General features: G+C 60.1%; 5 protein-coding genes and 1 long non-coding RNA gene across 7 annotated transcripts; 2 read left to right on the top strand and 4 right to left on the bottom strand.

Annotated features, from left to right (window-relative positions):
* Window positions 1–10,321: 10,321 nt before the first annotated feature.
* On the bottom strand, window positions 10,322–20,682 carry LOC133084463 (disintegrin and metalloproteinase domain-containing protein 8-like). The gene is made up of 24 exons (XM_061181171.1): window positions 20,667–20,682; window positions 20,244–20,308; window positions 20,048–20,124; window positions 19,811–19,889; window positions 19,640–19,716; window positions 19,292–19,475; window positions 18,911–18,973; window positions 18,763–18,831; window positions 18,288–18,457; window positions 18,108–18,189; window positions 17,652–17,800; window positions 17,353–17,530; window positions 17,007–17,096; window positions 16,730–16,919; window positions 16,553–16,634; window positions 16,084–16,246; window positions 15,566–15,643; window positions 14,855–14,939; window positions 14,016–14,130; window positions 13,295–13,472; window positions 12,785–12,850; window positions 12,551–12,601; window positions 11,184–11,261; window positions 10,322–10,804 (listed from the first exon to the last, which is right to left on the bottom strand). The coding sequence occupies exons 1-24, from the start codon at window positions 20,680–20,682 to the stop codon at window positions 10,754–10,756; spliced, it is 2,436 nt and encodes an 811-aa protein (XP_061037154.1). The 3' UTR covers window positions 10,322–10,753.
* Window positions 20,683–20,936: 254 nt separating this feature from the next.
* On the bottom strand, window positions 20,937–22,420 carry LOC133084419 (disintegrin and metalloproteinase domain-containing protein 8-like). The gene is made up of 2 exons (XM_061181035.1): window positions 22,286–22,420; window positions 20,937–21,166 (listed from the first exon to the last, which is right to left on the bottom strand). Exons 1-2 carry the CDS (start codon window positions 22,329–22,331, stop codon window positions 20,937–20,939), a joined length of 276 nt encoding a protein of 91 aa, XP_061037018.1. The 5' UTR covers window positions 22,332–22,420.
* A 2,182-nt stretch (window positions 22,421–24,602) lies between these two features.
* On the bottom strand, window positions 24,603–43,915 carry TUBGCP2 (tubulin gamma complex component 2). Its single transcript, XM_061181697.1, has 18 exons — window positions 43,569–43,915; window positions 41,223–41,392; window positions 40,185–40,313; window positions 39,285–39,461; window positions 38,265–38,424; window positions 34,678–34,885; window positions 34,296–34,495; window positions 33,855–34,044; window positions 33,129–33,274; window positions 31,529–31,709; window positions 30,955–31,135; window positions 28,759–28,931; window positions 28,481–28,609; window positions 28,088–28,208; window positions 27,433–27,576; window positions 27,183–27,311; window positions 26,320–26,483; window positions 24,603–24,857 (listed from the first exon to the last, which is right to left on the bottom strand). Exons 2-18 carry the CDS (start codon window positions 41,370–41,372, stop codon window positions 24,722–24,724), a joined length of 2,718 nt encoding a protein of 905 aa, XP_061037680.1. The 5' UTR covers window positions 41,373–41,392; window positions 43,569–43,915; the 3' UTR covers window positions 24,603–24,721.
* Window positions 43,676–47,333, top strand: ZNF511 (zinc finger protein 511). 2 transcript variants are annotated; one of them, XM_061181872.1, is made up of 6 exons: window positions 43,676–43,886; window positions 44,122–44,195; window positions 44,481–44,682; window positions 44,810–44,934; window positions 46,059–46,208; window positions 47,028–47,333. In XM_061181872.1, exons 1-6 carry the CDS (start codon window positions 43,734–43,736, stop codon window positions 47,044–47,046), a joined length of 723 nt encoding a protein of 240 aa, XP_061037855.1. In that variant the 5' UTR covers window positions 43,676–43,733; the 3' UTR covers window positions 47,047–47,333. The 2 variants fall into 2 exon arrangements, with proteins under 2 accessions (XP_061037855.1, XP_061037778.1); XM_061181795.1 differs by having other exon boundaries at window positions 46,999–47,333.
* A 131-nt stretch (window positions 47,334–47,464) lies between these two features.
* On the top strand, window positions 47,465–49,304 carry LOC133085480 (uncharacterized). Its single transcript, XR_009699560.1, has 2 exons — window positions 47,465–47,495; window positions 48,613–49,304. It is a non-coding gene; the product is annotated as an uncharacterized LOC133085480 (long non-coding RNA).
* A 10,665-nt stretch (window positions 49,305–59,969) lies between these two features.
* On the bottom strand, window positions 59,970–61,228 carry VENTX (VENT homeobox). The gene is made up of 2 exons (XM_061180898.1): window positions 61,015–61,228; window positions 59,970–60,382 (listed from the first exon to the last, which is right to left on the bottom strand). Exons 1-2 carry the CDS (start codon window positions 61,226–61,228, stop codon window positions 59,970–59,972), a joined length of 627 nt encoding a protein of 208 aa, XP_061036881.1.
* Between the last annotated feature and the right edge of the window lie 5,253 nt (window positions 61,229–66,481).

Here is a 66,481-nt window from a genome sequence, read left to right as displayed (position 1 = left end):
GGGAGCCCCGGGGGCTGAGTGTGCACGCACATATGTGAGAGCACGCGTGTGAGGACCTGTGGGTTTGGGGTTGTGACCTCGCAGTGGTGAAGCGGGTGCGGGGGCCGGTGAGGAACGCTTGGTCTCTCCCGGGGCCTGGCCTGGGAGGGTGGGCTTTCCTCTGGAAGCCCAGAGAGGGCTCGACACCCACCGGCCAGCTGCCCAGCATGGCTGCACCCAGGGGGCGGGGTGGGCGGCATGGTGTCATCCGGGGCCAGGGGTCTAGGGGTGGGGCTGGCAGTCCAGGTGACTGGCAGTAAAGGTGCCCAGACATGCCACATCCCCACCCAGCCCTGCACTGCCCCTGCCCACCCTCCTTGGCCTGCGGGCATGCCCTCTGCCTGGATGGCCACTCAGCTGACTTGAGGGGTGGAGTGGGGGTCACAGAGGTCAGGTACCACTTCATCGCACCGTGTGGCCTGTTATACTGTGGGGACAAAGACCCCCCCCCCAGAACACGTGGTGGGCGGCAGTGGGATCTGGGCCTGGGGTCCTCACGCCTCCCCTGGGGTGAGGCCAGGGCTGCTCTGGCTCCTGGACTCCCAACAACCCTCTCCTGGACGGTTCCATTTTTGCTGGTGGGTGAGGCCCAGCAGGGCTGAGAGACGGATCAGGCCCTCGGCTGCCTCATTGGCTGGTTCTCTGAGGGAGTTTCTCTCTCTTTTAACAAGTGTGTCCTTTTCAGGGTCTATGAGGGGACGGGACAACCGGGACGGATGTCAAGCGTATGTGGGGCGCAGCAGCAGGCCTGTCTCTCTCAGGCGAGCTTGTTAGAGCCATTATTCTCATTTTTTTTCCAATTATAGAACAACATGTTACTATGACTGTCAACAATACAGAAGTGACCATTCTGCCACCCAAGGGCCATCGCTGTGAATCGTGTGGATTTCCGTCAGCCTGTTCTCTGGGCATCTTTTTACCACTTTCTACGCGTGAGCCACGTCCCTTCCAGGGCAGCTTCCCCACCCACCCCCCACCCCCCACCCCCCCCCCCCGCCCCCAGCCCCGTGGCAGTGGCGCGAGGCGGGGCCGCCAGAGGGGCCTGGAGCCCCAGGCCTATGGGTGCTGAGGGCCTGGCCCCCCTGGGGCAGCGGCCAATCGTTGTCCCAACATGCTCACGTGTCCTTTCCTGCGTCTTCTCCGTGTCTTCATTTCTAATCTCAGTTGATTGCAATTTGCTCTGCTTAATTTACTACCTGAATTTAATCACAACTTTGACCTAAACAAACTCTATGTTCTGGCTGAACCTCTAAGTTAGTTTTATGGAAGCTCCCCGTCACCAGTTCACTTGCACATTTTGTGCGTCTAGGGTGTTTTTCCCTGAAAGGTGTTTTTTAGGTGTCACAGCATATTTAATACACGCGCAACGTGAGGTCGGCTGCTCTACCTCACAGCTCAGAAACACAGCCTGGCGAGCTCGCTCAGCCTCGACGCCCCGGGGGAGCCGGGTGCCCGGGGTTCGGCCCCCACCAACCCCGCGCGATGGCTCCGGGGCCCTTTGGTTGAGCACCCGCCCTCCCGTCTTCTGGAACTCTCTCTAAGCGTTAGTGATGCCCGCGATGTCGGGCCCACCGGCTCTGCCTTCCAGGCGCCCCCGGAACCTGACTTCTCAGGTCTTCGCTGCCGCCTCCTGGTCCTCGTCCCCCAGGGCTGTCAGGTGCCTCGCTGCCGCCCCGGCCCCTCTGCCCTCCCCGCCCCGCAGCCCCAGGGCTGAGCCCCGCTCTCCGCCCAGGCCCCTGTATCGGCTGCTCCTCTGTCTGAGCCGCCAGCCCCTCATTTTCTTCACGCCTTTACTCGGGAGTCAGGCGTGGCGGGCTTCCGTGGCCCCCACTCCCACACGTCAGGCTCAGTTTTCATCTCCCCACCCGCTCTATTTCTGGGGGGCGCGCCCCTTCCCCGCCCCCCCAGGCCTCACATTTCCCTGCTCCATCCCGCTCTCTGGCTCTCGGCCGCCTGACAGCGCGCACCGGAGAGGGTGGTGGTTCCTTGCAGGACTCACAGAGCGTTAACCACTTTTGAAGGAGGGTCGGGAAGGCGCGATTTCTGTCCTGGCCACGCGGAGTCGCCCTCGGGCCAGCCCGGCGCCGCTCCTGGGCAGTGTAGGCACGGCGGGCCCGAGGCACCTCCACTTTCCCATTTCACAAAGGAGGTTGGGGAAGCCCGGGCTGCCCACTGACCTCGACCCACCCTGGGCGGACGGTGTCACTGGATCCTGGGCCCTCAGGATCTCATTTACACCTCTGTGCCTCCTAAGGCTTTCCCCTTAAAAATGTTTTTAAAATTATGAAGTATTTAACACGTGCAAAAGGATCTGTCCAGTGACGCACCAGGTACCCAAGCGTCCACCTTGTGCCCACGGAGACACTTACCAGGCCTTGAGGTCTGCTTCCTGGGCTGGGGGGAGGGCAGCCTGGCCTCAACCTCCCCGTTAACTGCCAGGCAGTCTCTGCGCCGCACAGAGAGAGCTGGAGTGACCTAAAACGCTCAAACCAGAGAGCTGCCTTGAGTCCGCAGCCAGCGACGGTGAGAGCACGACGGCGTTGGTGGGATGGACCAGCGGGCGGCCTCGGGGCGGCATCGCCTCCTCACGTTCTGCCAGAGAGAGCCCCGCCTCTGCTTCTCCCCCGGGACCCAGGCCTGAGCCAGCTCTGCCCGTAACCCAGCAGGACTCAGATCCACTGCCCGTCACACGTCCCCCAGGCCCACCAGCCAGGGCAGGGGCCTCCCTCCAGGGCCCCCGAATCAGGCCCTGCCGATGCGCCCCGAGCCCGACCCTACCCGGGCTGCTCCTCTGCATTCCTGCCCCTGCTGGTGGCACAGCCCCTCCCAAGGTCTCCCCGCCTCGTGCCCCCTGGTGAGCCCCCTGCCTGCCCCCAGCCCCAGCCCTGGGCTTAAGGCCCTCGAAGCTGGAGTAGGGCGGGGGCTCTGGCTGGGACTCCTGCAGGGGCCACCTGTGGGCTCGTCTGCCGGCCAGCGATCCGGGGCCTGCATCTGGGTGGTTTGATCCGGGGCCTGCATCTGGGTGGTTTGATCCGGGGCCTGCATCTGGGTGGTTTGATCCGGGGCCTGCATCTGGGTGGTTTGGGTGCCATGCTCCTCACCTGGGAGCGGCCCTGCCTCTGGCCCCTGCAGCTCAGCACCTGCTCCCAGGTCCCTGTCAGGGCAGCCCTGTGCCCTGGGCTGTGTTTCCCAAGCTCCATCCTCTGTCTCCAAAGCCCAGCCTCCGGGCCAGCCCCATGGCCACCTCCCCGGGTGAGCGAGCACATGGGCACTCCCTGACACACAGGCACATGTGCGACGCGCACAGCAGGCTCCTGCTTCAACAAAGGGCCAGCCAGCCTCCCGCGTGTACACATCTGGGTGTCTGGCCCTGGAGCACAGTGGCAGCCCCTTGCTGTACCCTGAGGTGGAGGGAGGCTGCAGGAGCCTGCACCACACCCGGGTTCCTGCCCAGCTGGCAAGACGCTGTGAGCTCCGGGCTGCGGGAGCTCATCTCCGTGGGCCTGCCAGCTCCTGACACTAGGAATCAGCAGGGGCTGCTTGTGGCCCGGAACCTCGCAGCCGGCAGTCTGGAAGCCCCAGCACACGGATCCTGCGGTCCTGGCTCCACAGGCAGGGCTGCTACCCCCACCGCAATGTGCTGCCCCCCTGGAGGCTGTGTCCAGGGCAACCCTCAGAGATGGTCCCTTCCAGGCTCTCCCGGAGGCAGGGCCCCTCCCAGGGGTAGCAGGTCCTCGGCCTCAGCCGTGCTTCTAAGGAGCTCAAGCCCCCATTCTCTCTACAAGGGCCTCGGAGCCCGCCCTCGGAGCGCCATGGCCCTGACCCGGGCCATGGGGCCGTGGACGCGCAGTCTGACTCAGGGAGGATGCGGGCTGACTCAGAGCTGGAAGCAGCCCTGAAACCCTGACAGAGGTCTGACGCCACTTCCTGAAACCCTGCAGGGGCCCAGGAGCGTGAGTCAGTGGGCGGGGAGCAGAACCAAGGCTCCGGGGTGCCCCCCAGCCCCCCAGCCTGGATGTCAGGACACGGAAGCCAGCAGGATGCAGCCCCTGTCCCCACCCCCCAGCCCCCCTCAGCGTCTGGGGCACCTGGCCACACCCGCCCACCGCCCTGAAGTCCCCGCCCAGGGCCAGGGGCCCCATGTCGCCTGGGTGGGGCCCGTCCCACAGGTCCTGGCTCCGCTCTGACCCCCTGGCCTCCAGAGCAGAGTGGGGCGATTACCGTGAGGCTCTGCCGGTTCCCACAGGCTCTCTTCAGGGCACACGACCTCCCAGCGAGCTGTTTCTCCGGGGTCGTCAGGGAATTCAGGTCAGCTGACAAGCAACATTGCCGCCCCCGGGCCCCCACGGCACACAGCATGCCGCAGACCCTCCACATTCACAGACACAGCGATGACGGGACAGCTTAGGGCCTCCGGGGAATCGGACCCAAGTCTTCACGTCCAAACCAGTCTCGGGCGCGGGGGAGCCACACCGGCCGGGAGCCCTGGGACGCGCAGCCGGGACGGGCCCAGGCCTCACGCTTGTGGACACACTCGCTCGGCCCCTGCGGCGCTCTGAGCCTGCTGGACGGTGTGCGGCCACACCCGGAAGCACCTGGTCTGGGGGAGTTCCGTGTGGGTTCAAGGTCAGAGTCTGGTGGACGGGGAGCGTGGCCCCTCTAGCCCTGGGCGTCCCTCTGTCACGGGGGCTGGTCTCTGTTGCACGAGCTCTCCAACCGCTGGTCCTTCAGCTTCACCAGGTGCCCCAACCTGGCCGCCTTCATCTGCAGGACCTGCAGGGAAACACATGTCCCTGAGGGACACACGTCCACTCTCTGGAGCTGGGCAGCTTCAGCCCCGGGCTACAAGGTCACACAGCCAGCGGTCAGACGAAAGGCCCTCGAGTGGGGCACCCTGGACGGAGACAACGTGGGTCCCCGAAATGAGCCTGAGGGACCCAGGGTGATGGAGGGCAGGACACGAGAGGGAGGGGCTGGCTTCCCTCCCCCATCCCTTCCAGCCTACTCCTGGGTCCTGCCAGCCGTGGGCTGAGACCTCCGGGAGCCTCCCGGCCTATCCCCTCTGCAGCCCCTGCCTGGCCCCGGGCAGGTCCTTGGAGCACGCCTGCTGAGGTATGGTGCAGCGCCACGTGCAGGGGTCACTTCTGAAGGGAAACAGCCAGGAAAACGCTCCCGTGAAGACTGACGGTTGGGAGGGACCGCCCAGCGCCCCTGCTCAGCTGTCCTGCCTCGAGTGCAGCCACTGGCCCTCCTGAGCCTCCTTCCAAGGGAGGCCACGGCGCAAGCCTCCCCTTACTGGGAACACAGAGCCCGCCTCGCTCAAGCAGGTGAAAAAGAGAATAGATTTTGAAAAGCTCATCTGCCCCCAGATGCCGTGTCCAAGGACAGATGGCTCCAGCTGGCCGAGGCAGGGGGTCGGCATCTCAGCAGACAGACCCCTCCGAGGACCCTGGGCAGGGTGCACCAGCAGACCCAGTGTGCCACCACCCCATGCGGCCTGGCCACACTTCTCCCCAGTGACAAGCTGCGAAGGGCAGGGGCGTCCCGAGGCGGCACACCGATTGAGCGTGTCCAGTTCTAATTTCAGTCGAGGCAGTAGGCTCCGGCCCGGCACACCCAGGCCCCTGGGCTGCTGCTTCTCCACGGCCCTCCCCCCACCTGCTTTATCCTACATCAGTGACAGTCACGGGAAGGGCACTTAACTGTGTCACCATCTTAAATGGCAGGTGAACTGTTGTCCCCTCTGGGTTTCATAAAATAAAACACAGTTGGCAGTTGAACAATGCGGCGAGGAGTGGCGGCGGGATGTTAGGGGTGCCAAACCCCGCCTCGCCCCGCACAGTCAATAACCCGCCTACAACTTTACCTTCAGTCCTGCACCCTGGGTCTGCGGCACAGACAGCGCAGCGCCGTGGTGCGTATCTACTCAAAAACACGTGCCATTCAAACCCATGTTATTCAAGGGCCCACGGAGGCCAGGGCTCCCTGTGTCGGCCCAGTGGCCAGAGCCACGGCCATGGGCGCGAGGGCTGCGAGGGGCCTTGCTGAGACAGCAGCTTCGTTCCTACCACGGCTTCCTCTCTGCTGTCCAACACACGCAAACCACACAATGACGCCACTTTCCTGCTTCCTCAAGAAAACTGAGTCAAGATCCGCGCAGCCCTCAGGATCCGCGCTGTCATCACAATTCCTCACAACCCCTCGGACCCTGAGGCCTGACATGCTCGGCCTGCACACCCACCCCGCCCCCCCTGTCTTGGGCCCAAAGATGCAGCCTGTGCTCCCAGGGGGCTGGGGGAGCACGCAGTGGTCACTGTGTGGCAGTGAAGGGACCTGAGCACGTCCTGAACCCAGGAATGCTGGAGACCCTTGGTGAGAGAGGAAGAGGCTGCACCCCCAGAACCAGGCTGCGCCCCCAGAACCAGGTGTGCGCCCCCAGAACCAGGTGTGCACCCCCAGAACTGGACTGCGCCCCCAGAACCAGGCTGCGCCCCCAGAACCACGTGTGCGCCCCCAGAACCAGGTGTGCGCCCCCAGAACTGGACTGCGCCCCCAGAACCAGGCTGCGCCCCCAGAACCAGGTGTGCACCCCCAGAACTGGACTGCGCCCCCAGAACCAGGTGTGCGCCCCCAGAACCAGGTGTGCACCCCCAGAACTGGACTGCGCCCCCAGAACCAGGTGTGCGCCCCCAGAACCAGGCTGCGCCCCCAGAACCAGGTGTGCACCTTAGGGATGTGCCTTCTCGCCCTGACCCGGCCCCACGGCCCCTGGGCTGCTGTCCAGCACATCCGGTGGCAACGTGTGTGAGTCTGCAGCCCCTGGCTCATGGGCCCCAGGGTTTGATGACTGGTGAAGCTGGGTGGTCAGTCTGTGGGGATGGGGGCTTCTAGGTATCTTCGGAACATCCTGTATTTAAATAATCAAACTAAACGTGGGTCCCCGGTCAGGGGCCCCGCCTGCCCCCCACCGCCTCCCTGCACACCGTCCGAGCTGCTGGGAGGGGCGCCCAGGCCCGTACCTTGACTGCCTCCTGCAGAATGCCTGCTTCTCCTCCAGCAGCGCTGCAGCCCAGGGTCCAGGCGCTGCCAGGGCTCACCAGCTGGGCCCCGACTGAAAGGTAAACCCGGGGCCTTCGGCCCACGGGCCAGCGGAGGTGGGGCCGGGGGCGCAGAGGGCTCGAGATGGGGCTCACACTCTGTGTGCCCAGCAGCCCGTCTCCTCTGGAGCCCTCTGACTCCCAAGGGTCTCCGCCCCGGAGGGCGCTGAGGGGCTCGGCAGGCCTGCAAGATAAGCGGACCGCCAGCTCAGGGCCTCCGGCTGGGAGAGGGGCACACAGGGGCGCGGTGGGGTGGGGGGCTGAGCCCACACAGACAGCGCCATGGGGGCACAGTCGGGCCTAACGTGGTGCCCAGGCGCAGCCCTCGGTGCCTCTGAACGGCTTCCCCGTTTGGAGAGGTGACCATTGAACGACGGCCACCCCGCACAGCCTGTGGACAGGGCCCGGGGGCGCCCACTTGTGTGTGGGGGGGTTGGCCATTACCAGCGTGTGCAGAGGCGGTGAGCCCCACCCACGGTCTGTCAGTGTCGCCACTGGAGGCTCCTGGGTCCTGCAGAGGGTTCAAACGTTGTGCAGGGAGACCGGCGGGAGGGGCTGACTCTGCTGGGTCTCCCAGTCACAGACAGGGAGTGGGGAGGGGCTAACTGGGGGGGGCTGGGCCTGAGCACTTCTGAAAAGGGAAGCAGACGGGTCAGGCTGGAAGGGGCCCTGGCCTGGGGCCGCACCGGCAGTGCAGCCAAGACTTCACTGCTGTCTGGGCCCCAGGGCTGTGGGGACCCGGGCTTCATCCCCACTTATTTCCTGGTTTTACTCTCTCTTTGGCAGATAACGAGCCGACGTCCAAACACAGCAGGTTCCAAGGCTGTACGACGGTACCCACATGTCCAGCCCTGCCGGGCGGGCCCTCACCGGCCTCCACCTTATCCCTCACTGCACACAAGACCGGCTCGATGGCCCCAGGCGTGTTGGCCACCACCTTGCGGATCTCCTTCTCCGAGACACAGAAACCCAGCTTGTGGAGGACTTTCCTGCAGAGGAAGCAGGGTGCAGCCCTCAGAGCAGAGCGCCCTGCGGAGCCGGGCAGCAGGGCTGGCTCGCCTCCGCGCAGAGGGGCCGGGACAGGGGCACCAGCTTGCCCCGCCCCGGTACCCACAGAGACCCGTGGCCATCTCGTTCCCGGCCGCCCCATCAGGGGTCACAGGACACATGGTGCCCTGTGCCTTCAGGCCAGGCGAGTCCCAGCCTGGGCCACCACCTCCCCGATAAGTGTCCCAGGGACTCTGCGGAGGACTCATCCTCTTGCCTGAGTCTCCTCTGTTCTGGGCGGAAGTCCTGCTGGCTCACCTCCAAAGTGCTCAGAGCCTGACCTCTCACCACATCTGCCTGCAGCTGCCATCCTCTCGCCTCTGGGGGCGGGGTCAACCCACCCCTCCTCCCCCTCCCCCAAAGCCCCCTCTCTCCTCAGAATAAGTCCTCGACCCTGCCACGGCAGTGACCCCCCCCAGGCGGTGTCCTCCGAGGACCCTTGGTGACATCCCCTCCCCACTGCAGCCCCGCTCCATTCACTGTCACTGCCTTACGGGTTCTGCCTCGTTGTCCCTCATGCGACTTGTCACAGCTGACACTTGTCCCATCTCTTCATTTATCTGTCTTCCCCACAGACGTGCACCCCACGAAGGCAGGGGCCCATTTACTGCTGTGTCTGCTGGGCCTGAGCAGAGCCTGTCAGCCAGAGTTGCTGGCGGGCGGGTGGGTGAGTGAGAGGTGTGGTTAGCATGAGCCGGTCACGCGGTCAGAGGGCAAGGCTGGCGCCCCGGTGAGCGGGTCTCGAGCTGACCGGTGCCGTCCTCTTGGCGGGGCGCCCCCAGGAGCCCCAGGTTGGACTGGACAGTGTCAGGGAGACCCACAGCAGGGACGCAGCCTGAAAAGTTGTCCCAGGGGCTGGGAGGGGCTGGGGCCGGCCTTGGAGAGCGAGGAGTGGGGCCCCAGCAGAAAGGGCAGGGGGCAGAAAGCCCGCCGCGAAGCCCTGCCTGTTGAGAATGCTCCAGTTGCTGAGCTTCTGGAGCGTGTTGCAGATGGGGACACAGCTGTGCATGTCCACAAGCCGGGGGCGGAAGAGCGTCACAGTCTCGGCCAGCATCACTGGGGCAGAGCGGGCAGGGGCGCGAGGTGAGCTAAGAGTCCTTGGATGCCTTCAATCATCAGTCATCCAGGGCCTCCGAGGCGGATGAGGACAGAGAGAAGTCCTGGGGAGCACCCGCAGGGTGTGGGCGCCCCAGGGGAGAGGGCTGTGAGAGCCGGCGGGGTCAGAGGAGCTGCTAGGAGACCCCCAGTCTGCCCCATCCTCCCCCGGGGAATGCGGGGTCCGGGGGCAGGAGGAATTCCCGTGGCCAGGTTGAACACATAACTGGCCCCTCTCTTTGCCGCATTCCTCCTCCTTCTGGGGCCATCGAGGCAGCGCCCCTCCCACGTCCTGCCCACTCTTTCCAGAGGCCCCTCACGCCCTGCCTCTGGGGTCTTCTGCATTTTGCAAGGAGCCCGGGGAGCGGGGACAGTTCCGGGGCTGCGGCCCTTGCCTGGCCGTCCCGACTACCGGCACATCTCTCTCGGGGCTCTCGCTGGCCGGGAGGGATGACCGCTGGGCTCTTCCCCTGAGCAGAGAGCGCCAGGACACGGCTGACAGGCGGCGGCCCTGCGGCCTGGACCCCCGGCGGTCACCCCGGCCCCCGGCCCCCGTCGTGGCCGCCGCCCCGCCCTCACCACCGTCGCTGAAGTCCCGGGCCAGGTGGCGCTTGCGGCGGCTGAGCGGCAGTGCGTCCAGCCAGGCGTAGAGGCCACGGAGGGCGCCGGGCAGCAGCGGCGGCCGGGCCGGGGGGCTCGGCCTGGCGGCGCCCAGCGTGCCGGCGCCCACCGTGGAGCCGGGAGGGTGGTCGGGCCGTTGCCGGGAGACGGCGGCGGAAGGGCGGGGCCGTTGCCGGGAGACCGGAGCGGGGTCGGAAGGGGAGGGGCGCCGGCCACGTTGGGTGCTAGCGGCCCGCTCCGCGCGGGCGGACCGGGCTGCTAAGTTTAGGCAGAGGAGGGCTTACGATAAAGTCTAAGAAAAAAAGGGGAAAGTTAGACCTTCCCCGTTTACAGTAGACTTTTATTTTAACAAGCGTTGGACCCTTAAATCTTATAAATTCCACATTGTTTCACACGCAACATTTTCCACCGATCTCCTGTCATTTAGAATTTGATCAATAATTTAATTGTAGAATACAAAAATTTCATTAAAGTTTTCAGCCCTACTGAATGTGCATCTGAGGTTTCCAAAGACCCAGACAAGACACCAGTGGCAGTCTGGAGACACACGTGGGTGAGGAGGCACTGGCCTGGTCCCCGTTCCTGAGGTCAGGACAGCAGCCAAGGGCCCGACCGCGGAGTCCTGGGCGGAGAGGGCCTGGCCTGTGACCGTGGGGTGAAGAGTGACCTTGGCCATGAGGAGTTGGCTCTTCCGCTAGGACTTTTCACAGCGGACCCAGCCCTCAGGGAGGGGGACGGAGGGCCTGGGGCCAGGCAGCTGGTCTCTCGGTGCTGGTGGCGAGGTCACATGACCACAGGCAACGTCCAGACAGGCGCACAGATGCCCCCCCAGGGTGCTTTGAGCTCGGGCCCCATCACCTCCTCTGGTCGGGGGGTTTCAGAGCAACCTTTGGGCCAACAACTCCCTTGGAAAAGGAAGAAAGAACTGACATTAAAAACCATCTGCTACAAAGAGCACAACTGAATCTGATTTCCTTTTACTTTTCTTAAAATTTGGATCCTCAGTTCATCCAACGATATGACTGTGCTCAGAGCTCAGAGCTGAGTGGAGACAGCCCGGGTATTAACAACTGATGCTTTATCAAGAATAGACTTCTGTACTTACACTAGTGGAGAAAAAGACACAGTAACAGCTGGAAGAAGCGGCAAGCACTGAAAAGTCCTCTGACAGAGTAGAGGGCGGATGTTATACCCTCTCAGGGCTGTGCCCCAGGCAGCCAGCTGGGGAAAGACAGCTCGCTCTGCCCGGTGAGGTGGGCACTGCCCTGTGTGTGAGGGCCTCACCTGAGTGGGTCCAGGCTGGGCCCCTCCGGCCCTGGGCTTGACAGGTGGCATCGGTGGAGTGCAGGTTGGCTTGACGACCTGGAAGGAGGTAGACACAGCTGATGGCCAGCTGGACCAGGGCGCCAGCTTCCCAGCACCTTCTAGAAAGTTCCCTGGGTGCTCTGCTCTGCTCCAGACCGGACTGCACGTTTCTCTTCGCTGAGCTCTCTACAGAAAAGTGCCCCCAACCCCCTCCCCACCCACAGCTGCCACTGCCCCGGAATGAAACCGAAATGTGGCAGGGCCCCCATTCCTGGGCCCATCGGCTTATCTCACTGCCCCATCCTCTTCCCTCAACTCCCCCCTCCACCCTACCCCAACATTACCCAGGAAAAGCTCTTAAATTGCCAGAATGCGGGTCTTTGGAAGCTCTAAAGCGAAGGATCCACTACTAGAATTTGCATTTGTTTGCATCTCAGCTTTCCCCGGGGCCAGGGCTGGGATGGAGAAGGAAGACCTCCAGCAGGGGCCCTGCTCAGCCCAGGCAGCTCATTCCAGCGCCAGAGGGACGGGGTGGGCCCAGCACACTGAGAAGGGCCCTGCTGAGCAGAGGGGGAGAAGTCGCCTGCACTTTTCTCCCCCAGCACAATTCCCTGGCTGCCACCATTTCCTTGGCCAGAAATCTCTCTGCCCAACCCCCCTTCCCTCTTTGGCCTGTCAAAACCCCTCCTAAGACTTTTTTATGGACTATTTTTGTAACTTCACTGTAACTCTAAAATTAATTCAAAATAAAAAGCAAAAAATAGAGAATCTCCGTTAAGCAAACGCCACAGTAATGGTTGTTGTAGGCGAGATCCACACAGAGGCACCGCGGGTCAGTTTAGGAAGTAACCAGCCGGGCATCGCTCCAAGTATCTCCACGACATTAACTGCTAAGGGAAGACGGGCCCTACGGAGATTTAGAGCCCTGCAGACACCACTGCAACCAAGTGATGACTCCACACCGCCCGGCAGCCTGTCTGCCGCGGGGCCCCTCCAGGCTCCTGGTGGGTGGAGAGAGGAGCCTGGGTCTCCCTGCCTCACAATTCGCCAGAGCAGGTGACCTCCCCGCCTGCCGGGAGGTGAGTGTGCCTGTCAGGAGGTGCGCAGGACCCTCGGCAGTACCCATGGGGCTCCCAGCAAAGGAGGGGACCCGCCAGGGCCGGACCGCAGGACAGGCGGGAGGGCCTCCCGAGCGAGCCCAAAGGCAGGGGGCTTGCTGGGGCTCCAGTGACTCACATTTGGGAGAGACCCTTCCCAAACCCCTGAAGCCTCAAACCAAAGGGAGCACTACGATGGAGCCCATGGCCCCGCACACCCCTGTGCCTCTCCCCCGGTGGTCCTCTCACCTGCTTGGCCTTCAGCACCGGGAGGGGCTTGGTGGGAGGAGCAGGTCTGAGCTGGTGGGAGGGGAGGAGCGGTCAGGACCCCAGTTCCCCTGGGTTCAGTTCATGTTGGCCCCCTGAGGGTGCAGTGGGCACCACCCTAGGGTCCCTGGCCCACCAAATCCAGCCCCAGACCCTCCGCCTCCCAGGATCTGCTTTATGCCACCTCGACGGCCCCTCTCCCAGCCCCCCACTCACCTGGCCCGGGGCCTGCGGGGTATATACAGGAACTGGGGACGGTGGGCTGGACATAGCGGCTGGAGGCTGCAGGAAGGTGGCCGTGAGCCTGGGTCTCAGGGCGGCCACCTCCAGGGAGCCCTGGCTTCGGAGCTGCCCCCACCCAGCTGAGGACCCAAGGTTCCGGCCCCTCCCAGAGTGGGAAGAACAAAGCCCCGTGTGTGCAGAGGGGGCGCCATCCTGCCCCACTGCTGGGCAGGGCCCTGAGTTACGCTCCCTTCCCACAGCCCTGGGGATGCACAGAGGCGCTGCATGGCAGCGAGGGCGTCTGGGCCTCAAAACCGCCCTGAGGTGGACCTTGCAGAGGCCTTGAGCCTCAGCTTCAATTCTGTCACCAGCTCCACTCGTCCTAAAGCCTCGTTTCGCCTCTAAATGGCGGTCTTGGTGGCCACTCTAAGCCCCAGGGGACCGCATCCTGGCCTGAGCTTTGGGGGTGGCCTGGGGAGCCCGTCGGGGATGCCTGGTGCTTACAGCAGGGGGTGGCCACTTAGGGGTCACTGCGGAAGCCGTGGGTTTGGGGGGCTGGCTGGGGTGGGAGGAAAGGCCCGGCTCTCTGGTGGGAGCCGGGGCCCTGCCCTTCACAGGTGTCCTGTGCCCCTCGTGGAACAGGGGGTTGGAGAGCCCCATGGCCGTCTTGGCTGCCACATTCCTGGGGAGAAATAAGATGGGTCAGTGCTTCCTGGCCTCAGGATTCAGCCCAGGGACTTGGGGCTCCTGGGCATGGGAGCCCTGGCCTGGCCAGAGGCCCACTCAGCTGCAGCTGCCCCTCGGGGTGCGCCAGTGACAGCCGTGTGCAGAAGGAGAGGCAGCCTCACGTGTCCTGGCCCCATTGGCTCTGGGGTCCAGGTGGGCCCGCAGGAGGTACTTGGAGGCCACTGGGCAAGTGTGTCCTGCTGCGGCCAGCGTGGGGGTCGAGGTCCCCCCAGAGTGGGCACCGGGGACACCCAGAGCCCAGGGCAGGCTCAGAGCGCAGTGTCCACCGAGGGCGCTGGGCCGGCGCCCGCTGGGGTGCGAGGGGGAGACAGGGTCCTCTCTGCGTTTCCACATCACCAGCCTGTCACCACAACCCGCACCTGCTCCCGTGTCAGTGAAGGCAGGGGGCCCAGAGCGCGCTCTCCCCCTCCAGCAGCGCAAGCAGGCGGCTGGCTCTGCACACACACGCTGACGCTCTGCAAGCCCAGAGCTCGCGCACCTCCTTCGGACGGGGCTCCGGGCTTTGCGGTAGATGACCACGCCTGCCAGGGTCAGCGCCAGAGGCACCAGGAGCACCACAGGCACCAGCACGCCCACCAGGAGGCTCCCGGACGCTGTGGGGACACAAGAGGCCAGGTGCCACCAGGGCCGGACGTGCCTCGAGGCAGCAGGGGCTGGGAGGGCCCGCGGGCAGCTCAGCGCCTGTCCAGGCCAGCCTGGGGCCAAGGAGGGGCCTGAGGAAGGTGCCCCCTCCTTGGCCACGCCAACAACCCAGAGCCCTGGGCCCCCTGCGAAGGCCAGGGCCATCTGAGGACCCTTGGCCCTGAGAACCGGTACATGACGCCAGGGCTCTGGGCTCTCAGGGGACCGGTTGGAGGGCTTGGCGGTGGGCGGCCCCAGGCCCTCAGTGACGTGGGTGCGGCCAGGCCAGGCCCTGTAGGCCTGACCGCTGGGGAGGAAGACACCTGTGGGGGTGGGAGGCCCCGAGGCTCCCGGGCCCAGGATGGGGCGGAGCACCCGGCAAGGAGCTGGCGCTGTCCCACGTTGCTCCTGCAGCCCTCCCTCTGGGACGGGCCCCCTTCTCCCGTAGGGCCGAGGTGGGGACTCGGGATCCTGGTCCCCGCCCCGGACCTGTGGGGTCCGGATGCCGGGGGCTGCAAGGCCACATCTTCAACGTGTCCCTCACGGTTTAGGGGCACACGGCCTCCTTCTCGGCCCCTCCCAGGTGGCCCGAGAAAAGGCAGGACCCGCAGCCAGACCCCACTGGGCTTGTGAAGGTGTGTGAAGGCGCAGGGCGGGGCGCAGGGCGGGGCGCAGGGCGGGGCGGGCCCTGCCTACCTGTGCGCACGTTAGGCAGCAGCTCTGCGCAGTAGGGCGGGGCCCAGCCCGGGTGGCAGTGGCACTGGTCCTTGTGGTTGCACACCTGGGGGACAACCAGGCGTCAGGGCCTCCAGACCCCCACCTGCCGCACTGCCCAGTGCCCACTGAGGCGCCGTCTGCTCTGCTGGGACCCCTACTGACAGAGGACAAGCTAGGGGTCCAGGACCGCCACCACCCAGGTTTCGTCAGATGTGCTGATGGCAGCGGCCCCTCCCCAGGTGAGGGAGGAGGGCTCTGACGGGACTCTGCGGGCTTTCCGAGCAAAGCAGGCATTGCCGCAGGACGGGCAGGGTGACTTCGGGGCAGGCTGTCCTCCTGAGACGGGGGCACAGGAGGACAGCCTGACCCCAGGTCCCCCGGTTTCTAGCCCTCGGAGCGCTGACCTCCCCAACGTCACAGCACGGGTTACTAAGAGCTCAGAACAGGACACTTCACACCAGACCGGCCTGGCCCACGTGTCCACCGGCACCGTGACTACCCCGGGCCTCCGTGTCTACACGGGACGCCCAGATCCCTGTCAGTTCCAGCCTCGGGAGGCCCCAGCGGGCTCCTGGCACAGTCCCAGGGCACCAGCCTCTGCCCTCTGTTTGTCTGGGCTATCCTAAGCACGGCCTGCGCATCTTTCAAGCCCAAAGGGCTGGTGGCAGGCCAACCCCTGGGCCCACGTACCCCATGGTTGCTACACCGGGCAGAGCAGTTTCTGGATCTGTAGACACGGAGGTCCTGGCAGAAGCCTTTCCAGCAAACCTGGAGGGCAGTGGGGGTCTCCGTAGGCAGCCAGTCTAGACTCCTGCTTGAAGCACCCCCGCTCTCCACCATCAACCAGAGTGGACCCAAAACCTGCGTCTGGGCTTCAGAGGGGCAGGCCACAGCCTTCACACCCCCGGTGGCCTCGCCCGCAGCCCATCTGCTGGCCGGCCTTGGCCACCACGGGGAGAGGCACTGCCCGGCCAGCCCTCTGCTGCCACCAGGGCCACAGAGGACTGGCCCCGCCCATCCCCAGAGGGCTTGCAGGACAAATAGTCTTTAAACCCATTAACTGAGAAGGGTCTTCTCCCGCACCCCCCGTGCGCCTTCCGAGTTTCTACCCAGAACAGAGCCCTTCTCCAGCCGCCGCTGCCCTGCTCTGGGCCCCGCCAGCTCGCCCTGGGGTCCAGCAGCCCGACCGAGAGGCATGTCCAGCCCACCTGCTCCTTGCCACACTTGGTGCCCTCTGGCACTGGCTCGTACGCGCTGCTGCTGTCCTGGACAAGAGCCTGGCAGTCACCTGAGGAGGAGGTGAGGGTGCAGGAACTCCGCTCCGGGGGCTTCTGCCCCCACTCACAGAACAGAGTGCCACACCTGTTGACCCTGAGGACAGAGGGACGTGCGTGGAGCCAGCTCCACGGGGACTCCTGCTCGGTGCTCACAGCCGTGCTCAGCGCACCAGGAGCTGTGGGTGAGGCTCTGGGTCCACCCGCAGGGGTCCACAGCCCAGCCACAGTGACCCACTCTCCCAAAGGGCAGCATGCTCTGGCCTGGGGGTCCTGCAGGGCCAGGTAGGCCCCCAGAGAGGCCCCTGACTCAGCTCCCAGACTCCTTTGTGCAGAGGACTCTCTTGGTGGAAACATTCCGCGCCCTGGACCCAGGGGAGTCGGGCCACGGGTGGACGCTCACCTGCCAAAGTCCAGGGGGATCCCGCTCCTGCAGCCTGTGGAGATGCTGTAGCTGTAGCACGTCTCCGTGGCAACCCGAGCGCCTGCGGGGCAGGAGCAGGTCAGCCCTCCGGCTCAGGACCGGCAGCCACCCTGGCAGGCCTGAGGGTCCCATGACCGGGGCCCATGCCCGCCTCACCTGGCCCCCACAAGTCCTGGCACCTCTGGGCCAGCGTGGGGCAGGCCCCGTTGTAGCAGTAGCCCCCCGGGCAGGGCGTGCCGTTCTCCCAGAAGGTGTCCTCGGGACACACAGGCTGCCGGCCATCGCAGTACTCCCTGAGGTCACACTGGTCCTTTGCAGGGCGGCACAGCTCTCCGGCCGGCTTCACCTGGTTCAGCAGAGCCAAGCTCACCGCGGGAACGGGAGGCCCCCAGACACCCACGCCTGCTGCTGTGCCCCAGAACCCCAGGCTCACCCTGCACTCGTGGCAGCAGGTGCCGTGGGCACACTCGGCCCCCTTGGCCAGCAGGCAGGTGCTGGCATTGCAGCAGCGGTTCTGACAGTCCTGGGGGGGCGGGGGCAATGGCGAAGGTCTGAGCGGGCTGCACGCTGGGCCGGCCCCAGGCCCTTCCCTCGGGTGGTCTGGTCACTCCCACCCATGAGCCCTGCCAGTCGTTTCGGTGCCAGAGGACAGGAGGTGTCGCTGTGCGAGCGCAGGGCGCCCGGGGGTCAGGAACGGTCGCCCCAGCCTGTGGATGGGGGCCGGCCCCCCACGTGGGCGGGCGGAACGCCGAGGGCAGCGGTGGGGCCCGGCCCTGCACCTGGGGGGCGCCGCAGTCGCACTGCTCCCCACGCTCCACGAACCGGTTCCCACACACGGGGCCGCCCACCAGCCGGGCGGGGTCCGGCGCGTCCACCAGGCAGGCCGTCCGGGCCTTCTCCACGAACGTCTCCAGGTCAGCCCGGCTGCAGTGGCTGAACTTTCTGGGGAAGTTGGAGCTGCGGGGAGGGGAGTCCCTGTCATCAGAAGGGTGGGTGGGTGGGGGCCGGCCGCCCGCGCCCTGGGACACCCCTGCTCGGCGGGAGGCCCTCGGGCGGGCTGGCTGGGGCCGAGCCTCACCCGATGCTGGCCGCCATCACGCAGCCGCCGCCGGCCCGCGGCACCGAGCAGTAGCAGTCCTGGATGTTCTCGTCGTGGTCCATGCCCAGGTTGTGGCCCATCTCGTGGGCCATGGTGCTCGCCACGCCCATGGGGTTCGGGCTGTGGTCCTACAGGAGGGGCCATGTTGGCTGGGGCCACTCTGGTGGCCAGTCCCCCGCCCGCCCCCAGCAGGCTGAGGGGCTCGGCGGTGCCTCCTGCCAACATCACTTCTTCAAACCTAAAGCGTCAGTGCATCCTTTGGAAGAGGCAGCTGCTCAGGTGTCCAGGGGACAGCGTAGGGACCAGCAGGTGGACCTGAGTCCTGAGGTCCCCCCTCGCAGGCCCCAGCTCAAGCTCCGATCCCCACTCCCTGCCCCCCACCCCCAGTGGCCAGCTCCAGCCTCTGTCCAGCAAACCCAGCTGGATCCTCCGCACCTGGTTCACAGCCCCCGAGTCCCGGGAGCACATGGTGGACACCTTGGCCAGTCCCACGGTGGTCCCTGCGAAGTCGACCCCGCTGGGAAGGAGAGCAGTGTCTGCACGTGGACACCTCGGAACCCGCCTCCCCTGGGGGCCCCCTCGTCCTGGCGACAGCGTGGCCCTCCGCCCACTCACGTGATGAACTGCGCGTTGTCGTGCAGGTGCCGCCCCGCCAGGTCTTGCACCCGCCAGGACAGGAAGTTGCTCAGTGTGGTGTCGGCCTGGGTGCTGACGTGAATCTTGTCCCCACCGTTCCACATCTCCAGGCCCACGAGCACCACGCGGAAACTGAGCTCCTGATAAAGCTGCCAGAGGACAGGGAGCCCCAAGGGTCAGGTTCCAAGGGTGAGGCCAGCGAAGGGCCAGAGGTCCCCCCAGCGTCCGCCGAGATGGGACAGGTCACGAGGGCTGGGGCAGAGTCCTAGCCCCCCCATCACCTGGCGGATGGTTCTACCGGCAGCCGGGCGCCCCCCATGGCCAGCCCTCGCCTCCTCTCCAGGTGCCCCAACAGGCCTCTACAGCCAGGGTTTCTGTTGGGCTGGGTGTGTGCTGCCGCGGGGTCCCGGCAGCCCCTGCTGAGAGGAAGCCCCCAGGGCGAAGCGGCCCCCACCTTGTCCACGTGGTTGACCACCTCCAGCACCCGCTGGCGCACAGCCTCTCTGCTCCCCAACCGCTGGAACTGGAGGACAGCAGACCCTCAGCTGCAGCCTGTCGGCCCGCCTGCACCGCCACCCACCCCCCGCCCCTGCCCCAGGTACCTCTGTGCTGTCCGTGACCACGAACAGCTCCACGTAGCGGGTCTCTCGGGGCACTGGCCAGTTCTGAGGAGCGGGGACAAGAAGCCGGTCAGCCACCCAGCCACAGCCCGCCTGTCCTCAGCCCGTCTCCGCACACTGAGCGTCTCCAGGCCCCGGAGCTGGCCCCGCAGTGCTGGGGGAGCCTTGGTGGGAGCGGGGGGCGTGGGGCGCGGCGCTCTGGCGCAGACTAAGGAGCTGGCTCTGCAGCCAGCGCGCAGCCAGGCCCAGGCCCACCCCAGCCACGGGGGTGGCAGGCGGCGCCCCCGCTTCGCTGGGCGCCCAGGAGTCTGGGGATGCACGGGCCAAGCGGACAGGGAAGCAGCGGGCAGGGCCTCCCCTCACCCGGGGCCTGAGGGCCGCCGAGACCCGCGGCCCCAGGATGGCCTCCAGGCTGCTGTCGTTGACCCCGCAGGTGCCGGCCTTCTGCTGCAGGTGCTGTGCCTGGTACAGCGCGTGTTGCCCCTCTTCCCCGCCCCCATCCAGGGGCTCGATCAGGTGGACGGTGGAGCCGGCCTGGAAGAAGCCCCTGAGGCAGAGCGAAGCCCATGGCTCTGAGTTAGTGAGGGACCCCAGGGCAGCAGGTGCCCCCAGCCCACCCCTCTCTTCTTGGCCTCAGTTCACTTCGCCGGAGAGTGAGACAGCGCTGGGCCCTGACGTCCTGACGCACCCCGCCTGGTCGGCAGCACCCACCTGAGGCCGGCGCAGGTGCTGAGGCTGGCAGCGGAGCCCTGGTGCCCCTCCACGTTGCCCTGGTAGAAGCAGTGGTCCTGCGGGAGGAGGGCGTGAGGGCTCCGCTCCCGGTGCCCGCACTCCCCGCACCGCCACCGCTGGCCTTGGGGAGGGTCACTCGGGGGGCCATACCTGCCTCGGCAGCTGCTCTGTCACCTGGGAGCCATCGGCGGCCGTGTAGGTCTCCACGTAGCCCGAGCCCACCAGGTCCCTGGAAGAGAGCCCCCGTGATGCTCTGGGCCCCGCCTGCCTGCCCCAGAAGCCACCTCTGCTGTGGAGGAGAGGCTGGGCCAGGGAGCTGGATGCCCAGGACACAGGTGTGCTGGGGGCAGGGGTGGGAGCAGGCTGCAGGCTTAGGCCCCTGCTCACCTGTTCTTCCGAAGGTGCAGGGTGAAGGTGTGCCCTCGGGCCCCCAGGACGTAGCTCACACTCTCCGGGTACAGGCCCTGAGCCGGGAGAAAAGGGAGGGGTCCAGAGAGAGGGGCCCGGCCCCGGCCACGCCCACCTCAAACCTGGGGGTGGGTAGCACCTGGCCAGTAGGAGGAGGTGGGGCCTCGGGCCTTACCGGAGGCAGTGGGCAGGTGGGGAGCTCCACCCGGAACCGCCTCGGGTGCCTCAGGCCTCGGTTTCCTCACAAGTCCACACAGGGAAAAGGAGAATGCCCCTTACCAGGAAGCAAGGGGAGGGGGGACACAGCCCCTGACAGGCAGCCTTAGAACCCAGGCGGCAGAGGTGACCCGCCCCTGCGAGGCCCCACCCCTTCCAGCCCTGGGCCCGACCAGAGGGGTGCCCCCAGCCCGCAGCTGACCCCTAGGACGCTGTGCACTGTGCCCGCACCCCGAGGTCAGGACGGGGCTGTCCTCGACACACACTTGGGCATGTCCATCCGCACACCCGCCCAGACGCAGGCGCACACGTTGCAGGTCTCAGAATGCCCCCAGGCGCCCCGGGGAATCCCAGCCCCAAACTCCCGAGGGGCGTAAGCTACGCCCCTGCTGAGCCATCCCCTCCGGTCTCAGAAGAGTCTGACTCATCGCTGGAGTGAAACTGGGGAGTGGCCGCGGCTGGCGGAGCTCCTGCCCAGCCGGCACCCCCCACCCCCTGAGGCGGGGCGGCTGTGGCCCTGCCCAAGGGTGGGAGGGACGGAAGAAGAAGGTGAGCCCTGGGGGGAGGAGGAAGGCGGCCCAGGCAGAGACGGTCCAGGTGGGTTGTGAGCTCCCCAGGGGTCTGCCCGAAAGCCCACAAGCCCGCCTGGCCCTCAGCCCCAAAGGCGGCCCCTCACAACTTGCTGGGCACACGGGGAGCTATCACCCTGCTCACAGACAGAAACGGGCTCTGAGGGGCCAGGGAGGGACCCCCAGGCCAGCCTCCTGCCCAGGCTTACCAAGTGGGAGGGCAGGGCTCGGCGGGTGCGGGGTGCTGGCAGGCGCCGGGGCCTCACCACCTCGTACTGCTCCACGTGGGGCAGGGTGGCCCTGGGGGCGGCCTCTGCAGGAGAGGGGGGTCAGCAGGCGCACAGGGCACCCTCCCGCCCTGGGGGTCCCTCCCCAGCCTGCTGTGCGCCGGCACCTCCTCTTGGGGAGTCACCTGGCAGCGTGGGGACCGCAGACGCTGAGGCCTGGCTCCCCAGCCCAAGCCGAGTTCTGTGTGAAAAAGGCCACAGGACCCCCGCCGTGGGTGGGGTCGGGCAGACTTGCGCCTGCCCTTCCAGGAGCCCACCAGGCTGCCTCCCAGACCCTGGGGTGACCCGGATGCCCCTTCCTCCTCTCAGGACGAGGACACACACAGGCCCTGGGCGGGGCGCGGGGCGACAGGTCTGCCCGTCCAGCGCTTAGAGCTGACATTTTTCATCCCAACTAATCACATGACTGCATCTAACGGGGAACTGGCAGCCCTCTTCCGCAGGGTTCACCCAGCCCAGATCTAGAAGCTGCCCCGTATCCAACAACAGACAGCAAAGACCCAGCCCAGGCCGAGTTGGAAACCTACTCCCCAGGTGACTCTTTTCTCCCTCTTTCAAGGTGTTAATGGTCGTGTCTCTGTAACCACTATCTGGCAAACCTCCCGGAGTGAAGGCCGTGGGGAGGGCCTGCCCCGTAAGCGCCCTCCCCCCCCCGAACCCCAGGAGGCTCTCAGGAGCTAGGGTGGGGGCCAAGGCCAGCAGCACAGTCAGTCCCCCCAGAGGAGAGGCAGGTCCCCATGTGGCAAAACAACCCCCTGGGGTGCCCCCAACCCCTCGGCTCCAGGACACTGCTCCTCGGTCCTCCCTTCCCTGCCAGGCTGGGGGGTCCCCGTGGAGGTGGGCAATCCCCCCGAGGCCCCGGAATGGAGCCGAAGCAGCCAGGCCCTCCACCCCGTTCTGTCCCAGCCGGTCCGCACCTCCAGCGCAGGAAACGCCCAGGTGGCTGTTTCCCCACGCACTTCCCTTTTGAAGGTTCCGTGTGTGCACCGCCCAGGGCCTCCCCGCCGACTAGCCACCTCTGCGCCGCCGAACCCCAGAGACCAGCCCAGAGCCCCGCGCAGGGAGCAGGGGGCCAGGCGACCGGACAGGGAGCAGGGGGCCAGGCGACCGGACCAGCCAGAGCCAGACGCCCAGCACTCACTCACCCTGTAGCCACAGCGCAGCAAGCAGCAGGAGCCCGAGGCCGTGCATGGCGGGGGGTGCGGGTGGGGTCCGGATCCGAACCCACGGTTCCCGGGGGCCGGGGAGAAGGTGCTCCGTGCTCAGGCTGTCTCTGGTCCTGCCCTCGCCTCTGAGGCTCGTGCCCTCGCGCCCCGCCCTGCCCCAGCGACCAGCTCCCTGCCCGTGGCCAATCAGCCCCTCAGGGCTGGGAGGGGCCGGGCCTGGGCACCTGAGGGTGCGTCCCGCCCCCACCCCGCCTCCCCGGTCTCCTTCTGGTCCCCTGGGGCTCCTGGACAGTGTCCCGTGTCCAGTGCTCAGCACACCGAAGTTCTGTCAACGTGGACTGAATTAAGCAGGGCAGGTGAACAGACTAACCTGGGCCACTCCTGCCACCGCATCCCCCAGGCAGATGAAGAAACAGGCTGGGGCTGCCGAGGTCCCGCGGGGGTGGGGGTGGGAGTGGAGGCCCTGCTGTGTGTGAGGGTGTGAGGCGTGCGAAAGCTCCAGCAGCCCGTGGCCAGCCCTGCTCCCAGGCTCCTGAGGCCTCACTGGGGAGACTGGGCAAGGGGAGCACACAGGTGGGGCTGCTGGCCAGGTGCCGGCAGCCGCCTGGCTCAGGGAGCAGACCCTGCTCTGTGGAGAGGGCGGATGTGGAGGCCCAGTGGACAGCCCTGGGATGCGGTCGCTATGGGCCAAAGTCTGCAGCTGCCTGCCCGCTGCTGCCCCCAGCCCCCCGTTTCTACCCGCCCTGACCTGCCCTGCAGGCTGGGGCCACCCCACTCTGGCCTGGCACCTGGGGACCCAGGCTTCTTGCAGCTGAGCCGGCCGGTGGCACCCCAGCCTCATTCTGGACGTGCCCCTGGGAAGGCAGGACATCAGAGCATGTGAAAGGGTGTGGTGCCCACAGTGGGTCCAGACCAGAGGTCAAAGTTCAACGGACCATCATTTCCCCCAAAGTGAACAGCAGAAAAAGGAAAACAAGGCAGGAGGGGTTTGCACACTCTTTGGAGTATCTCGGGCGTGGGTGACAGAAGCCCCCAGGGCCACAGTGAGCAAGGGGCACAGGCAGCTTGTGTCCCTGAGCCCACACATGACCGTGTTTCACACAACGATGCGTGTGAACCACCCCAAATCCTCCTGGCCGTCGTACTTCTCTTTTTTGGTATTGCGTGTCGTCTGATAGCAGAAGTTCAAAGGCTGCGTGTCCCTATTTGGGCAAAAGCCCCAGCTGCTGGGACTACACGCTCTGCTGCCCAGACCTCAACAGGGAACTCGGCAACGGGGGCTCAGCACTGGCACCCCCACCCCACCTACAGGACCAACGTGGGCCCACAGAGAACCCCTCCCCAAGCCCACAGGGTGCTCCCCTCCCGCCGTCAACACCTGCAACCCGGAGGTGTCTCCTTCAGGAAAGCCCAATGCCCAGAGCCCGGGACAGGGACGCAGGGCTTCTGGGCCTCGGGCCCGGTGGGAGGGCCAGCGGGCGCCTCTGCCCAGAGCCTGTGTTGCAGAAGTGCGGACTGTGGCATTCTGGGTGCACCCGCACGCGCTGCAGCTTAGACGAGGAAGCAGTCTGTGGCTTGAGTCCAGGCCCCCAGCTCAGGGTGCCCCCTCCGCAGGGCAACAGCGGGGCTGGGAGCTGCCCGACCCCTGCCCCTAGGGGAACCCTGTCGTTCCTTATCTGCGGGGCGGGGTGGGGGGGTGGGGGGGTGGGGGGGGACCTGGAGCAGGCGGTCAGAACTGAATTTTGAAAACGACACACGTGGAATTCTGCAGGAAAGGGTAGCGTGGCTGGGAGGGGAGCAGAGCAGCACAAAGGTATTCACTGCAGGCCACACCTGGGGCTGGCCGTGCCACCCACTGCCCGTCGGGAGGGGCCGGACAAGGCTGGGCCTAACAGGACAGGGGCCACAGCCTCAGCCGCCAGCCCCAGGCAGCTCTTCCATTCTCAGGGGGCGTGTCAGTGACTCACCCCCCAAGCTGCTCCAGCTTCGGGACAAGGGGCTGTGCTGCCCCCTGCTGCCTGGAGCAATCCCCTGCCTGCGGTGTGAGGGGTTCCTGCCGACCCCAGGGAGCCCAGCCCCACTTCACAGGGACAGGTGTGGACATCAGGCCCAGACCTCGCCCCCGCCTGGCACCTTGGTGACTGTCCTGATGTTGTTCAAAGGCCATGTGTTCTCACTTTGTCTGACTTGAAACCAAAAAACTCTTTAAAGTGACTGCTCGCTTCAGGAAAGCGCGCAGGCAAGCAGACCCTCTCTGGTCTGAGTGCGCGAGCCCCGAGAAACGAGAGGAGCTGAGTGCAGACGATTCAACTTTATGTTTAAACAGGACACACAGCACAAGCGTTCTGGAAACCTCTGGTGAGAAACCTCTGAACTCATCCACCTGAGGCTTCAGCTGTGGCAGGAGCGCTGGCCTCACTGCGCAGTGACGGCGACCCTGGGCGCTGGAGCTGGGGGCCCCCGCGGGCTGGGCACTGGGGGGGCCGCCTTCTGGCTCCTCTCTGCAGACAGGCGCTCCAGCCGCTCTGTGTAGAAGCCGTTGAAGTCGAGCCTGCAGGGGAAGTGGGCAGGGTCCCTGCAGACGCCTCCGTGGCCACGCTGGCGACCCCCTTACCACCCCACGGTGAAGGGCATGGGAGGCACTCAAGTCGCCGGCACACGCGCACGCGGACACACACACGGGCCCCAGGCTCCACCTGCCCCAGCAATACTGAGAATAAAGCTTAAAGACACAGGTGAGGGCTTCCCTGGTGGCGCAGTGGTTAAGAATCCGCCTGCCAATGCAGGGGACACGGGTTCGAGCCCTGGCCTGGGAAGATCCCACATGCCACGGAGCAACTAAGCCCGTGCGCCACAACTACTGAGCCTGCGCTCTAGAGCCCGCGAGCCACAACTACTGAAGCCCGCGCACCTAGAGCCTGTGCTCTGCAACAAGAGAAGCCACCGCAATGAGAAACCCGCGCACTGCAACGAAGAGTAGCCCCCGCTCGCCGCAACTAGAGAAAGCCCGCACACAGCAACGAGGACCCAACGCAGCCACACAAAAAAAAGACACAGGTGAAGTGAGACAAACGTCTCCAGCCCCTGGACGTTGGGGCTCTCCGAACCCCGGAGCCCAGGACATTGGAACGCCTGTGGGCAGAACAGGGCAGCCCAATGTTTGGCCGAGCCTGAGACTACCCAACAGGAGGCTTCCCAGGGCAAGGACAGCCCCCTCCTCACCTGAACCCGCCCCCAAAGTGAGCAGGCCCGCCACGTCCCCTCTGAGGAGCCGGAAACCGCTAGCCCCAGGTCCACAGACCCCACCGACCGGCCCTCGGGCCCCGCGCGCCCGTCCTCACCGTTTCTGCACAGTCCTCCCCATGGCCCCCCAGACTCCGCGGACTCCTGCTTGTGTCACACCTGCACGCTCGCCGCTCCCGGGGTCACGGGAGGTGGACCCCAGGGGGGCACCAACGTGGCCCTCGAGGCGCGGCCGGCCCCATATGCCAACATGGCAGGCCGGGCGAGCGCTGCCCTGACCTTCCGTGTGTCCCCCGAGGTCTTCTGACCTGCCGCCAGCGGGAAGGCAGCGCCTCCTCACCGCTCACCTGGAGACAGTGCGACGGCCCGCGGCTGGGGGCCAAAGGGCCCTTCCAGCGTCCTGGGTCCTGGCTTGGGGCACAGCGGCCAGTGCAGCTGACCCAGGCCTGGCCCTCGGAACACAGACAAACGGGGAGGGGGCTGATGGGGCGGCCTGACGTGTGGTGGTCAACACGTGCACGCACGTGTGCATGCACGTGAGCACGCACGACGCACGTGCGAACACACACACGCACACCCGCGCACGTGTGAAAGCCCAGATGCCATTCCTCCAGCGGGTGGCCAGCAGCAGCACGAGGAGGCCAAGGGCGGCGCCTCGGCTGAGCAGACGCGGCCTCGGTCACACCTGCTCCCAGTGGCGGGAGGGCGCGTGGGGCGGCGGGAGGGCGCGTGGGGCGGCGGGAGGACGCGTGGGGCGGCGGGGCACCCACCTGGAGATGACGCTGGCCATGCCGTGCTCGCAGTCGCTGGTGCTGTAGATGCTCAGCCGGGCCAGGAGGTCGAGCAGGTGGGCTGAGAAGTTCTTATCGAACTTACTGATGGTGGCCTCGAAGCTGGAGGCCAGCTGCGGGGCGTCCACGTGCTCCGCCAGGCACTGCAAGACATGGCTGTAGTGACTCGGCCGCCCGCCAGCAGCTCAGCCCCCCTTCTCTCTTTTTTTAAATAGAAAAATGTGTCTCGGGAATTCTTCACGTGATGAAAGGTAAAACGTTAGGCACTGTGAAAACCCCTGAGACGGCAGGACCTAGAGACGCTCCAGATAGCCGGCCCTGCGGCCCCACCACACGGAACCAGGAAGGACGCGAACCTCAGGGTTTCCGTGTGTGGCTCAGATTTTCCAGCTGACACTGTTTTCTCTTGACCGCTGCTCAGCAAGCGGGGAACCCGGGAGCGCCTGCCTGGGCTCACCCTGCCCCGCCGCACCCCACCCTACAGGACACACACCTGCACCCGCCGAGCCGCCTGGCCCTTCTAGTCACGGACAGACTTCAATCACAGTGACCGCAGGGCCCCAGCCCCACGCCCGCTGAGCCGCAGGCCCCTGCGGGGCGTCCCCACGGCTCAGCCTTACCACACACCCCCTGAACGACGCAGCCTCGCTGTGGGAAGTCAGGAAGGGAGATTCTCCGTGGCTTGTATTTGGAACATAAATTTAAGAGTCTTTTTATCAAAGGGAAGACAGGAATGGCAGGCTGTAGCAGGTGTGCTTTCTAAGCGCTGTGACCCTAATGCTGTGTCAAATCCCAGCGGGAGAAAGGAGAGTCTCGGGGACGCCCGCTCGGCCACCACCCACCTTGCGGGCAAGCTCCTTGCGGGCACGCTCCTCGGCCCGCTCGGCCTCCGTGGGCGGCCCCTGCATCGTGCCGTGCTCCAAGGTCAGGTGGCCCAGCTCGCTATCCAGTTTCATGCTCTGCGTGAATCTCTTGGGGGTCGGGAGGAAATGCTCATCAGCCACGACCAGCCCACTCGAGGAAACGCGGCCCCCACGTGGCTGGGGCGGCCTGCAGGACGGGCCCCCTGCCACCCAGAGCCCCGTGGCGAACCTGCATGCAGTTGGTGAACATGACGCACACGGACATGAGCTTGGAGAAGACGCGCAGCAGCTCGGGGTTGGTCAGCATGCAGTCCTTCAGGCAGTTGTCCAGGAAGCTGGTGTGGTGGCCCAGCACGTCATCGATGTTGGAGGCCTGGGCGGGAGACACTGTCAGAGCCGCTCTGCTGAGACGACCGCACCGAGGCCCTGACTGGGCTGCTTTGTATGCTCTGTGTCGTTTCCATGTTTTAAACAATCCTGTGGTCTTCTGGGGGAAAACTTCAAAATATCGCTAAAAGAACACACTGAATGTGCCCTAAAAGGTCCAAGGTTTTCGTTTTTAAAGACAGAAAACAAGGAGGAAACACTGCCCCCTTGCACTTTCCGCTCCTGGAATTTGGTGACATGAACTTTTTGGCTGATGGCCCCCAGGTGCCCTGGGATGGGCCTGGATGGGGCGCTGACCCAGCGCCGAGGCTCCGAGGGAACGGCACACTCTTCTGGCAGCCTGAGCCTGGGCCACGCGGTCCTGCGTGCCCTGCCCTCCACTGCTAACGCGGCTCTGGCGGCATCAGGAGAGCCATCGGGGGAGCTGCAGGGTCCGTGCCCCACCTCCGCCTCCCTGACCTCTGACCAGGCGGCGTGACCAGCTGGGCTAAACTCACAGATCTCAGGCTCTTCTCCAGGACGTGCCAGGTCGGCTCCAGCACCTCGAACATCATGTAGTACTGGATGTTCTGGACGAAGTTGAGCATCCGCTGCCGCAGGGTGAAAGCGCCCGCGAACCTGCACCAGGCGAAGGCGTCAGATACACAGGGCGCCCGCGGGCCCCCAGCTCTCGCGATGTGCCGAGCACCCCTGGGCCTGCAGGCGCTCCCAGCCCTGGAGGAGCCGGGGGTCCACGAAGGGCTCTGGCCCAGACATGCCCCGCCGTCCCCCAGTCTAATGGCAGCATGGAACATCAGAGGCACGGAGGCTGCACATGCCAGCTCCTGGGTCTCCGTTTCCGGGGTGTGGAGAGGAACCGCCCTGCTCCACGGGAGCCCCGGAGGACGTACCACTTGGCCGAGTGCAGGGAGTACTGCTTGGCAGTCTTGTTGCTGATCCAAACGTTGCAGAGCTGCCGTTCCACGTGCTTGCAGTAGAACATGTGTCTGAAGAGCATCTGATAGCGGGTCAGGGCTTTCCTGCGAAGAAGGAACAAGGCGGATTCCGACGGACGCCTGGGGGTTGTTGCTGGCACCAGACGTCAAACGCGAGGCTCACGGGGTGGAGCGTGACCTGAGCAGCCAGTAACCCCCAGGGGCCTAAGCAGGCGCGAGAGCCTGATGCTTACCTGTTAATGATCAGAGACAGGGGCCACTTCACCACGTAGTCGAAGGAGAAGGCCTCCAGGCCGCTCAGCGTGAGTTCGGTGGGGTCAGCGTGGACCATCGCCTTCTCCTGCTTGGTCTCGATGGCGAGGACACGCAGAAGCTGGGTGATGAGGTCGTGAGGCATCAGGTCGATCTGGGGAAAGAGAAACAAAAAAGCGTCAGGTCCCAACCCCACCCCGCCCCTGCATCACGAAATGGAAAAGTGAGTCCAGGGCCGAGGAATCTCCTCCAGACATGGATTCTAAGTCTGGGAGGCTGGCTTAAAACACCAAACATCTACTGATAAACCTTAATTAAAAAACAAAACTGCTTTCAGTCGAAACAGAAAAAGAAGAGTACAGAGAAATTACTTTAAAAACATCCCTGATGGTATCAAGGAGAAAAAAGGGCAAGTGGGAAACCCTGAATCCCGCGAGACTTAGCCCTTCTCCACCACCTGCACAGGCCAGGCGGAGGGAGCACGTGGTGAGGATGGCACAGTGGTTCTGGGCAGGGAATGTGGTCCACACACTGCCTCATTCACACCCTTACAAGGTGCCACCTACGTGCCAGAGACGTGGGACAATTCCTGTAAACTGATAAGAAACTGAGAGGATAGAGAATGAATGACAGAACCACAATGAAAGACAAACAAGGAAGGATGAAGAAATAAGCAGGAATCCGCAGATGAGAACTCACGTCACCTGCTGCAGAAGTGGACCCTGAATGGCTGTGCTCCCTCCCACCAGGGCCGTGGCCCGACTCAGCGGGCAGCCCGGGGCCCGGGGACTGAGCATCAGTGATGTCAGCCCAGTGCAGCACTGGCCGTGTGCTTTGACCCAAGAATCTGACTTCCAGGATCTTATCCTATAAGAACACTCCTGCACCTCACAAGAGAACCCAAAACATATGAAGTGCGAGCTGACAGAACTGAGAAGGGTCTACGATGACAGTGGGAGGCCTGACACCCTGCTGTCAACAACAGAGACAACCGGGCAGGTCAGAGACAGGACGTGAGCACAGAGAGCTGACTGGCCCCCATGGGACACGGCCCCAGACAGCCAGTGCACACAGAACACTCCCCGGGACAGACCATATGTGAGGCCACAAAGCAAGACTTAATAAGGTTAACAAAACTGATATCGTAACATGCCCTCTGATTACAACAGGATGAAGTTAGAAATCGGTAATAGGATAAAATGAGAAAATTCACAAATAGTGTAAATTAAATATGCTCTTAAAAACAAATGGGTCAAGGAAGAATCACAAGAGAAATTCAAAAACATCTTGAGACGAAGGGAAATGAAAACACTATAACCGAATCTGATGGGATGCAGTAAAAGCAGAGCTCAGAGAGAAACTCACAGCAGCAAATGCCCGCGTTAAAAAAGAACAATCTCAAGTCAACAACCTAACTTTACAACTTAAGAAACTAGAAAAACAGCAAACTAAACCCGAAGTCAGCAGAAAGAAGATAATAAGGATTAGAGAAGAAATAAACAAAACACAGAACAGAGAAACAACAGAGAAAACTGATGAAACCAAGTTAGCTCTCTGAAAGATCAGCAAAATTGGTAAGCTTTTAGTTACGTTTGACTAAAAAAAGAGAGAAGACTCATATTACTAAAATCAGAAATGGAAGTAGGGACATTACGGTCAACCTTACAGAAATAAACAGGATTATGAGAACTAATTCCTACACAAATTCCTGAGCACACACAAACTACCAAAACTGACTCAAGAAGAAACAGAAAATTGGAACAGACCTGTAACCGGAGAGGAGACGGAAGAAACGACCAAACCTTCACAACAAAGAAAGCTTCACTGGTGAATTCTACCAAACACTCCAGGAAGAGCTGACACCAACCCTCTTGAAACTCTTCCAGAAATCCGGAGGAGGGAACCCTTCCAGATCAGTCTATGAGGCCAGAGATGCTACCAAAGACTAAAGCCAACATCCCTGCCAGACACGGATGCAGAGTCCCCCAGAGACCCCGACCCCCTGGTTCAGCAGCCCATGGAGAGGCTCACACACCACGACCCCGAGACGCGTCCCTAACAGAGCCAAGGAAAACCCTGTGGGCATTTCAACCGAGGCAGGAAAAGCACTCGTCAAGGGCTGGCTTCTGCTGTTTCTCTCTCCAAGGTCCCTGGGGGGGGGGGGGGCGCCTGCTCACCTTGAGGTCATCTTTGAAGGGGTCGGTGTTGGCGGTGCTCATGCGCAGGGCCAGCTCCAGCAGCGCCTCCAGGCGGGTGGGCGTGATGTCGTCCACCGGCTTCTTCAGCTCCTCCTCCGTGAGGTCCATGAAGTGCACGAAAAAGTCGCCCTGGTCCATCAGGAAGTAGCGCTTGATGGACCTGCGGGCAGGAGAGGTGAGAGGCCGTGGACACGAGGACAGCCCAGACCCGCAGAGTGCTCCCCACGAGGGGTGCTGGGGTGATGGGGGGAGCTGGGCGGAGACCGGGAGGAGGTTCCCACGCCCACGGGTGCCCCGAGTCCACGGGTGCCCACGCCAAGAAATACATTTCCGGGGGAACCAGGGGTCGGCTCCAAATGTGCTGAAATGAACAGCGGGGTCACAGCACTGTGCAGGACATGCTGCCAGCAAGGCACTGGGAACTGCAGACAGGTCCCTGGGAGGGCAGGGGGCCAAGGAGGGGGCTGGCGGCCGCAAGCAGGGAGCTGTGCCACCACAGCCGAGGGGACGCGGGCAAACATGGCCCCCTGTCGGCCTCTGGGGGCGGGCGCACCTCAGGCGGGCCACGAGCTCCTTCTCCTCCATGAGGAAGTCCAGCAGCACCTTGCTGGCGTAGTTGAAGGCCTTCTCGATCTGCTCCACGTACGCACGCTCCTTCAGCGTGTAGATGACCTCTTTGGCCACAGGGCAGGTGACGTCATGGCCACACTCTCTGACCACATTCAGATATTTTCCTGGAAAGGGATGGAAAAAGTCAGATTACCATGCTTGCTGTATACGTGATAACTCACAGGCCTGAGCCCCAGACGTCGCAGCCCCAGTGCTGGCCAGAGGCTGGCAAGAGAACCAACCAGCTGAGCACATCCCGGAACCCCCTCGCCCAGAGTAGAACAGCACAGCTGTCGCCGCAAAGGGCTGCAACCTCCTGTGACTTTATACCTGCACTTGCCTCATCAAGGGCACAGGAATAACCTCAGAGAGCCTCACGAGAACCAGATCCTACACCACCTCCCGGCCCCTTCCCTCAGCCCAGATCTCAGAACCAAAGTGTGAGGCCCTGGCTGGAGCGTGTCTCCAGGTAACTCATCCCACATGTGTCTCTAAATCACGTTCCTGACCACAAGGAGATGACTAAAAACCCTGCCAGCCCAGTGGGGCACGTGTCCTTTACTGCTTTTCCTGTGCTAGCCTGTGATACTGAGAAATAAGACACATATCTCTGGTCTTTGTTCTTGGCTCCTGGCACTGAGCTCCTAAAACCCCTGGGATTTTGTGGTTCACAAGCCCCTTTCACACACACCTGAGTTTACACTCAAGAAGTGACTCCTGGCCATCCCTACAGAGCTTCAGGATGGGGGCTGGCGGCCAGAGGAACCAACCACGTGATGGGAGAGTGAAACCCTCAGCCCCGTCCCGATATCTGGGGAGGGGAGGGGCTGGAGGCTGAGTTAATTCCCAACGGCCTGCGAGCCCATCAGCCGTGCCCTGTCCCGGAACCTGCATGAAAACCCTGGGGGAAGAGGTTTGGAGAGCTTCTGGGCTGGTGAACGTGTCCACCTGCCAGGAGGGTGGTGCCCGGCACACCCCAGCTCCACGGGGACAGACTCTCCTGTGCTCGGGACCCTTCCACACCTGCCCCATGGACCTCCTCGTCGGGCTATTCATCTGCATCCTTTACAACATCCTCTGTAACAGACCAGCGGTCTAGTTAAGTCAAGTGTTTTCCTGAGTCTGGGAGCTGTCATGGCAAACATCGAACCTGAGGAGGGGGTCGTGGGAACCCGATTCATGGCCACACTGGACGGAGTGCAGTGGCCTGGGGACCCGACACTTGTGACCGGCGCCTGGTGGGGGCGGCCTCGAGGGACGGAGCCCTGACCCTGTGCGGCCTGCACCGACCCTGGCACGTAGTGCCAGAACTGAGTTAAACGGGGGGGTCACCCAGCTGCTGTCCACGGGGAGCGGAGAACTGACGGCTGTGCGGAAACCCACACACCTGCGGTCAGAAGCGCTGGGAGCGGAAAACAGTCTTCCTTTAAGTGGCCGCAGAGCTTTAAGAATCACGAAAGGACGGTGAGCCAGGCTCAGGGGCGGGGATGGAGTGAGTCCACCGGGTGCGGCCCTGCGGGCGCCCCGCCCCGCCCCCCAGTCACCTGTGCTGAGCGCCTTGCCCGCCATCTTCTGCAGGAAGGACGGGATCTGCCGCGGCACCACCGTGTAGCGCTGGTCCCAGTACTTGTCGTTGTAGTCCTCCTGGATCTTCTCCTTGCGCAGCTCGTGCTCCTCCACCATGAACTCGCTGAAAGGCACGGGCGCTGGTGACGGGCAGAGCTCGCCGCACAGGCCGCCCCCAACAACAGGAGGCCACGGGGGCCACGGACAGCCTCGCCGCCCTTAATTCTCAGCCGCGAGCGAAGATGCACCCGCCGACCCCCTCTGGGGCGAAGTGCTCATTACCCGGGCGCAGAGGGGACTGAGGTCTGCAGAGATGGACGGGACGCTGACCCCACTTTACTCCACCCACCCCCCCTACGGGAACCTCGCGTGTTCTTCCATCTCGAACGCGGGCAACAAGACGACGCTCCCGTCGGGGCCCACGTTCCTGTCACCGGCAGAGCCAGACACCCTGACGCCACCTACGCTTACCGTGGAAGGGCTTCCTCGCCAGGCCCTCATGCTAGATTTTGCCATCTGGGTCGTTAGTAAATTACGTCTAGACAACAGGTTCATTTTTTTTAACGTTCCGACGTGTACAGCAGATACACGTCAGCATAGAATTCTCCGCGAGCTGACGCGCTTCACGCTGTGCACCGAACGTGGCGTCAGCTGAGAAGGGCCCGCAGGCCCCCACCCCGCCCCGCCGCCTCCGCGGCCCCTACCTGTATGGGTCGTCGATGATGCCCCTGTAGATCCACTTCTCCAGGATCTCGAAGTAGGGCACGCTGGCGGCCGTGGTGAGGTACAGACACAGCTCCTGTGCCTGGCTGTCGCCCGTGTAGCTGAAGCTCCGGTCGTGCAGGAGGCTCAGGGTCGACCCCCCGACACACTCGCCTTTGTCCACCGAGGTGGCTGCCAGGGGAGAGGACGGCGCTCAGTGCTGAGAGGGCCACCGGGCCACGATGGGCTAGAGCCCCTCCTCAGGGGACAGGCCTTCCTTTTGGGATAAACTCCAACTATAAAGCTGTGGTTTTTGGAAGCTCCCGGAGTCTTCCTCCCGCAAACTAATAAAACACAAAGCTGCGCGGCTTTCGCCTCACAAAAGTAAGAATCGGAGGAGGAGTGCCCTGCCCCAGGGTGTCCCTCCCGCCAGGCCCGCGCACCCAGGGAAGCCAGGATGTCCACGGTGCGCATGGCCGGCTGGATGTGGAACCAGAGCTTCTGCAGGGACAGGAGGCCCTGCCTCTGCAGCTGCTCTAGCTGCGTAACCAGGATCAGGTACTCTTTCACCAGTGTTCTCATGGCGGCCGCCAAGGCGTGGTTCACCTGCCCGTACTCGAAGGAGGACTTTTCCTCGACAAACCTGCGAGGAAAGGCAGCCCTGAGCACCGGGCGGGTGAGAGCTGCGCCTCAGAAGGGATGGTCGGAGCCTCTTCCCCAACCCCAGAGGGCACCGTGGGCAACGCCTCCCTCCCTCTTCCAGGCCCAGGAGTGAGGCTGCGACTGTCCCCGCAAGGGGCTGAGTGCGCCTTGCTGGGCGCCTACCTGGTCACGGTGGAGTAGCTGGAGGCTGCCGGGAGGACCCTGCTCACCAGCTCCCGGATGGACAGGTCCAGGCTGGGGTCCACGAGGAAGGTGCGGCTCTGCCTCCCCGTGAGGGGCTGGGCGGTGACGTACCTGCCGTCCACACCCACCAGCACGTACAGCAGGTCCTCCACGACGGCCGCCTCCTGGGCGGCCAGGGGCAGTGTGCCTGTGGGCGCAGAGGCCAGCTGGTCTCGCCTCCCCCAGACCCCCCTCCGCCGCCCCTGGGTGACTCCCTCCATTGCTGGCGGACACGAAAGCCAAGGCGATCCCTCGGCTTAACTGATCCCGTCGGGGCGCCAAAGGCTGAGATTACACAGCCTGGACCGGCCTATCGGAGCCTTAAAGCAAGTAAAACGCTTCACACAGAAATAACCCGCTTGCACTTAAAAGGACAAAGTCGGGAACGACAGAGCGCTTCTGATACGTGTCGTGCTCGTAACACTCACTACAACCTGGTAAGCCTGCGTCACTCAGGGAGAAAAAGGTTTCCTCTGAACGCTCTAAAACGCTGATGATTTCGCTCTCACAGTGCGAGATGGTTCCCTTTGACCCCGATGGACTCAGGACAGTCACAGGCCACGGACCAGGGCTGCCCCGCAAATGCCTCGCAGCCCCAGCAGCTCCCCACCTCTTGGTTCTCAGCCCAGATGGCCCTCGGCACCCTCCCGACACTGCTGGGCCAAAGGCAGAACTGGGAGAGAGGCGTCCAGGGCACCCAGAACCGGGGCCTGGCAGCTTGGGATGGGGCGCACCACACGCCCACGCTTACAGAAGCCCTGCTGGCCTTGCACGTCCGCGGGCGCACACCTGCCGGTGGAAGCAGGACGGGTCTGAGCCAGTGGCCCCCTGTCCAGGCACGGGTCACTCAGGACTCAGAGCCGCCCCTGAACTTCAGGTGGTTTTCCTCTATGGCTCTGGCAGGTCCAACTCCGACCTCAGGACCCCTGAGGGAGGCAGGTCCGGCTCCCTGACCCCCGAGTGCAGGGCTGCTAACCTCTGCACTGCTTACCGCCAACCTTGGCGTCTCCCTGGCCAAGGTCCGGCTGAGGCTCTCGGGGTGCAGGCCCCGGGTGGGCACCTTGGGTCTTGGGGCAGACGCCACCCGGGCCCCAACCCCTCTCCCGCCAGCGTGGAGAGCAGAGTGTCGCGGGCTGCGTTATTGTGAGGCGGGCCGAGAGACTACGTACAGGACCTTCGGGAGGCACGGCCAGCCTGAGGCCTAGCTCTGAGGGACACAGTGCAGGGGCTGGGCTGGGAGCCCGCATGAGCCGCCGGGGTCTCCGCAACTCACCGGGGTGCAGGGCACAGGCCGGACACGCGAAGCCGGCTCTGGGACGACGGAGACGAGCACTGGGGGCCGGGCAGGACAGGGCTCAGGTCTGTACCCTCGTGTAGGGCCACCGGCCACCAAGGTCAAGTTCAAGAAAACCAAAAATCCAATTCTCAGCCACGCCAGCCATCCAATGCCCACCAGCTGCGTGTGGCCGGTGCATGCACTGGACGAGACAGAAAGTTCTGTGGGCCGTGCTGAGACCCCAGCTGTTGGGAGTGGACAAATGCCCTCAGGCTGAAAGGGCGGGTGGAGGTGGGGCTGGGGCCGGGCTGGGGCCAGGCTGGCGCAGCGGGAGGGACGCAAACCCCACAGGCGAGGAGGAGACGCCGCCGGAGAAGGTCGGAGCCCGTTGTGGACACGCTCAGCACACAGATCCTCCCGGAGTTCAGGAGAGCGGCGCCAGGGACAGAGCTGGCGTCACACTGGGGACGCTGGATTCCTTCAAACTGATGTGGTCACCTGGGAAGGGGACCTTTGACAAGAACCAGGAGCACGGGCCGAGGATGCGAGACGAGGTGGGGGGAGGGGTCCCCCGGGGGGCCGGGGGTGTGTGGCGCACGACGGTGCCTGTGCTGCCCGAACGTCCAGAAAAGCGACTGCGTCCGCAAGACCTGAGCCCGAGGCTCGGGGACCCATCAGAGGCTGCTGTGCGGGAGCTGTACGTGTGGCTAGAAGACACCTGCGCTCGTGACCTTGGGGACAAGGCCCTGGGTCAGGGCAGGGCTCGTGAGGGCGGGAGTCGCCACGCCGTCTGGCCGGGGACGGGCCGGCCCAGGTGGGCACATGGAGCTGGAGGCCAGCGCGAGGAGGGTCAGCCCGGCTGTGGGGGGGCGGCGGGCAAGTGGGTTGGGGGGGACCCGCCTCAACAGGGCCTCAGACGGCAAGACGACTAGGGACGGCTGGTGGGGTGACACCGCGTGGCTGCTGGGGGTGTCCCGCAGGGCCGCTGCATGTCACCTGCGGAGGCAGGTCCCTCCCGGGTGAGGCTCTGCCAGGGGGAGGCCAAGGCAGGGCCGAGGACGACCACGCTGACCACAGGCACCTGAACACAGATGGGGCCAGAGGGCCGTGGAGGCTGCGTCAGGGCCTGAGGCGCTGGGCCAGGGGGTGACAGAGGGCAGTAGGGTGACAAGAGGACTGCGGGATGGGCGTCAATCCCGCCTCCGGAGCCCAAGAGGTGTGGCTGCAGAAGGGACACGGGCCAGTCTGCCCATCCGGACAGTTCTCCCCGGGAATGGCGTCACGCAAGGCAGCCTCGGAGCCACCCCCATGCGAGACCCGCCCGCTGCAGCCGGTGTGTGCGAGCAGCCACACAGGAAACCTACATAGGAAACCCTGCACGTCAAACACCGTAAGCGCGTCCTGCCCTGGAGAGCCAGCGCCTGGTCGCGCCTCCCCCGAAGGCGCCTCCTGCGGGCCTGGAGCCTCTGTGGCTTCTAACTGGTCCAAGCCTGCAAACGCAACACGGAGACGCCACGACCGTGGGGAAGAGACTCCCTCAGCGGTTCTGCTGCCAAAGTCCTCCAGGTTCTGCCGCATGTGCAGTGGAGCCCGAGGCGTCTCACCTGCCTGCCCAGCCAGCCCCTGGGAATGCCAGGCCCCAGGCCTGCAGCACCGGGGCCCCCGCCTGCCCTGCTTCTCGCCCTTGGACGTGGCCCCGGGGCCCAGGCTCCTCTGATGGCCACAGAGCGGGCGTGGCCACGCTCCCCTCCCCAGGCGGGCTCTGTGAGCGCCTCTCTGTGAGCACCGAGTGTTCCCTGCTGCCCCTGCTTCCCGTGTGCCCCAGGAGCCAGAGGGCGAGACGGTAGTCAAACCCACATCCCCAGATGCCCCACAGTCCATCTGAATGCGACACACAAAGGCCTGTGCGGCCAAGGCCGTGTCACCCATGCAGCAGAATCTGGAGCGGCATGACTCACTGTTGGGAAGGCCGGCCCGGTGATCCCGCCGTCCCAGGGCTGCCCGAGCCCCGGGACGCAGGCGCTCCTGAAAGCCAGGCAAGAGCCAGCCCAGACACTGGCACATCACCACCCACTGCTGACCGGGGATGGGAACATGAAGGACGGTGTCCGGCGGGCACTGCTCCTTGCCGCGTGGCCAAGGGCAGCAGAGGGCCCGGGTGATGGCACAACGCCGGCCCGCCGTCTCCGCAGGGCTCAGCCCTCCCTGCCGCGGCGAGGCCCCGGCGGTCAGAAGTCAGCGCGTCACCTACCGATGGGCACAGCCGCGTCCATGCTCGCGCCTGAGCCTGTCAGGAAGTCCCCGAGCAGCATGGGCCTCTCGTACACCCATGCTGGGAAGACAGGGAGGCGCTGGCCCAAGTTTTTCTTGTTCTGCTTGTCTCGAAGCATCTTTCTCGTGAGTTCTAGAGACTGGTGGGGGAGTTTTTAAAAACAAAAAAGAAAGATACGCCTTCAGTACGAACACTTAAAATGGACACATCCGCAGTATGAAAGGGCAGATCACTGAGCACACGTGTGGAGCTGAAACACACACGTGTGAGCCCATCGCAGTGCAAGGGGCCGGCGACAAGGCAGACGGAGCCCAGCCCCTCAGCAGTGTCTGGTCCGCACGGCGCCCACGGGTAAAGCAGGCCCACTCTCCGGACCTCTGGGCACAGCTCACCGCTTTTCCCGGTGGCACGAGGTCTAGACCCGAGCTGCCAGGTGAAAGGAAGGCCCAGTGAGAGTTGGCCGGAGAAGGGGCGCCCCTACCCGAGCCCCTTGGGGCTGAGGGACAGCGCGGGATGGCCACTCTGGCTCGGGCAGAGAGCCGTGGTCCCCACGGGCGCCCAGCTTTCGGAAGCACTGGCAGGGGGCGAGAGGGCGTCGAGGAGAGGGGCAGTGGCGGGAGGACCACATGAGGTGGGGACACAGGACGTGCCCAACCCACACTGGCCTGCAGCTCAGACCTCAGGATGCAGCTCTGAGGGGCTCGAGAGCCAGAGGCAAGACTGTGGGAAGACAGAAGGACGACAGGAGACAGGGCTGGACACAAAGTCAAAGGCAAGAAAAGCGGCAGGTGAGGGAGATAAAGTATCACCTCAAACCAATTGCCCAGCGTCAATGAGGGGAGCCAGGACTTGCACTGGCCAAGTCTACAGAATGGGCGGGCAGCAGGCACTGACCCCCAGGTGAGTCAGAACCCCCCGCCCGGGGCCCGGAGCTCCTGTCCCAGAGCCAGGCCCCCACCGGGCCAGAATCCACACTCAGATGCCTCTGCCACACGGTACCTGCTGCCACGTGGGGCCCGTGGCCACGCTGCCTAGCTGCTTCCTCAGCTCCTCCAGCTCCTGCATGGAGATCTTGGGGGCTGCGGCGGGGGCACCGAAGCTGGCAGTGCTGCTGGCTGCAGCACCAGCCGCGAGCTCTGCTCTCTCCTTGGCATTCTGCTGTAGATACTGCAGGGTCTGGAAGCACACGGCCCCGGTGTCACGCGGGCCTCACGCCCGTGCCCTCCGCCGGGCCCCGCGCCCCGCCCCACTGCCCCCAGCTGCAGCCTCCACGCGGAGGCCGAGAGCAGGGGCCCCGCTCGCCCTGGAGCTGCAGCCTGCTCTCCCGACGCTGCCCGCCACGAGGTGCCACGCCCCCAGATCACGGGAGGTCGGGATCCCAAACCCTGCTCCCAGTGGCTCGGCCTTTTCTCCACACGAGACCGGCCTCCCTTGCTGCTCGAGACCACGTCCCTTTATCTGTCCCGGCGAGGTGGTCACCACGCGCCCGGCCACACGCTTCCCCGCTGAACGGACCCTGGGCCTCGTGATGCGAGAGGAAGCGCCGACCAGCCCTGGATGCCCTGGGCCACGGCTCCTCAGGCTGCACGCCCTTCCCTCAGTATCACAAGTAACACACGCTCAGTTTAAAACAGACAAGAACACGGCCTGGACAACGAAGGACAAAGGCCTTCAGCCCCAGAGGTCACTGTTAACGCTCCTCGTGTTGATCACCACTGCGCGTTACTTCCGTTCGGGCGCGCGCACCTCAGTGCTACAGGTGTGAGGCCGGGGGGGTTAACGAGGGGCCGCCCAGGCGAGGACAGATCTCGGGGGCCAGGCGGGACACCCGTCCATCCATCCCCCCAGACGCAGAGAGGCTCTCTTCCTCACATAGCCACCCCCGAGCCCGGCACCCACCTCCCTGTCCTCCGTGAGCTTCGACAGCAGGTACACCAGGGGGTCAAGGTTCCTCGTGTTCTTAGATTTCAGTTCATCATATTTCTTCAGAAAGTCTTCAGGAGTACGAGAAAATTCTGCTATTTTAACCTCAAAAGCACAGACAGAATGATTTAGAGACGATAACTAGGAACTTTAAAAAGCCTTGCAAAAACTAAACCCAAAAAAACAAAGTGAAATTAGGTAGATGGAATAATCATGTGTCTCTGAACTAAAATGAAAAAAACTCATCAAAATGCTTTGTTAAACTTACCCATATTCTCTAATGTGGTTTCTCCCATGTTATGCTTTCTAAGCCTTAGGTCAGACAATAACCACTTACGTTTTTCCTAGTAGTTTATGCATTCATTCCATACACTTAACTCTTTTCCCTTTGGAATTCATTATTACACACACGTTCAGGGGCTATGTTTTCTCACTGATTAAAACGCTCCCCTTAAAATAAATTAAACATAACTACATGTCCTAAACTCTCTATTCTGCTCAGTAAGTTTTCTGAATTATCCTTGTGCCATCGTTAGGCTGTTAAAATAAATGAAGCCTCATAATGTGTTTTTAAAATAGATTTCAAAATTGTCTTTTACTGAAAACCTATAATTTTGAATTTTACGTTATTTGAATTTAAAAAAATCCACTTTGAAGGGATTTCAATGTGGCTAATGCCAGGAGCTTCCTTTTTCACCCAGAGGAGAATCTGTGTCACGATGTGAACAGAAATCAGGACCATCTGGGCCTCCCTCCTCATGGGGCGCAGGGAGAGCGTGGCTAAGAGTCTGGGTTCCCAGGTCAGGCTGCCAGTCCAACACTCTCCCCGAGCCTTCATCTACTCATCTGTGCAACAGGTGATGGGGAGGAGCCAACGGAAGCAGAGTTGAGCAGAAAACATGGTCCATGAAAGGCATCTGACAAGTGCTGTCTGCCAGCGTACTGGCACCGCTGTGGCTGCTCGGCAGGAAGGTGAACTTTGTGCCCAGTGCAGCACCGGGGACAGGCACTCACTTTGGCACTGTGCGCTGACACAGTGGTTGTGACATACGGGGTCCTGTTCCTCTGCAGCAGGTCGATGTAGACCTCGGCCCCGTCCCCGCCGTGCACTCGCAGGAGGCTGAGCAGCTCATTGACGTCGTGGTGAACCCGAAATTCGCTCATGGCTTTGGCTCTGTGCCCTCCTAAACGTAAGAGGAGAGCCATTTACAAAACAGGAGGCTAGATATTAAGAAGTTTTAAAGCGGGCATCCCTGGTGGCGCAGTGGTTAAGGGTCCGCCTGCCAGTGCAGTGGACACGGGTTCGAGCCCTGGTCCGGGAAGATCCCACATGCCGTGGAGCAACTAAGCCCGTGCGCCACAACTACCGAGCCTGCGCTCTAGAGCCTGTGAGCCACAACTACTGAGCCCACGCTGCTAGAGCCCATGCTCCACAACAAGAGAAGCCACCACAGTGAGAAGCCCAAGCACCACAACGGAGAGTGGTCCCCGCTCACAGCAACCGGAGAAAGCCCGTGCAGCAATGAGGACCCAACACAGCCAAAAATAAATAAATTAAATAAATACATTAAAAAAAAAAAAAAAGTTTTAAAGCAATTGAATTGGCCAATGTCAGGTCTTTGAGAAGCCAAATTGTCACAGGGCCCATCCTGGCCCGAAGGTTCCCCGTGAAGACACCACCACAGCCTGCTCCGACCAGCACGTGGGGCCCCTTCCTGGGGAGACTCCTCCTCGCCCTCCTCGCCTGCCGCTGGGGTCTGTCATTCTCCCTGGGCGCTGTCTCAGTGGGCAGCTCCCATGGGAATCAGTGCTGAGCCCCATCAGCTCCAGCCAGGTTCCAGGCTCACTCCTCAGCTCGGGGGTGCTGGCACGTGCACACAGACTGGACGTGGCCCTAAGGCCCGGGCCCCCCTTCCTCCTGGGTGACCCCAACCACACGTGGCCCTGGGCCAGCAGGGAGCTGCTCCCCTCAGGTGGCAGACAGCACTTTCTAGTCCCAGCTGTGCAGATACAGTGGTCCCAGCCCTTCAGGGACCCTGATCTATACAGAGAGCTCTGCACAGGCCTAAGCCACCGCCCCTCGCAGCTCCCCCTGTGAGGCCCACACCTGCAGCTCCAGTTGCCTCCAGCTGTGTGTTCTCTGTGCACCCTGGTAACCAGGACACTGCCTTTTCTCGCCCAGGCTGGGCTTTGCTAAGACTGCTACACAGCTCCTATGTACTTGAGCTGGGTGGGCTTCCCCTTCAGCTCAATCTGCCCTGTCGATCAGATGTCCTAGGGTCTCCCCACTGGATCTCATTTTTGGTCAAAACCATAAATGAGATCCCACCAAGAAGACAGCGGTAGCCTGCAAGGGGACTTCTATGCAGATGTCCCCAAAGGGACAGTAGTGGCCTGCAGGGGGACTTCTGTTCTCCCACTGATGACTGGTCCAATTAGCCATTATTATTAAGAGTAAGACAGACAAACATGGGCAATTAGTCATAGATTCAACAAATAAACATGAGCAAACTTTACATGCTTCACATAAACGTTTCAACGTGCCTACGCAGGGTTCATAATTTGGGATCATGAACAACCAAAGACTGCTGGAAATTACAGGCAAAGTCATTTCTGTCTGTGATTTTTCTGAGGAAAGGGTCTTTCAACAGATTCTCGAAGGCTGCGACTCTAAAAAGGTTAGAACGGCTGTGTCAACAGCTCCAGTGAAGACAAGCCATGAGTTAACAGCAGGTGGGGAAGGCTCGTCACACACGCCCACAACGTGGATATTAATTTGTACCTCTACATCCAGAGACTCTAATCCTGAGTGATGGAAAACAAGTTCCCCACATACAAACATCACAGCCACCTACATAAACGTCAAATACCGGCCAGAGGCAGGGTGTCTCCAAACACGCAAGCAGAACAGTAAGTGTGAACTGGTGTGGAACTCGCCAGCACGCATACATTTTACACCAGGAGGGCTCACAGTGACCACAGTCATGGGCACGGGGCCTGGGCTGCGGGGTCCCAGGCAGCCTGAACCCTGACTTGGTGCTTCCAGGCTGTAGGGCCCTGCACAAGGAGCCTGTCCTCTGTAAGCTTCCTCTGAAAAGGGGTGAGTACTAGATCCTGCCCACGAAGCTGTTGTGGAGATTAAATACAGCACCTAAGGGGCTGCACTGTTGTTATCAGAAAAGCAGAAACAAACGGGACGGGAGGGAGGAGGGACGGAGGGACGGAGGGAGGGAGCCTCTACAGCCGGCAGCCTGCGCTGCTCGGGGTCGGGAAAGGGACCCGAACCATCGGCGGGACGCGCGAGGCCAGCTCCGCATAGAAGCCGCCCCCAGGCTCAGGGCCCTCCGCCCCGGGACTTACCGCAGGGGCGCGCCCGGGCCGAGCCCGCCAAGCCCGCCAAGCCCGCCAAGCCCGCAGAGCAGCTCCGCCGGCGGCGGAAGTGGCGCTCTACGTCACGTCCGGCCCCGCCCCGGCCGGCTCGCGGACGGTGGCCGACAGGCCGTGGCGCCGCTGGCGCTCAGGGCGATGCAGCTGCCACCCGCGCTGCACGCACGCCTGGCGGGGGCACCCGGGTCGGCCGAGCCTCTACCCGTGGAGCGGGACCCCGCGGCCGGGACCGCGCCCTTCCGCTTCGCGCCGCGCCTGGTTCGCTTCCCACGGGAGCACGACTTCTTCGAGGTGCGTGAGCGGAGGAAGGAGAGAGCGGTTGTGGGTGGGGGCGGAGCCGGCGCCCTGGGGGCAGGGCTTGGATGGGGCGGGGGAAATGCTCGGGGCGGGGCCTGGGTGGGCCGGGCCTGGGTGGGCCGGGGGCAGACTCCCGGTGGGCGGGGCTGAGGCTCTGGGTGGGGCCGGGGTCCTAGGGGCGGGGCCCGGGGTGGAGCCGGGTCTGAACCCACGACGCTGTCTCCCGCAGGATGGGGACGTGCAGCGGCACCTCTACCTCCAGGATGTGCTCACGCAGGTGGGCGGGGCGCCCGAGAGGCCCAGGTGAGTGCTGTGGCCCAGCAAGGGGCGCTTCTTGCCCTCTCCTGGCCCCTCCCTCTGCCCGCCCCGCCCCTTTGCTTGTAGCACCACCGAAGCCTGCGAAGCCTGCGTGTCTGGCCTCACCACCGCCTAGCTTGTATGTAAAAATGTAATTGTTACGAAAGTAGGATTTGGGCTTGCAAGAGAAAATCCGAAGCTTTATCAGTCCACTTAAAGGGGAGTGGTGACAGGGAGCCTGACGTTCTGTCCGCGGTGGAATGGCATCCCCACCAGGCGTCCCTCCGCCAGGGTGCCCGAGTTCACCTGTCAGGTGGCCGGCTGCTGCCAGGTGTTCGACGCCCTGGAGGACTACGAGCACCACTACCACGCTCTGCACAGAAACGTCTGCTCCTTCTGCAAGCGGGCCTTCCCTTCCGGCCACCTGCTGGACACCCACATCCTCGAGTGGCACGACTCCCTCTTCCAGATTCTGGCCGAGCGGCAGGACATGGTGGGTGACGGTCGCCCGCTGAGGCCAAGGGCAGTCATTACGGGGGCTCGTCCCTGAGCCTGGGGTCAGAGCGCAGTGTGATGGGCAGCCCTGGGGTCAGGGTGGGGTGATGCTGTTTCCATTTCAGTATCAGTGCCTGGTGGAGGGCTGCACAGAGAAGTTCAGAACCAGCAGAGACCGGAAGGAGCACCTGGTGATGCGTCATCTCTACCCTGCGGACTTCCGCTTCGATAAACCGAGGAGGAGCAGAGGGTGCGTGGCGGTGCGCCGCGAAGCCACCTCCCGAGCCTAGAAAGCCTTTGCGCGCGTAGACTTTGAGGGTGCAGATGCCCTCGTTCAGCATCCCTGCTGCTAACGTTACATTTAGCTGCAGGTTACAGAAGCCCTGACAAGTCGGCAGTCGTTAACCGAGAGGGGTTAAGCAGATGGGGTGGTTCTGTGTGTGGCCCCCCCCGGCTGCAGGGAGGACAGGAAGGGGACAACCTGCCTTCCCGGGTCTGTGCTGGGAGTGGCTGGGGTACAATCTCGGGGTCTGCCGGGCATGCAGGAACACCACCGCGTCCCTCTGCATTCACGCTTCACCTCCACCCCGCTCATCACCTCCCTTCCATCCTCATGTGGGCCTTGGGGAATTGGTCCCAGGCCATGAGCCCCTCACCTCACGTGGGGCCGTCTGGTTTTTCCCTTGTCCCGTCAGTATATGTTTACAAACTTGACGACACAGCCACGTGTTACATGTTACTGTTCAGAACGCAGTGTGGGAAGTACCTCTGGGAGTAGCCCGTAAGTGCGTGGTACATTACTTCGCCTTTTCATTAACTGATTTCCTCAGGTGAAGCTTCATCACCATCTAAAAGTTGCATTGACTGAAGTCGTTTCAGACTAAATTGTTGTCCCCAGACAGGACTTTGCTGTTCACAGTAGAAAAATCTGGAGAACCGACTTCAGTATGGGAGATTTTTATAAGGCCTTGAGTATAAGGTAACTCCTTCCTTTCCAAGGAATCATTTGAAGGAGAAGAACCCTTCGATGCTGGATTGAGACACGGGTGTTAAGGAGGAGATGCTCAGTATCGTACGGTTGCTTTTAGTAAATTTCTCGGTAATCGTAATGGAGAGACGTTTGGTACCATTGGTAGTCATTTACCATGTGACACCATAAAAATACTATTTTTAAAAGACGGAGCGTGATTATCATACCTAAATTCATAGAATATGGCTTACGTCATATGAACATTCACTTCTTCACGTTCTGGTAGCCTGAAAATTACTCTCTGATAAAACAGTCATAAGATGGCTTTGCGAATTCAGTCCTGGGGGAAGCTGGGGCTGCAGGCACTGACACCTGGGAGCGCCCTCACCACCTGTCTTCCCCAGCCCAGCCATGCCCAGTGCCGCTGAGCAGGTGTTGGCAGAAGCCCTGGGGGATGACCGGGTACCGTCGGAAGGCGACGCCATGGAAGTCTGCTCTGAACATGTGGAGCCCCCCCCAGAACCCGTGGGAGAGAGGCGGGCCTACAGCCACAGGTCAGTACCTGGGCACCTTTCTGAAGCAGGTTCTGAATCTGTGCTTCTCCTGGAGAATTCCGGGTTTGACCCTGGGCCGGCCCAGTTCTCACTGAGAGAAACCGCCCCTGGGTTGGAGCGTTGGCTTCAGCGGGAGGTGAAAGGCAACCATCCTGCTGCCCTCGGATGACCTGGAGCCCCAGCAGCACAGGACTGCAAAGCACTGCCCCCTTTGACCGTGGCCTAAGTTGGGATGGAGAGACCCAGGGTGTAATTGCTCAAGTTACAACCTATGAGTCTGTCTTTCTAGTATTAACGGTGCTTTCATCGGGGATAAAGTTGATTTCAAATCTAATTTGGGGGTAAATGTTGGAGAAATGGAAAAAATCGCCAATAAATTCAAACCGACAGGGAGATGAACTCGTGTCCTTCAGCTGCCCTCGCGCAGTTGCCCAGAATTTGGCCTGAGAGTGAGTCCCAGGTGCCACCTGGAGGGCGGGTCACAGGGAGCCTGAGCTGGAGCCCGGACACATTCTCCTGGGTGGGTGGTTGGCGGCAGGTGGTCGGCGGCAGGTGGTCAGTGGCGGGGAGCGTCTCCCACCGGAAACAGGTTTGGAGCAGCTGTCCTGCTGCAGCCGGGGAGGGGAGAGTCCGGGTGAGAGCAAGCGGACACCCTGCACGGTCCGCGGGGGAAGAGGGAGTGTCCAGAGCAAGAATCAGACCCCCGCGAGCCCACGAGACTGCCAGCATGAATTGGGTTGTTCGTGAGCAAAAGCGTAGCAGTTTAGCGTGAAGGTGTCTTTCATTTCAGGATACCATCTACCATCTGTTTTGGTCAAGGTGCCTCACGAGGATTTAAAAGCGCCAAGAAGAGAAATAAGCACCAGTAACGGCGGTTCCTCTGCGGCCCTGCAGCGGTGTTGCCGGGCTTTTCCTCTTGCCCCGCGGGGGCCCCAGGACCCTGGCCCGTGCCGCCCTCCATGTCGCGGGCCCGTGACCGACTGAACGAGGCCGGTGGCTATGTGGGAAGCCGTGGGGCAGCCGCGGATTCCGGGAAGGGCCCCTTCGTGCGGTGACTGGGGTGTGGGGAGCAGCCCCCGCCCCCCAGTGTCCTTGCGAAACACGTGGAGTAAATGGTTACCATTAGCGGTCTCTGGTCAGCGTTCTGTGTTGGGGGGGGAGGTCAGCAGCAGTTACTGGCGAGGACTTTGTTCTCAGCGGCCACGTCTCAGAGGGGGTGACTGGCTTGCGTAGCTCATCGGGGCTGCAAGGGAGATGTCCGTGGTCCTCGCACCCGCGCTCGGCAAGGTGAGCAGAAGCCCTGGGTGGGGCTGGGGAGCCGGGAGGGACCCGGGCCGGGGAGGGCGGAGCGCAGACCTAGGCGGGCAGCTGGCTTGGCTCCGATTTGATGGCATCAGGGCCCCCGGGCTGGACCTGGGGAGTGGGGACCCACCAGCCAGCTGTCCCCCTGCGGTGCCCGGTGCTGCCGTGCCCGCCCGAGGCCCCGCTCGGCCCATCTCGCCCGGCCTGCTCCCACTCTGGGCTCCGGTCTGGTGGGGGCAGCAGTGCTGGCCTGCGACCGCCCCGCCAAACCCTGTGCACAGCTCTGCAGACACGGCTCGGGGCTGGTGGTTGTTAGTTTAAAGTTGTTCTTTGGAAGATTACTTGTCTCCTTTTTGTTGTGGTTCCACTAAGATGTCAGGGGAAGGTACTCATCGCCCTACCTGCTCATTGTTGAATGTTTTGAATCTGGGTTTTTTCTCTTCAAATATTGTCTTTACTCCAATCTCTGTTCCTTCTCCTTCTAAAACCCCAACCAAATGTACGTCAGACACCCTCCCTCTGTCTTCTAACAGCCCTTCTGTATTTCCCGTTCCTTATCTGTCTTTGCTACATTCTGGATAATTTCTTAAGATCCACTTTTCAGTTCACTAATTTTCTGATCAGCTGTATCAAATGTGCTGTTGAACTCATTCAGTGTTTAATTTCCATAGTTACGATTTTCAATTCTTTAAGTTCTATGTTCTAATTTGCTGGACTTTATAGCTTTTGTTTATCACATTTTCAACTCATTCTTTTCTTTTTTAACATGTTAAACTTATTGTACATTCTCTGGTTGATAATATCAATGTTTGAAGACTCTGTGGGTCTGATTCTTCTGTCCATTTTTTCTGTTGACTCACTCATGGTGCCTTGTTTCCTGGTGAATTCTGTGATTTTTGGCTGTGAGTTTGTATTTCTTGGAACTTTACCTCTGGAGTTTCTCTGACATGTCTGGGTTCTTCCTGAAAAAATTAGTATTTGCTTCTGCCATGTGACTGGGGAGCTATGATCTAGGACCACTTTAACTTTAAAATAAATTATTAGAAAAAGAAGAGGGACTTCCCTGGTGGTCCAGTGGTAAAGAATCCGCCTTCCAATGCAGGGGATGTGGGTTCAATCCCTGGTCGGGGAACTAAGATCCCACATGCTGCGGGGCAACTAAGCCCACATGCCACAACTGCTGAGCTTGAGCACCACAAACTACGGAGCCCACACGCCCTGGAGCCCATGCGCCTTAACTAGAGAGGAAAAAAAAAAAAAACCACACCACAACTAGAGAAAAGCCTGCGCATCACAACAAAGAGCCTGCACCTCTACGAAAAGATCCTGCATGCCTCAATGAAGATCCCGCATGCCGCAACTAAGACCCGACACAGCCAAAAAAATAAAGAAAATAAAATTCAAAATAAAAAAAAAGGGCTTCCCTGGTGGCACAGTGGTTAAGAATCCGCCTGCCAATGCAGGGGACACAGGTTCGAGCCCTGGTCCAGGAAAATCCCACATGCTGCAGAGCAACTAAGCCCATGAGCCACAACTGTTGAGCCTGCGCTCTAGAGCCCGTGAGCCACAGCTACTGAGCCCATGTGCCACAACTACTGAAGCCCGCGCACCTAGAGCCCGTGCTCCGCAACAAGAGAAGCCACCACCATGAGAAGCCCGCGCACCGCAACACACAGTAGCCCTCGCTCGCTGCAACTAGAGAAAGCCCGCGCGCAGCAATGAAGACCCAACGCAGCCAAAAATAAGTAAATAAAATAAATTTATAAAATAATAAATAAATAAAAAATGATTAGGTATGAGTTTTCACCCCCAATTCACTTTTCCGCAAATGCCTTTTCTGTGTTGTCTTTCCACAACCTTAGCCAAAGCAGAGCATATGAGTGACAGAAACACACCCCCTTATTTCACTCATAGCAAGAGAAAGAGAAATAAAAACACACAGACCCTTTCTTACACATCCAGTTGACAAAACCCAAAGGTTTGATGGCACACCCTGTTGCAGGGGGTGGGGGGACACGCATCTCATACTCTCACACGTTGTCAGTGGGGTGCTGAATGCTGCAGCCACCTACGAAGTGGAGTTTACCAATGCCTAACAAAATCACTTCTGCACTTACTCTTTGACCTAGCAGTCCTACTTCTGGGGATATATCCTGAACTCATATTGGCAAAAGTTCAAAATATCTACCCTAAAGGTATTTCACTATTCAGTGAAATTTTTAATAGCCAATTACTGAGAACAACTCAAATGTCCCAAGTACCAAATGATCTGAGTAGTGTTGAGAACTGAAATTTTTTGGCTTGGGAAAAAGAAGATACAGGTTTAGGATCATTGAAGTTAATAAAAACCCCATAGTCCTGAATTTGAAGTATTGCTATAAACCCATAATGTATATACCATATTTATTAAATCAATAACTTTACTGAAAGCCTGGACTAGTTTTTTGAAATCAAGGAAGTTATTGAGGAATGCCAAGCTGGGAGTCAGAAGCCACCTTAAAAATGTCCTGCTGGCCAAGAACAGGACAGCTTGAGTGGCACTGAGAACAATGACTACAATTGAATGAAACACATGAAATACACTTAAATCCATGAGTTCATGATCATTCTTTAAAAACAAAACCTCATTGACTACCTTTGGGAGGATATCAGGAATTGACATCTTTTGAAAACTGGTAAATCAAGGGAAAGTCAAGGACTTCTCCTACCTTTCCTGAAAGAACTACACCTCTGGGTAACGAGGTGTTGATGTCAGCATCTGCGGACATAACGAAAAGGGTGAACCAGACACTGGCTGTTTCCTGATAGACATTCACCACACAACCTATTACATAGTCTTGCCAAAACATCAAGGCAGAGCCTGAGGTAAGGGGTTGCATGGAGGTGGTTTATTTTGAGAGATGATCCTGAGGGACAGGAGTGGGGGGCTGGGAGGGTGAAACAAGGAAAGAGGGAAAGCCCACCCTAGGGGGGCATTATTGGAGTGGTCCCCACTGTGGGCAATTGAGGCTCTGTCCCACTGGAGACCCGAGAGCAGAGGATTCGTCCACCGGCGTCCCCACGGGCATGAACTCGCTCCCTCACGCTTCGAGGTCTGCGGTGTGAGGGGTCAGTGTGGTCAGAGAAGCCGCAGGGCGGGGAGCCTCAGAGCGGCCGGTGGGAGATGCTGTCGGCAGGCCCAGGCATCTTGGGAGGAGTACTCCCAAGGAGGAGTGGCTCATTTCTCAGCTGGCCGGAGAGATGTGAGGCGGGCACAGAGGCACAGCGGCCTTGGTCAAGCTTCCAGACACAGAACACGTGAAACACACCCAGGACGCAGGGAGCAAGACCCAGACACCAAACCCCTAAGACACACGCCAGTCAGCGGCAGTGTGTGGACCTTAGTGAGATCCAGGTTCAAATAAACAAACTGAAAAAACCAAACCAAGACTACCTGCGGGTTAACTTACATGAAGGCAGCGTGAGGCGCTCCACAACCCATTCCCAGTGAAACTGGTGAAAACTATAACAACAAAAACAAAAAGACAACAATACCTACAACCTCTGGGAATGGTCCTACAGGCAAACAGCAAATAGAGAAGCATCTATCCAAGAAAATCTATGAAAATTTGGTAAGAAAGGAGAGTGGGGTATCTGACCCAAGACCACTCCCTCCTCCCCACTCAGCTCGGGGACGCAGGGACCCTGCGCCAGAGGCTGCAGTTGAGAACACAAGACTTCCTGTCCCCTGGCTCCGCGTGGAAGGGCTTCCTTCCCTGAGCAGCAGGCCTAGGTGTTTCTATCTGCCCAGTGCCTGCTGCTGAGGCTAAGTGCGGGTAAGGCTGGTTGAGAGCAGGGGCTCCCTCCTGCCCAGCCCAGCTCTTGGAGTGGAGGCTCTACCTTGGCACCACTGAGGGTGCTGAGGCCCTGCTCACCTTCCCTGGCTGTGGGGCAGTGGTTCTCACCAGGAGAGGCGGCTGAGAGGACACCAGGCTGGTGCCCCTCTCGTGGAGCTCCTGGAGGGGGCTTCACACAGAAGTTTGCCCTTGTCCTCACCCCAGTTCCAGAGCCACGGCTCAGAGATTGGGGGGATGGGGGGGTGTGATGGGCAAGCCGGAAAAACAGATCACTCCTAATTTCTTCCCAAAGGAACTGACTCTGTTTGCAACAGACTGTGGAGAAGTTCAAGCCCAAGTTCTCAAGAACAGTGAGGTAGTGGTGGGCACTCAGGAGGAGGGTCAAGATACAGGCTAAGTTGGAGGCTGGTTCACAGGAGGGAAACAAGTGATAAGAAAAGCGGGGTGGGGTGGAAACAAACATGAAACGCTGACTCAGAAAAGACTGTGTCAGAGAACTTGATTGGATTACTTTGTAGAGGAATTTATGCCCAGGGGATTGTTGAAAACAGTAGAGCAATCAGCTAGCAATTACTAGAGTTTAACAGCTGGGTGTGGTCCCAGGTGACTGTGGACCTACCCAGAGGTGCATCTCCCTCAGGACATCAGAGGCTTAACACTGTGGGTGTGGGCGTGGGGCGGCAGATAGTCTTCACGGAAATAACCCAGCCAGTCACCAAAACAATGAACAAGCAAATAATAATAAGCCCCAGAGGAGGGAGACCAGTACCCAGAGTTGCTACAACATACTATCTATAATGTCCAATCTCCAACAAAAAATTATGAGGCGTGCAAAGACACAGGAATGTATAACCCATATATCTGCAAAAGCAAGCGACAGAAACTGCCTGTGAGCATTACAGATGTCAAATCTATCAGAAAAGACTTCAAAGTAGCCATTATAAGCATGTTATAAACATGTTCACAGGACTAAAGGAAACTATGATTAAAGAATGAAAAGAAGGGTTGATGACAATGTCTCATCTAATAGAGACTATCGCTAAAGAGATAGAAATTATTTTTTTAAAAAAGAAAATGGAAATTCTGGAGTTGAAAAGTACAAAAACTGAAAAATTCTAAAAACTCACTAGAGGGACCCAACAGTAGAGCTGAACTAGCAGAAGAAAGAATAATGAACTTGAAGACAGATTGATTGAGATTATGTAAGCCAAAAAACATCGAGAAAAATAATGAAGAAACACGAGAAGAGCCTCAGTGAAACTTGAGACACCATTAAGAACACCAACATGCATGTAATGGGAGTACCAGGGGGAGAAGACAGAGAAAAGAGCAAAAAAATTTGAAGAAATAATGGCTGAAAGCTTCCCAAATTTATTGAAAAACAAATAACCTATACATCCAGGAATCTCAATGAATTCCAAGTAGGATAAATGCAAAGGGAGTCCAGACACATCATAATAAAAGTAGCAGCTGACTTCTCATCAGAAATAACAAACGCCAGAAAGAAGTGAGATAACATATTCAAAGTGCTCTTATGCTATTAAAAAACTGTCAAGGGGACTTCCCTGGCAGTCCAGTGGTTAAGACTCCACACTTCCAATGCAGGGAGCATGGGTCATCCCTGGTTGGGCAACTAAGATCCCACGTGCCTTGAGGCACAGCCAAAAAAAAAAAAAAAAAAAAAAATTGTCAAGAATCCTACATCCAGTGATCAGAATGAAAGTGGAGGCATCACCACATACCATACAGATATAAAAAAGACTATGAAGGAATATTACGAAACAATTGTATCCCAACAAATTAGATAACTTAGATGAAACGGGCACATTTCTAGAAAGACACAGAATCATAAAACTGACTCGAGAAGAAACAGACAATCTGAATAGACCTATAACAGCTGAAAAGATTAAATTAGTTAAAAAAAAACACACACAATAAAACTACCCCTAAAGAAAAGTTTAGGACCAGATAGGTTCACCAATTCTACCAAATAGTTAAAGAAGAATTAATACAAATTTTTCAAAAACTTCCTAAAAACAGAAGAGGAGGGAACACTTTCCAACTCCTTTTATAGTCCAGTATTGGTGTGTTACCAGAACCAAAGACATCACAAGGGAGGCATAGTCCAATATCTGTTGTGACCATGATGCAAAAATCCTCAACAAACTTTCGCAAACCAAATCCAGCAACATATAAAAAGAATTATACACCATGGGACTTCCCTGGTGGTGCAGTGGTTAAGACTCCATGCTCCCAATGCAGGGGGCCCAGGTTCGATCCCTGGTCGGGGAACTAGATCCCACATGCTGCAACTAAGAGTTCACATGCCACAACTAAGGAGCCCACGGGCCGAAACTAAGGAGCCTGTGAGCCGCAACTAAGAGGAGCCCGCCTGCTGCAACTAAGACCCGGTGCAACCAAATAAATAAATAAATATTAAAAAAAAAAAAAGAATTATACACCATGACTAAGTGGGATTTATCCCAGGAATGCTAGGTTGGTTTAACATCAGAAAAACATTTAGTGTAATACATCATATCAATAGGATAAAAAACAAAAACCACACGATCATCTCAATTGATGCAGAAAAGTCATTTGACAAAATCCAACTAAGGATAGAAGGGAACTCCTTTAATCTGATAATGGCATCTATGGTAACCCCACAGCTCACATCATACTCAATGGTGAAAGACTGGATGCTTTCAGGAACAAGGCAAGGATACCTGTCTGGCCACTTCAATCCAACATTGTACTGGAGGTTCTGCCCAGAGTAATTAGGCAAAAAAGAAAAAGAAAAGAAAGAAAGAAAGAAAGAAAAAGCATCCAGATTGTAAAGGAAGAAGTAAAACTATTTCTATTCACAGATGACATGATATTGTATGTAGAAAATCCTAAGGAGCTCACTGAAAAATGATTAGAACTGATAAAAGAACTCAGCAAGGTTGCAGGATAAAAGATCAATGTACAAAATCAATTATCTTTCTATACCCTTGCAATGAACAATCCAAAAATGGACTTAAGAAAACAATTCCAATTGCCATAGCATCAAAAAGAATAAAATGCTTAGGAATAAATTTAACAAAAAAAATGCAAAACTTATACCCTGAAAGCTATAGAACATTGTTCAAAGAAATTGAAGAGGATCTAAATAATTGGAAAAACATCTCACGCTCATGACTGGAAGACTTAACATTGTTAAAATGTCAATATTTCCTGAAACAGTCCCTAATCTACAGATTCAATGCAATCTCTATCGGAATCCCCGTGGACGTCTTTGTGGAAACTGACAACCTAATTCTAATACGGAATTGCAAGGAACCCAGAATAGCCAAAACATTCTTGAAAGAAGAACAAAATAGGAAGGCTTCAAAACTTACTACAAAGCAACAGTAGTCAAGACACTGTGGTACTGGCAGGAGGACAGATATATAAATCAATGGAATAGACTGAGGGTCCAGAAATAAACCCATACCCCTATGGTATGGGTAATATTTGTCAAGTAATATTTGACAGCATAAAAAGACCATCCAATGGGGAGAGAGTAGTCTTTTCAACAAATGGTGTGGGATAAATGGATAACCACACGAGAAAGAATCTAGTTGGACCCTTACCTCACAAAATATTCAAGAATTATCTCAAAATGCATCAAAGACCTAAATGTAGGAGACAAAACTATAAAACACTTAGGAAAAAAACAGAGTGAATCTTCATGATCTTGGATTTGGCAAAGGATTCTTAGGTATGACACCAAAAGCATGAGCAACAAAATTAAAAATAGATAAATTGGATATCATCAAAATTAAAATAGTTTGTGCTTCAAATGACACAATCAAGAAAGTGGAAAGACAACCCACACAATGGAAGAAAATATTTGCAAATCCTGTATCTGATGAGGATTTAATATCCTGAATGTATAAAGAACTCCTACAACTCAACACAAAAGACAACCCAACTAAAAAATGGGTAAAGGACTTAAATAGATGTTTCTCTGAAGAAGATATATAAATGGCCAATGAGCACATGAGAAGATAGTCAGTATCCCTAGCCATCAGGGAAACACAAATTAAAGCCTGAGACTTCACACCCACTAGGCTGGCTGGAATCAAAATGTCAGATAATAGCAAGTGTTGGAAAGAATACGGAGAAATCGAACTTTGCACTATAATTTACCACATTAACAGATTGAATGGGGGAATCAACTGATCATCTCAATATATGCAGAAAAAGCATTTGATAAAGTACAATATTCACTGATGATAAAACGTCCTATTAACTAGTTGCAGAAGGAAATGTAGGTCACCTGGAAAAGGTATTTTGAAAACCCCCCTGCACATATCATGCTTATGGTGAAATGTTAAAAGTATTTCCTTTAAAAAGCAAGGATGAGACAAAATGCCCCTTCTGGAAACTTCTAGCCACACTCACACTGCAGGCTCTAGCCAGCCCAGTAAGACAGGAGAAAGAGGTAAGAGACGGGTACCACTGCGCTTTGTTTCAGTTCCATTTAACAGAAAACCCAAACAATTGCTTACACGGGTAGGAACGCAATCCTCTCTGGCCCCTGAGGTCTCCCCAGCCTCCTGCAGGGTCCGGGGGCGCTGCCTCTGGGCCTCTGAGTGCAGCATTCACCGCCCCAAGTTGTGGAAACGGGCTTGCCGAGAGTAGGGGTGAGTACATGGTTCCTCGTTCTACAGATTTTCAAAGTCAACCTGGAAGAACGGTAACACCCCTTGGATGCGTAAAGGAACTATGCAGCTGTTTGGTGTGGTTTTTAAAAACACGTGCTTCATAACATGCTGAGACACTTCCTGCCCACATTTTACTGCCTCTGAAATTTAGCATCTTATCATCATGGCCATGTCGGTTAACTTGCTATATGGTTATTTTTCTTAATGGTCTAATCAATGGAAATACAGCATAATGTATGGAATATCAGAAATAGCAAACACTGTGTATATTTAGTTAATGAGGCAACACTTTTTTAAAAGTCAAATGAAAGTACCAGAGCTTCAGGCCATCTGGATAGCATTATGCATTATCACACCAGGGAAACACAGTGCAGTACAGTGATTCAGGAATACTTCCTGAGGGCGTGCACAGATTTGGGACCAGCGAGGCCAGCAGAGAACCCTGCCCTTTGCCTGCCCCTGGCTGTGTCCATGAAGCATGGCATCTCTGGCGATGCAGAAATGGCATTTTTCTTAACATGCCAATCATTTTACCTTTACAGTCTGTCGGGAGGAAGTACTGCCTGAGTAGTGTTTTCTTGTTATGAAATGTTTTAAACGCACAAAAGCAAATGTAAAATCACACGTCTGGGCTTCCCTGGTGGCGCAGTGGTTAAAAATCTGCCTGCCAATGCAGGGGACACGGGCTCGAGCCCTGATCCGGGAAGATCCCACACGCCGCAGAGCAACTAAGCCCGTGCGCCACAACTACTGAGCCTGCGCTCTAGAGCCCGCGAGCCACAACTACTGAGCCTGCAAGCCACAACTACTGAAGCCCGCACGCCTAGAGCCCATGCTCCGCAACGAGAGGCCACCGTAATGAGAAGCCCGCGCACCGCAATGAAGAGTAGCCCCTGCTCGCCGCAACTAGAGAAAGCCACGCACAGCAACGAGGACCCAATGCAGCCAAAAATAAATAATGAATAAATAAATACATTTATAAAAATAAAAAATAAAATAAAATCACACGTCCTGGCAAGGACAGTAGATACCACAGCCCCACAACCCAGCTTAAGAAGCACCCAGTGTTCACTTTTAGGAGTCCCACGAGAAGACCTCTACCCTCCCGGCAACTGCTTCTTTATGATCGTTCAAGACCTATGGTCAGATTGCAGGAGTCCCTCCCCCAGAAGTACTGAAGCAGGACTGACCTGGCCCAACCCTCTGAGCGGTCCACAGGCGCAAGACCTGCGGCCTGGGGTCCATGCCTGGGGTGGGCCAAGAGCAGCATCCCCAGACACAGAGTAGGCAAGGTTGGTTCAGGGGCCAGCAGGGGCCCTAGAGCTGACTGGGTGCCAGGAAGGGACCCTGGGGTCCAGCCTGATCCCCACCCAGGAACCAGAGGTGACCCTGACGTGGGAGCCTCAGGGCAGTCTTCCTGAGACCCAGGCTTGCTGGGTGGGTCACTGTCTAGGGTCCTCCATGGTCCCACCTTCCCCACTCTGGCACTACCGGGGTCACCACAGTCCACACCTTGGCATAACTTGGCCCACTCCTTGTCCCCAGATCTGGTGGCCCCTGCACCTCCAGAGAGGCGTGGTCTGCCCTGAACTGCTCTCCTGTCCCCCTGTCCAGGTGGTCTCCCAAGGGCAGGGCTGCTGTCCCCAAATCCAGCAGCCAGGCATGAGGCAGGTGACTGGGAACCAGCGGGGTTGGGGGGAGCAGGACTCTGGAGTTCGGACCCCTCCATGCAGGGTCCTGATGGGTGAATCCTCCCGCGTTGGCTCCGGCCAGCTCGGGCAGCCTCAAGGCCTTGGAGACACGGTGGCTGAGGAGATGGCCGGCAGTGTTCCCCGGCCCCAGGACCTGGCCCAGGGCGTTCAGGGGCCCGAGTTGTCTATGAGAAGGTGGCCAGGCAGTAGAGGTCCACAGTGCTCCTGCCCTGGCCGGGAGCCTGGTCTAGAACAATGGAAAAGTCCTCCAGTGGTCTGGGTGCCAGGCCCTGAGTCAGACAAAGGATGGTCGAGCGGCTCCGTGTGGTCCTGAGAGGAGAGGCCCCCTGGGGAGGTGTCTTGGTCAGAACTGGTTACGCAGACCCGTAGCAAATTGATGCAGCGGATTCCTCTGCCAGCCCCGGGCTGCCCAGCGCTCTGGGGTGTGGAGAAGAGGATCAAAGTTTTGACGGGCCTCAAAAAGCCGCAGATGTGCTCCTGCAGGTGCCTGGGCACACACAGAAGGCGGGTGGTCGCTCTCAGGGCCCCTGGGCCCCTCGTCCAGCTCCCTTGGTGCAGTGGCCCCCACCTGCCTTCTCTGGCACTTTCCAGACCACGGGCGGGTCTGGCCCCTTGAAAATCGTGACTGGAGCTGGGTTCTGAGCTTAAGCAGCACAGGTTCAGGGCTCGCTGGCCCACACCCCAGGAGGGACTGGACGCATCTGGCCTCCTCCCCCTTCCCATCACCAGGCCTTCATTCTTAGCAGCTGCACTTCAAGAACTGCGTTAGTTTCTCTTTCAAATTCGTCCTGAGTTTGCATTTTTCCAGGAAACCGAGGGAGAATGATGGCTACGACATGCAAATTAATGCAGTAATATCCTTGCTTCCCGTGGAGCGGCACCTCCGCTGCCTGCCCAGTAAAAGTCAGTGCTTCCCCTTCGCAGGCGGCAGGACCCCAGCCCTGCAGTCATTACAGGGAGAGAAGGGCCTGGAATTGGCCTCTCGCGTGGTCATTGCGTGTCCCTACGCCCACGCGGCCGAGGCGGTCTGCCGCCCAGGTGCCCCCTCCAGCCCGGCGGGTGAGGGAGGGGAGGTGAGCTAACCCCAAGATCGCCTGCCACAGCCCCAGCCCTGAGTCGGAGAAAAGGGGGCGGCAAGGCAGACCCTCGGAGAGGGGAGAGGGTCGGACCGTCCTCTTGCTTGGCGCCTGGGTGCCCGATTCCTAAGTTACGTCAGCACGTTGTCAAGAGGCAGCGGAAGGCTGAGAAGCAGGGCCCCGGCCACCGGCGATCCCGGCGGGTCGGTAGGACGTGGCTGGCCGCTGGCGCCGCCGGTCCTGCTGCGGGCGCGCGGCGATTCCTTCTCTTTCCGCCGGACAACGCCGACCGCTGTCCCGCTCCAGCTCCGTCCCCGCGGAAGCCAAGCGACCGCGCCAGGCCCGCGGTGCGGTCCGCGCTCCACCGAGTCCGCGGTTCCGAGGCCGCGGGGCCCACGCGTGGACGCCCCGCGCACACTCACCACACGCACCCTCACGCACATGATCCCACAGAGACGGCACTTCGCCTCGGACGTTCTCTAGTAAAATAAATAAATAAATAAATGAACGCGGGAAAAATTCCCTAAAGTAAGCGTGAAAGTTTCCACTCGCTCACAACGCTGAGAAACCTAGTTAGCGAAAGTAGTTGGTAAGTTTCTCTTTAGCAATTCCGGCACCAAACTGTTCCTGTCGTTTTTTTGTTCCGAATCAGTTTCCTGCCGCCGCAGCCAGAAACAATCTACTAAGTTCTTCGGAGCCGCCGCGGTTACCGAGACAGGTCCACAGAGTAAACCTCAGAATACTTTATTGGCTGCTTTGTACACATTGGAAAGCCCTATTTTGTCTATTTCGAGGACACTATAAAACTATGTGCACTGTCTTTCAGGCAAGTTTGCACTAACATAACTTTTTAAAAACAGTTTTTAAATATCCGTAAGATACCCACAGATAGTCTTGCGGCATCCATTTTAACACAGTATTAACAACAACAAAAACAAAAACCTGAAAAACGAGACAAGAAGAGAACGCCGAGACGCCCGCTGCGCACCAGGAGCAAGGACCCGGCCGGGGCGCCGCTCGCTCGCGGGGACCCGTCTCCGGACCTGGGACGGGGTGGCCCCGGTGGCGGAAGACAACACCCCACCCCCCCCGCCGCGCGCGGGCCCTTCCTCCCCAGCGGACCCCCAGGGCACACGGCCTCGCAGCCCTAGGACAGGTAATACATGCCGTAGGCGGCCACGGGCGCGGCGAGGAGTCCCGGCACCTGCGTCAAGGAGCCCGCCGCGCCGCCGTACACGGCCGGGGAGCCGTGAAGGTGGGCGCCCAGCGGGAAGGGCAGGGCGAACGAGGGCAGCAGCGGCTTGGCCGCCAGCTTCAGCTTCTCCAGCTCGGCCTCCTGCAGTCGCTTGGCCTTGGCCCGGCGGTTCTGAAACCAGATCTTGACCTGCGTCTCGGAGAGGCTCAGGCTGCTGGAGAACTCGGCGCGCTCCGCGATGGACAGGTACTGCTTCTGGCGGAACTTGCCCTCCAGCGCCAGCAGCTGCGCGGTGGTGAAGGGCGTCCGCGGCTTGCGGTTGCTCTTGTGTTTCCTGAGGGTGCAGGGTGGAGGGCTGGGGGCGCCTGGGGGGAAAGAGCACAAAGCCGGCGCTCAAACGCCAGCAGTGCGCGCCAAGGACGGTTCCGGATGCGTGTCCCGGCTTCGTGACCGCGGGCCTCAGTGGAGACAAGATCCCCCCAAACCTCCGGGGTAATAGAAGCGAGGCACCGGGGAGACGGCGCGCGGAGAGGGGGGCCGTTGTGGACTCGGGCTCTGCTCCCCAGATCGGTGGCCCTGCGTCCCTCGGGAGGAGGGGAACTCTGCCCACTTGGAGAAGCGAAAAACTTGGGCGGGAAGCCGCCGCAAGAACTGAGCGGTGAGCGCAGAGGCCAAGCAGAAGTCAACGATCGCGGGGAGTGCTCGGCCAGAGAGACTCCGAGGCAAGAAGCCCCGGGTCTTGGGTTGCGGGCTCCGCCCCAGGGTAGAGCAGAAGCCTGTTTGGCGTGGGACCAGGGAGCCGCCGTGGGGTTCGCGCGCGCGGGAGGGGTCGGGTGGGCTCGTGTGGGCTGGTTTCTTTCTCTGCGCCCAGGCCGGCGCGTTAGTGGCTGGTTACTTTCCAAAGTTAGGAGAGACAGCGTCCTTCCCGCCCTAGTCCTCCGACCCCGGGCCGGGCGGGCTCCTCTCGCAGCCCAGGACCGTGCGACAGGGCACTTACGTGGGGAGGACAAGGGGGCGGCCGCCGGGACCCAGACCTGGGGTTCCGCGGCGCCCCGCGGCCTCTCCTCCCGGGGTTCCGCGGGCTCCGCGCCCAGCCAGTGCTCTGCCTGCAGCAGCGACTCGACGCTGAAGGGCAACGGGCCGGGCCCCGCACGGTCCCCGCTGCACGTCCTGAGCCCAGCAGGGTTCATGCCGAGCGACGCCGGGGCCATGCGCTAGCCGGCGGGCGCGGGGCTGGCGGGGCCCAGCAGGCGCGACGTGGGGCCAGCGCGCCGCGACACTGCCGGGGGCTCCACGGCGACCCGCCCTCAGAGCCCTATAAAAAGGCGGCGTCCCTTTCATGCCCAGCTCTCCAATCGCCGCTGTCGCTGCCGCGTAGGCCCAGGCGTCCATTGGTTTCGCTGACCCGGGAGGGCGGGACGGCCGACTGGGACTCGTGCGCCCCTGCCCCGGCCTGCCTGGCGCACGCCTGTCGGTTTCCCAGAGCCCGGCTGTCCTCTCCCGGAGGGCTGCGGCCCGGCTGGGAGGTGGCTGGTACACCCGGGGAGCACGAGGGGCTGGCCCCAGCCTCCCCACGCGCAGGAGCCCACAGTGGGCGCGACCTGGTTGAGCCGCGGTCCGGGCACAGGTCGGGACCGCGCGCGGACCCTGAGACGCGGAGAGCTCGGCGCCATGAGAGAGGCGGCGCCGGCGCCTCCCGTAGTGTCGTCCCTCTGTCGCTCGCCGGCTGCTCTTCCCGCTGCGCCCAGCCCGGAGCCTGAACCCTCGGCGCGTGCCTGCTGTGGCCCAGGCGTTCCCTCCGAACCCTGGGGGCTGCTTTTGACTGACCCTGCGCCCGGACTGAGGACCCTGCTTCTGTCGCCTAGTAGTCGGGCCTCAGGTGCCCTGACCCTCAATGGCTTTTCAGGCACCCGTAGCTGCCGAGCGCTCTCCCTGGCGTCCCACGGCCTGGCCCCAGGAGCGGCCGGCGGGGCACGTCGAAGGTCCCCGGGCAGGGCCCCGAGCCGCGGAGAAGGCGGAGGGGCCGACCTCTCACCCGCCTGCGACGCAGCGCTTGGGGCACAGGCAGGGCGCCTCGGGCCGCCGGGGCGCGAGGTCAGTCGCTGGGTGTTGGATTCACCGTCAGCCTCTCCCGCTCCGCACTTGCTCGGCCGAACCATCCGGATTCGCGGGACCTGGGACCTGGGAAAAGCCCCGCGGCGCGGGCTTCCGACCGACCCGGCCAGACGGGGCCGGGCTGTCCCCGGGGCCCCCGCGGCTCAGGCGGAGAGGGATCCCTGACCCGGCTCGTAGAAGGTGGAGCCAAGGCCCGACAGAGATTTGCACTTACTCGGATTATTTTTCCAAAACTGAACCAATCTTTGGTTTAAAAACCTTCTGGGGTGCTGCAGACGAGGCACCGCTCTGCAGCTTCTCCCGGAACGGAAGAAACCCCGACTGCGTTTTAGAATAAATCATGAGATTGGTTTGCAGGTAACGCCTTTATGTCAGATTAATATCCCAGAACACGGAAACGGCAACCTAAATCCGTACATGTTTATTTTTGAAAAACCAAAGTTGTTTAATGAAATCTAGCTTTGGGTGATACTTTATCCAGTTCAGCTAGAGAAATTCAATTAGAAAGTTTCTGTCCATGCTAATTTAGAAGCATGACTGAAAGGGGCCCTCAGACCCCTCCAGGCCAGGCCTGCGTCTGTGGCTAGATCTGTTCTTTCTGCATTCCAAGATGGATTGCCCCTTTCTAATGTAATAAAGATGTTCTGAGTTGATTGAAGATAATTGCATCATTAGAGCACTTTCTTTGAAGGCCTCTCTCCTGATAGTTTATCTTTAGCAGGCCACTCACGGGAGCGTTTGAAAAAGAATTTTAATGAGGATGACAGCCAGCTGCCTCCGCCTGCCCCATGTCCACTCAGGACACTCCGGAGGTGGCCTCTGGGTGGATGAAGCGGGGGCCTGGCTGCGGCCTGGTTAGCCTGGGGGTGGGATGGGGCCATGGGGCCAGGCACAGGGGCCGACCTTCAGGACCGGCTCCCTGAGGGTGTTGGACTGGTGTCTCTAGTTCCCAGCAAGGCTGGGCCAGTGCTGACCAGGCCCCTGACTGGCACTGGCTCCAGCAGTGGGGTAGAGGAAGGAGGGAGGGAGGATGTGGGGCTGGGGGAGAGCCCCTGGGCTTGGATATCAAAACCCAGACCCCAACACTGAGCACAAACAGGCCTCCAGCACAGCGTCATCTCCAGCCCTGCTGGGCCCTGGGATGGGAGGTGGTCTCTGGCCACCAGGAGGGATGAAGACGCCTGCAGGGACCCGGCTTCCCAGCGGCCCAGGAGCAGGCCAGCCAGGCATGTTGTGTGGACAGGAGCCCACCCCCACCACCCCGTCCCAGGTGAGCCTCTGAAATGATGGCAAAGCCCCAAAGACTGCCCCACTCAATCCACCCTGGGGCAGACACTGTCCCCAGTTCGAGTGGCATTGTTCCTGCAGTTTGCTCTGAGCCGTGAGGGGACAGGAGGTCAAGCAAAGGCCCAGACACTTTTATTTCCTGTGTTCCTGTGCCTCCTTTTGGTGCTGAATTCATGCGGAATGAACACATCCTTAGCTTCCAGAAATGAGTGACGAGTACAGACACGGGGGGATTGGAAGTCCTGAGGGGCCTCCTCAGTGGAGTCAGTGTAGCGAGATGATTCTTGAGAATGGATTTTGTGTTGTAGGATTTATCCGGGCAAGTTTGGTACTGGGCAGGACTCAAACAGAAATGCTCTCCCTCCTCTTAAAACCTGGTGGAGGGGAGGGTTTGATGCTGCAGAGGTGAGGTCACGTAGAGCTCACGCCGGACGGTGCCGCAGGATTGAAGGTGATACCACGTTACTGAAGAAAGTGATTGTCCCCTTTTGTATGTGGATGGTGGGCATCCCCTCTTGGATGCGGTCTACACGGTGGTAGCGCAGTTTGCACACAAGGGACCATGACTGGCCCATCTCCTGGGTCTTGCTCCAGGGCGGGACCACCCACTCCTCAGGGCCCCTTCCAAAGGGCCGCACTTCCCAGACAGTGTAATCTCCAGGGGAAACCATGTTAGAAACCATCGATTTATGCCTCATCCTCTATGTCATTGCTGTCATTGCTGAGGCCCCAGAGAGCCTCCTATTCATCCTGAAAGGCCGGGGCCACTCCCTTCCTCAAAGGCATCTGTGTTGGAGCCTTTGAATTTTTCCTTCTCAACTTATTGGAAAATTGCTCCAAACACAAGTGGTACTTTACCCATGATTCTGGCCAGAGGGGGACTAGGTGACATGAGCTCCAGCAGCTAGTGGATGTGCTAAAGGAGAGGCAGGTGGGATGTGAGGTCCTCCAGGTGGGACGTGAGGTCTACCTCCCCAGGTGGGTGCTTTGGCGTCACTCAGGAGAGGACCTGCTCCCAGTCAGATGAGGCCCATGAGATGGGAAAGGCTCAGATGAAAGTGGGAGCTGAGGAGAGAAGGCTCTGGGACTCATCCTGCGACCCCATCACTTCATAGTGTCTCCCCACATCTTTTTTCTTGGCCTCACCTCACAGCATGTGGGATCTTATTTCCCTGACAAGGGATTGAACCCGCGCCCCCTGCAGTGGAAGCGTGGAGTCTTAACCACTGGACCGCCAGGGAAGTCCCTCCCCACATCACTTCTTTTCTCCTGTTCACCTCTATCTTCTCTGCCAATTTACTTTCACATTTACTCTTTACATCCAGGGCTTTGAAACTTTGCCAAACCTCCTGATGGGGGAAATCAGAGGAGAAGCCCATCTTTATTGAGTGACCCCTCTGTCCAGAGCAATAGGTGCCTATAGTTTTGTCCGGTACAGAATGACCCACCCCCCCAGGAGGTCTGCAGCCTAGTCCCTGGGACCTGGCAATATGTCAGTGTACGTGGCAAAGGCAGGATTGAGATTGTTCATCAGCTGCCCTTGGGATGGACCATCCTGGCGCATCCAGGTAGACCCAATCTAATCATGAGGGTCCTCGAGGGCCCAGAGACATGGCAGCGTGGGAAGGAATGAGCCAGCCATAGCTGGCTTTGGTGGGCGGCCTCCAAGGCCTGGGGTCCCCCAGAGCCTCCAGCACGACCAGCCCAGGCTGCTGACACTTGATTTAGCCCAGGGAGACCCACTTGGGCTTCTGGCCCCAGAACTGTGCAGCAGTAAATCTGGGCTGTTTGCAGTCAGTTGTTACGGCAACAGTAGGGAGCTGGTCTCCCCTCTGAGGCACCTCTTATCACCCCTGCTTTTGTGGGAGAGGAAACAGGCTCAGAGAGACAGACGACTTGGCAGTGGGGGTCAGACAGGGTGGGCCCAGCCCTGAGTGACTCTCAAGTCCGTGCTCTGCCTGGGGTGGTGGGCCTAGCGCTCTCCATGGGTCAGAGGCAGCAGGGAGCCAGGGCTCCATGGCACCTGGGACCTTTGCTCTGGTGCCAGGTCTCCCAGAGCCCAGGCCCCCCGGTGCATCCTGGAGCCTCCTTGCTGCCTCCCTCGCTCTGCCTGCCCAGCTCATCTCCAAGCCCCCAGGTGGGATGTGCCCAAGTCGCCTCTGCTGGCAGAGCTGAGAGTCAGACTGCCTGTGTGCGGTGGGGGTGTCGCTCTCTCCTGGGGGAACTGGCTCTTGGGCATCTGACTGCAGAGACCAGGCAGAGCTGGGGGCCTCGGTGGGCACAGGACAGAAGTGGGCCAGTGAAGCCACCGTGTGCAGAAACAGTGGGGCCCTAAGGAAGGGCTCACCGTGCAGCCCCAGGTGCGGGCCCGAGTGTAGGACGGCTGGAAGAATCCATGAAGCTCCGCAGAGAGGATGCTATTTTGGAATTATTGAGTTGTAAATATTTACTTTATTTTGAGGGTTAACAACTTTTCTTTGGAGATGCTTGAAAAACAGGCGGCGGATGGGGGGTGGGGGAAACGACACCATGCAGGAGAAGACGGGAATGAGTGTAGGATGGTTTTAGAAACAGGAGGAACCAAGCAGCCACTCCAAGCTTGACGCCCCTCGGCTCCAAGGCCCCAGACGGGACAGTAATTAGACCCAGGGCTTCTGGCCTGTGCTCTAGAGCAGGCTGGACAGGGTAGGACCATGCCTCGGAAGTGAACTAAGAAGCCCACAAGTGTCCCCTGGTGCCAGCTCTTTGGGCTGCCTGAGGCTTACCAATGCCACTGATATCTAGCAACCAGCTCTCAGATTCATTGCCTTTATTGTTTCCTGGTTTCTATTTCATTGATTTCTACTGTGATCTTTATTGTTTCCTTTCTTCTACTTAGTTTGGGTTGTCTTTGCTCTACTTTTTCAGGTTTCTTAATGTGGAAGCTGTCATTGATTTTTTAAACCTTTCTTCTTTTCTAATATAGCCCTCAGTGCTATGAATTTTCCCCTAAGTACTGCTTTGGTGCATCCTACAATTTTGATATGTTTTCAATCTTAGTTCAAAATAATAATTCCCTTTTG

The sequence above is a fragment of the Eubalaena glacialis genome, chromosome 1 (assembly GCF_028564815.1).
Source record: "Eubalaena glacialis isolate mEubGla1 chromosome 1, mEubGla1.1.hap2.+ XY, whole genome shotgun sequence".
Classification (NCBI taxonomy): domain Eukaryota; kingdom Metazoa; phylum Chordata; class Mammalia; order Artiodactyla; family Balaenidae; genus Eubalaena; species Eubalaena glacialis.
This window is presented reverse-complemented; position numbering and strand designations above follow the sequence as displayed.

What these genes read in the sequence shown, in the direction of transcription:
- LOC133084463 (XM_061181171.1), bottom strand. An exon ending in CGGCGGCCCTCAGGCCCCGG is followed by an intron (nt 18,974 to 19,291) that starts GTGAGGGGAGGC and finishes CCCGCTCCTCAG; the next exon opens with AACTGGCCAGTGCCCCGAGA. An exon ending in ACTCGGGGGCTGTGAACCAG is followed by an intron (nt 17,801 to 18,107) that starts GTGCGGAGGATC and finishes CCCCTCCTGTAG; the next exon opens with GACCACAGCCCGAACCCCAT.
- LOC133084419 (XM_061181035.1), bottom strand. Translation starts at nt 22,331, where the DNA reads ATGCACGGCCTCGGGCTCCTGCTGCTTGCTGCGCTGTGGCTACAGG. An exon ending in TGCTGCGCTGTGGCTACAGG is followed by an intron (nt 21,167 to 22,285) that starts GTGAGTGAGTGC and finishes CCTCTCCTGCAG; the next exon opens with AGGCCGCCCCCAGGGCCACC.
- TUBGCP2 (XM_061181697.1), bottom strand. Translation starts at nt 41,372, where the DNA reads ATGAGCGAATTTCGGGTTCACCACGACGTCAATGAGCTGCTCAGCCTC. An exon ending in AGCTCACGGAGGACAGGGAG is followed by an intron (nt 39,462 to 40,184) that starts GTGGGTGCCGGG and finishes GTGTGCTTCCAG; the next exon opens with ACCCTGCAGTATCTACAGCA. An exon ending in AGCTACTCCACCGTGACCAG is followed by an intron (nt 34,496 to 34,677) that starts GTAGGCGCCCAG and finishes CTTTCCTCGCAG; the next exon opens with GTTTGTCGAGGAAAAGTCCT.
- ZNF511 (XM_061181795.1), top strand. Translation starts at nt 43,734, where the DNA reads ATGCAGCTGCCACCCGCGCTGCACGCACGCCTGGCGGGGGCACCCGGG. An exon ending in GGGAGCACGACTTCTTCGAG is followed by an intron (nt 43,887 to 44,121) that starts GTGCGTGAGCGG and finishes TGTCTCCCGCAG; the next exon opens with GATGGGGACGTGCAGCGGCA. An exon ending in AGGCGGGCCTACAGCCACAG is followed by an intron (nt 46,209 to 46,998) that starts GTCAGTACCTGG and finishes CTTTCATTTCAG; the next exon opens with GATACCATCTACCATCTGTT.
- VENTX (XM_061180898.1), bottom strand. Translation starts at nt 61,228, where the DNA reads ATGGCCCCGGCGTCGCTCGGCATGAACCCTGCTGGGCTCAGGACGTGC. An exon ending in CGCCCCCTTGTCCTCCCCAC is followed by an intron (nt 60,383 to 61,014) that starts GTAAGTGCCCTG and finishes CTTTCCCCCCAG; the next exon opens with GCGCCCCCAGCCCTCCACCC.